Here is a 72089-nt window from a genome sequence, read left to right as displayed (position 1 = left end):
CTATTTCAAAATAACTTCATCTATTGATATTTAAAATACTAAATAATATGAAATTTCTAAATATTAAATCCATCACTTGTCATCATTCATCTATAATCAAAATTTTAAATATTTTATAGTATTAAATTGCGAGTCAATTCTGATTCTATAAAAATCTGAATTTATAAGCGAGTTGACTTGTTTAAAACAACATGACTCATAAACTCGTACGAGTTGACTCACGAGTTTGACAACAATGGAGCTACCATTTTTTTTAAACTCGACTTAAAGGCAAGTTATCACCAAATAAGAATCAAGCCTGCAAACATACCAAAAACATCTTTTAGAACACATAAAGGCTTATACGAATTTAGAGTCATGACCCTTGGTTTGACTAATGCACTTCCCACCTTCCAATCTCTTATGAATCACATTTTCAATCCTTACCTATGAGATTTCATCTTTGTATTTTTTGACGATATCCTCATTTATAGCCAAACCTTTAACCAACACCTTGTTCACCTTTGGACAGCATTTAAAGTCTTTAGGTCCAACCAATTATATGCAAAGAAGTCCAAGTGTACTTTTTTCACAAGACAATTGGAGTATTTGGGGCATGTTATATTCGAGGAAGGAGTTAGTATAGACCCCAAGAATATTGTTGTAATGGTTGACTGACCCATACCAATAATAGTTAAGGCTTTGAGGGGATTTTTGGAATTGATGGGATACTATACGAGGTCCATTAAGAACTACGAGATTATCAGCAAACTGTTAACATAATTGCTTAAAAATGAGGGGTTTCGATGGAATCCTCAAGCAGATGCAACCTTTAGAGGTGTTTGACTTACTGGTTGACCACTTATAAGCTACTCATTTAGCTTATAAGTTACCTAGCTTTTTTCGTTACGCATTTGTTAAAATCTAAGAGCTTAAACGCTGCCAAATTTATAAACTATTTTAGCAGCGTTTTTAAAAAGCTACTCCTCCTAGCTTTTTCAAATAAACTCCTAAGAGCTTTTTGCTAACCAAGTAAATTATTGATTTACCCTCAAACAAAACATATACCGGCTAGACACATCTCCGTCGTCTGTCATCCGTCATCCACCAGCCTCCATCTCTATCCATTTGTTACCTCCAACCCATCGGCAGCGCCTTCATCTTATCCTCTATTGCCTCCATCGCCACCTCCTGTTGTCGTCGCCATCACCCCCCTTCCTGGCCTCCTCCATTCACTATATATATTTAACGTATATACATATATGTTTAATATATATTTTAATGTATATTGAATTAATATATTTAACATTTTTATTAAAAATTAGCATTTTTATGAATTTTATTTGCATTATTTAACATGTCTATTTTCATCTTTTTGTCAAGTTCTAATAGGTTATGAGCTCTTTCAAACTAAACACATAACTATATAACTGATATTTTAAAGCACATTTATCTAAACACATTATTAGCTTAAACATTACCCAACCTTTAAGCTTTACACGATTTAAAAGCTAAATAACTTAAAAGCTCCTTTTAAAAATAGTAAGCCAAACACTAAAGCAGGTTATAACACAGGCTCTGGTGTTTGCTCTACCTAATTTTACTAAACCCTTTGTGCTAGAGACAGATGCTAGTGATAGGGGAGTAGGTGTAGTCTTAATGTAGGAAGGTAAGCCACTAACTTTCATTAGCCAGGCTCTTGCACCAAAACATTTGGGCCTAAGTGTATATGATAAAAAACTAATTGTTGTCCCAGTGGCTATGGAAAAATGGTGGCACTATCTAAAGGGTAGCCAATTCATCATCAAAATTGATCATGATAGTTTAAACTTCCTCGTGCAACAAAAACTGCACACACAACTGCAAACAAAAGGTATGTCTAAACTCTTAGGCCTTGACTATGTGATTCAATATCGTCAAGGTAAAGAAAATGTGACAGCTAATGCTTTGTCTAGGTAGATGGAAAGTGGGGACTATAATGCTATTACTTCAATAGTACCAAATTGGGTGAGAGAAATTACTGATTACTATGAAGTTGCGAGGTGAACTCAAGATCTCCTGGCTCAATTATCAATTAACCCAAGTAGAAAACTGGGGTACACCTTAGCTAATGGCATCATCGGGTGATTAGTGGTTAATTTTGTAAAAATTTTGTTATAATTATACCCTTCTTTTGATCTTAAAAATGGTTTAAATTAGATATTAATATATATTTTATGGTTATATGCAAGTTTAAATTGAAAAATGAATGAAATGAAATTTTAAAGTAAAATTTAATAATAATAATAATAATATATAAAATTATATATAATACATATACATCATTATATGCATGCATATAATATATATATATATATAATCTAATCTAATATGTGCCATGTGTAATACATATATATAATATATAATTTATTAATAACATTAAATTATTTTTTTTAGGCATGAAGAATTCAAGCCCATGAAGACTTAAAGTCCATGAAGAATTCAAGCCTATGAAGACTTAAAGTCCATGAAGAAATCAAACCCATAAAGAAATCAAGCTCATGAAAAATTAAAGTCCATGAAGAATTCAAACCCATGAAGAATTAAGACCCAATTTGAGCAACCCATGGAAGATATTATTTGGAGAAGGCCCAAGGATTATTTTTAATCCTAATGAAGATTAAAAAACCAATTTATAGAAATCTATTTTTATTTTTTATGTGAGAGCTTTATTAGGTGTGTTTTTTAGCTAAAATCCATTTAACTATTAGGTGAATATTATAGCTAAAATCTATTTAACTTTATGAGTGCTTTATTAGGTATATATTTTAGCTAAAATCCATTTAATATTAGGTGTGTATTATAGCTAAAATCCATTTAACTTTAGGTGTGTGAGTGCCCATTAGATATAATTATGTCTAGTTAAATAATTGAAATTGTGTGGTTTGTATTGCATCTTGTGGCCAATAAATAGGTCACTTGATTGCATTTGTAAGTGTGATTATTATTCTTGAATAAAAGTTTAGTTGTTTTCTTATAATTCTCTCTTTGAGAATTGTTCTTGTTCTTTCTCATTTTCTTTAGTACTTTCTCTTATAATCTTACTTCTTTTTTTTCTTCTTTTAAATTCTTATGTCATTTATTGTCTTTTAATTATTCACCGCCTAAATGGCCAGTTAATTTATGCCTTTAAATTCCTGCAATTTTAATTCTTGTCTTTTAATTATTCACCGCCTAAATGGCCGGTTAGTTTATGCCTTTAAATTTCTGTAATTTTAATTCTTGTCTTTTAATTATCCACCGCCTAAATGGCCGGTTAGTTTTTACTATTTTAATTCCTGTCATTTAAATTCTGTTATTTAAATTACGTCATTTAAATTCCTGTCAATTAACTTTCAAATAAAGATGAGTAGCTAAATCTAATCTTGGGTTAAGACAATGACAGTGTCCAACGCCAATGATTCCCAAAGAAAGCTGCACTTTAAATAAGTAACATTAATTTAAATTTCAGTATGAGTGTGTATTAATTATTGAAAAATTACTAGGTTTGGATTGGAGCGTAAGCCTAACTTAGAGCTTTCATGCCATGTATGAGAGTTACTAGAACTGGAAACGCTATCATACCCAAACCCGGATGATTAATTTAGTTATTTTGTGTATTAATTGCAATTGGATTTATGGTGGTTGCTTAAATTAGAATCCCGCATATCATGTATGGGGATTGCTTAACCTAGAACTATCATCATTTCTAATTGCATTTAATAACAAACCCTCATATCTGAAATTAAATTAATGTTGCTGATCTTTTATGCTAAAATTTGGGAATCAATGGGTTGGTACTGAAATTGTCTTAACTCAAGCACTATCCAAATTCATATTTTTACGTTTAATGTTTATTTCAATTTCTTCCTTACTTTATTTTCTAGTATCTGTTGTCTAAAAAAACCCATAAAAAACCTTGTTGCCAATTTGTCCAAATGCGTGTGCGTGTGTGTGACATTCTTTTTCTTTTGCCATAAATAAATCTCTCAGTGGACGACCTGGACTCATCCAGAAAATATAAATTTAAATTTGGACTACAACTGCACTCGTACACTGGCGAGTATAAACCTCTCACCAAAATAAAAAAAATATAAAAGTTTTATTATGATTTGTTTTTATTGTGTTTTAATTGCAGGGTGAGAGTGCAGTCATCGGGTTTAAGGGAAAAATGGTTATTAGTGACAATGAGCCACTTAAAAGATAGATTTTGCAAACTTTACACAGCTTACCGCTAGAGGGACACTCAGGTATAAGGGCTACCTGTTCTATTGGCCTAATCTTAGGATAACTATTACTGAATATGTTATGGCCTTCAAAATATGTCAACGTTGCAAGCACGAACAAGTGGCTTATTTGGGCCTACTGCAACCACTAGACATCCCCAATTAAGCTTGAACCAAAATTTTCATGGACTTGATTGAGGGGCTACTTAAATCGGAAGGAAAAGATGTGATTTTAGTGGTATTGTAGTAGTGAATAGACTATCAAAGTTTGCTCATTTTTTAAGCCTTTCTCACCCATTCGCTGCACAAGAAGTGGAAAAGGTATTTCTAAATGCAGTAATCAGGCTGCATAGGGTGCCACAATCTATTGTTTCTGATAGAGACAAAGTGTTTACAAGTGAATTTTGGCAGGAACTTTTTAGGAGTTTAGGGATAGGGCTACACATATTAATAGCTTATCATCCTAAAATAGATGGACAAACTAAAAGAGTCAACCAATGTGTGGAAGCCTATTTGAGAAGTATTTATTTCCTGAAATCAAAGAGTTGGCATAAGTTGTTATCCCTTACCCAATGGTGGTACAATTCTAGTTACCACAGCTCAATTAAGATGTCCCCCTTTGAGGCTCTTTTCGATTTCAAACCTCCACTGTTACCGGCCATTGTGGGACCTACTCCAACAATTTCAATAGTAAACCAATACTTGCAGCAAAGGCAAGAAATGTTGGGATTGCTTAAAGAGGAATTGGCTAAGGCCCAAAATAAAATGAAACAGTACACAAATCGCAAATCGTAGAAAGAGTGACAGGGAATTCCTGGTAGGGGATTTGGTCTATCTTAAAGTCAACAACACCCAGCAAAAGTCTTTTTCTCCTTCTCCTATCTCCAAACTTAGTCCTAAATATTATGGTCATTTTCCAATCATAACAAAGATGGGTCCTGTTGCTTATAGACTACAGCTACCGGACCACATTACAAGACACCCGGTATTTCATGTTTCCCTACTCAAGAAAACAATTGGCTCTCAAGATGTTCCTAACACAGAGTTGCCACCTATACTTGATGACTACCCGGCGAAGGTGGAACCCTCGACTATCTTGGACAAACGGGTGATTTATAAGGATGTTATACCCCTTACCCAAGTGCTGGTTCGTTGGTCACATTTGCATCCAAATCATATTACTTGGGAGTACTTACCGGACTTGCTAACCCAGTTCCCTCAAGTTACTCACTTGTTTTAATTCTTGAGGACAAAAATGGCTTTAAGGGAGTGGGAATGTCATGACTTGGATGTAGGCAGACATATCGGCCATTGGTGTTGCAGATTATTACCTAATTTCATTTTTATTTTCTATTATTAATTTTAATCTTATTTTCTGTAATTTATTTTTCTTTTTGTATTTATAATTTAGCATGAACAGTAACTTACACAATAATTAGCAATTACCATCCACTTATCTTTTCATTACTTTATTCCTGTAAGAGTGGGCTACATCAACCACTGGTGAAATGCATTAGAATTATTGGAAAATTAGAAATGTTAGTTTCTCTCTTCTCCCTTCATTCCTCTCTCTATTTTCTCCCTCATTTCTCTCTCTCCCTCTTCAATTCTTTTATTAAATGTAGAAGTATTTTAGTATGTTGTAATTTTGTATTTTTTTTACTTTTATGTTTAGTTTCTATTTAGTATGTAGCTTGTAGCTTTATATTAGTTTTAATTGATAAACAATGGCATTCTAGTAATTAAGTGATGTATTAGTTTTAGGTATTTAATGGTTGAGATCCAAGAATAAGAGATTGAGGAAACATTTTACATTTTCTATCTCTTTATCTCTCTATTCTAACATGGTATCAAAGCGCCTCCATTGCTTCCGTCGTCTCCGTTGTTTCTGATAGCTTGTGTACTTCTCGTTGTCTTCCTCCTGACGATCTTGTTTTTTTTCCTTCATTCCTTCCGGTTAGATCTTGTTGTTCTAGCCATCGATTTATAGGCGACCTTGTTGTTCTGTTTCGATTCAGTCAAAATCAAAATGCTAGTTCATCGATTTGTTTTTGATTCGTTCAAAATCAAAACCCTAGTTCATCGATCTATTCGATCTCGCTTTGATTTGTTCGATCTCATTCAAAATTGAAACCCTAACTCATAGATTTGTTCGATCTTGCTATTGTTTGGACAGATTCGGCTTTCTATCGATTTTCTAATCATCCAAACTTTTCATATTTTGATCTGATCATCGAGCTTCTTCTATAGCTGTGATGGCGCCTAATTCTTCTTCTTCGTTGATGAACAACACTACCATTGATGATGGATCGAGTTCGTATTTTCTTCACCACTCAAACAACCCTGGGCTTGTGCTAGTTTCTTAGCCACTGATCAGAGATAATTACGCCTCTTGGAATCGGGTTATGATGATTGCCTTGTCCGTGAAAAACAAGTTAGGTTTCATCGATGATACCATCTAGTGACCTACAGGTGATATCTTTCTTGTTAATGCTTGGATAAGGAATAATAATATGGTGATATCCTGGATTCTTAATTCTGTTTCGAAAGAAATTTCTACTAGTGTCATATATTATGATTCTGCATATGATATGTGGCTTGATCTTAAAGAGCAGTATCAACAAAGTAATGGCCCTAGAACCTTCCAATTAAGGCATGAATTGATGAATCTAAACCAAGGACAGTTATTTGTTAGTGCCTATTTTACAAAACTAAAGACTATATGGGATGAACTCGCTAATTTTAGGCTTGCTTGTAGTTGTGGACATTGCACTTGTGGTGGTGTTAGGGCTTTGGTTGATCACTATCAGATGGAATATTCTATGTGGTTTCTTATGGAGTTGAATGAGTCGTTTTCTCAAGTTAGAGGTCAGTTGTTGTTAATGGATCCCTTTCCTCCAATTAATAAGGTGTTTGTCCTAATATCACAAGAGGAGAATCAAAGGAGTGTTATAGGATGTGTCACTGATTCTACTATGTTTCATGTCAAACATGAGGTGAATAAATCTGGTCATAATAAATCTCAAAAGAATGAGCAATCGATAGGCACACATTGTGGATATCATGGTCATACCATAGAAAAATGTTATAAATTGCATGGTTATCCTCCTGGTTATAAGATGAAACAAAGGAATGCTCCTAATCACAACAACAATAATAATACTCCTAATCAAGTGAATGTTGTTGCTATGGGTCAGGAATCTAAAAATTCTTCTAGCAGTTCAGTTGTTGGAAATTTTGTGCAAACTTGAATCCTAATCAATATCAACAATTGCTAAGTATGTTGAACACCCATTTTGGGTCATTAAAGCTAAAAGTAGAACTTGCTATTTCACAAGAACAGACCTCAAGTAGTTGTTTTTCTATATCGGTGAGTCCAATTCTTAATAACCCTAAGTATTGGATAATAGACTCAGCAGCTACTAGCCATGTATGTTTTAACAAGGTTGTTTTTCATTCCTTGAAGCTTGTTACTGATACATATGTCATATTGCCTAATCATTCTCGAATACTTGTGCAATCTATAAGGACTGTTAGGTGTAGTTAGTTTTTGGTGCTTGAAAATGTGTTGTTTGTGCCACAATTCAAATTTAATTTGCTGTCAGTGAGTGCTCTAGTAGGAGAGAATACTATGAGCCTCAATTTTTCCTCTCATTCATGTTCAAAGATGATTGGCAGAGGTAGACTTCTTGAAGATCTTTATGTGATTGATGCTAATGTGATTTGTTGATAGACAAATGTTATAAATCTGCCACTATGGCACATGTTATAAGTAGAAACACTTGGCACACAAGACTTGGACATGTTTTTTTTGACAAGTTGCAAAAACTAAAAAATGTGTTACATTTTGGACATAGTGGTGATGATTCTCATTGTTCAGTTTGCCTTTTAGCTTAGCAAAAGAGACTTCCTTTTGTTTCTCACATTCATATCTCTCAAAATGTTTTTGATCTTGTTCATTGTAACACCTGGGGTCCATATCATATTCCTACACATGTGGGTTATAAATACTCCTTAACTTTGGTTGATGATTGCACACGTTTCACTTCGGTATTTTTAATGAGACATAAATATGAGGCTAGAGACATCATTCCCAAGTTTTTCAATATGGTGGAGACTCAATTTAATGCTAAGGTGAAGATGTTTAGGTGTGATAATGCACCTGAGTTGAGGTTTCAAGATTATTTTGATTCTAAGGGTGTCTTACATTAGTTTTCTTATGTTCAAAGGCCTGAACAAAATTCAGTAGTTGAACGCAAATATCAGCACCTCCTTAATGTAGCTAGGGCATTGATGTTTGAATCTAGAATCCCTATCTAATTTTGGGGTGAGTGCATTCTCATGGCTACTTTTTTAATCGATCAGACTCCTACTCTAGTATTAAATCAACAGTCTTTTTTCCAGCTTCTTTATCATACACCTGTTGATTATAGCTGCCTTAGAGTGTTTGGTTGTCTTTACTATGCATCCACATTATTATCTCAAAGGAATAAATTTTCCCCTAGAGCTTCTGCTTGTATTTTCCTCAAATATTCTCCTGGCATGAAAGGTTATAAGCTGTATGATATGGTTGCTAAGAATTTCTTTGTATCTCGTGATGTTGTTTTTCATGAGAATATTTTTCCCTTTCATAGAAATGTCTCTTCTCATGATATGGTGGATCTTTTCCCTGATTTGGTCATTCCTCATTCTCAACATCAGTTTATTTCTTCTCCTGCTGATTATGTTCCAGCTGAGAGTTATGTTGATGATTATGTTTCAGTTTCTCCTTGTCATCCTCTTCCTCCTCGTAGATCAACTAGGGTCTCGAGGCCTCCTTCCTATCTTCAAGATTTCTATTGCAACTTGTTATCCCAGACTTCTTAACCTTCTACGAAGTCTTTGTATCCCCTAGACCATTTTGTTTCTTACTCAAATTTATCCCCTGCTCATAAACATTTACTTCTCAATATTTCGTCTACCTTTGAGCCCCAATTCTATCATCAAGTAGTGCCCTATGCGCATTGGAGGGATGCTATGAAAGTAGAATTGGAGGCTATGCATATGAACCATACATGGATGATTACTTCATTGCCTTATGATAAGCATGTTATTGGGTGCAAATGGGTGTATAAAATTAAATATAGATTAGATGTTACTATTGAGAGATATAAAGCATGTCTTGTGGCAAAAGGATACACATAACAAGAAGGGTTAGATTTTTTTGATACATTTTCTCCGGTCACCAAATTAGTTATTGTTAAGGTGTTGTTAGCTTTACCAACAGTTCATAAATGACCCCTTATTCAACTAGATGTTAATAATGCCTTCCTTAACAGGGATCTTTTTGAGAAAGTGTATATGGATTCTTCCTCTTGGTTATAGTCCTAAGGTTGATGCTATACCTAAAGGGGGAACGTTTGGTGTGCTGGCTTCATAAGTCTATATATGGGCTAATAGGCTTCTAGGCAATTGTTTTCTAAATTCTCATTTGCCCTTCTTGAATATGGATTTTATCAATCAAAATCTAACTATTCCTTATTTACCAAAGGTGTGCCTTCTTTTGTGGCCTTAATTGTCTATGTTGATGATATAATCATCACAGATTCTGATCTTGTTGCCATAGCCTCTCTAAAGTCTTTTCTTCATAGCAAGTTCAAACTTAAGATCTAGGTTTGTTAAGGTACTTTCTTGGTCTTGAGATTGTCTGGTTTACTACAATTATCTTTTTCTCCCAGCGGCATTATGCCTTACAGCTTCTTGAAGACACGGGTTTCTTGTCTAGTAAACTAGTTGATGTTCCAATGATTTCTAATATATGATTAAGTTCAGATGAGGGTCCTTTAGTTGAGGATGTGTCTGCTTATCAGTGACTTATTGGGAGACTTCCAGACATCACATTTGTTGTCCATAAGCTTAGTCAATATGTTTCTAAGCCTAGGAAGCCTCATCTTGATGCAGTCCATCATTTGCTAAGATATATTAAAGCATCTCCAGGGCAATGTCTGTTTTTTTTTTTTTTTTTTTCTATTTTTTCTTTCATACAGCTTCGAGCATTTTCTGATGCTGATTGGGCATCTTGCTTGGACACTCGAAGATCTATTACCAATTTTTGTGTTTTTCTGGGTGATTCGTTAATCTCTTGGAAGGCTAAGAAGTAGACCACTATGTCTCGATCATCTGCCGAAGCTGAGTATCGTGCTCTTGCTTCTACTATTAGTGAGATTGTTTGGTTACACCAACTTTAATTTGATTTTCAGCTCTCTACAGTAACTCTTTCTCTCTTGTTTTGTGATAATTAGGTTGCTGTTCATATAGCTTCTAATCCGGTTTTTCATGAACGCACCAAGCATATTGAATTGGATTGTCATTTCATTCGAGACAAGTTGCAGGCTGGATTATTCAAGCTTCTGCCTATTAGATCAGCCCATCAACTTGTTGATCTCTTTATAAAACCGTTGCCAGCTTCTCAAATGCAATATTTATTGTCCAAGATGGTTATGCTTGATATATATAGTCCATTTTGAGGAAGAGTATTAAATGTAGAAGTATTTTAGTATGTTGTAATTTTGTATTTTTTTTTACTTTTATAGTTTCTATTTAGTATGTAGCTTGTAGCTTTATATTAGTTTTAATTAACAAACAATGGCATTTTGGTAATTAGGTGATGTATTAGTTTAGGTAATTAATGGCTGAGATCCATGAAAAAGAGATTGAGGAAGCATTTTACATCTTTTGTCTCTTTAGTCTCTCTGTTCTAACATCTTTCATCAAAAAAGTTGCAGTCAGATCGGGTTCTGACACTAGGGTCCATAGGGTTGTAATTGAACTGAGCTAAGATTCATTGAGCTCAAACTCGACTCGTGAGTCAGTTTCTAGACTCAAGTTTTTAACGAGCCGAGCTCAACATGAGCTTGAGCATCTACCAGTGTAGCGATCCGTAAATCGTAATTTAATTTAATTATTAATTTATGGTATTAATTTAATTTAAGAAAATATTAAAATAAGTTGATAATAATAATAAGAAGAAGAAGAAGTATAAGAAACATTTCATTACTAAAATCATAATAATAAATTATTTTATGAGTAAGGAATCGGAGGATGGCGTGAAGTCCTGGAGCTCTTCAATTTCATTGGAGCTTTGATTAGCTTGTAAAATTAATGTGTTGTGCATGTTTAATTGGAGGAGAAGCCTGGCTGAGATGGCTTGCAATTGTTTTGCTATTTAATTCTCAGCAATTGAAGGCGTCAACGGCGCCGTATGGAAGAAATTAGGCAGCAACGTGGCTGCCTCTCCACCAAGCTTTTTCCTTTAAATTAAAGCCGCTAAATTGCTCTTAAATGGCCTAATTAAGTAGCAAATCGGCAGCTAAATTAGAGGAGAAAAAGAAGCAGCGCCGCGCGCGAGCAGCGGGAATTTTGGAAAAAATTGGGATTTTTTTTAAAAAATCTCACTTTTAATCGCAGTTCGAGGATACTAAATAATTCAGGGAGGCGAGTACTACATTTTATATGGTTGGAATTTCGTTTAAAGCTTAATTTTATTAATTTTGATAAATTATTACGATATTACAGTTTGTATAATTTTTATCGCTTTGGGACAGAACAAGCCTAAGGATATCTTCGTTAAAGCAAGTTCTTTATTCCCTCTGCGACGTCCCTTTCGTTGTCAATTTATTTACCCTCCCTTCACCTGTTTCGTCCATTTATTAATTATGGAATTTTGAGTTGCTTGGTTTAAATTTAATTTATTAAGCTGGCTTCGAAGATTGTATTTGTTGATTGTCTACGGGGGTTTGTGCCACCCCTATGTCTGTGGAAATGATGCCGTACTTACTCGGGGAGTAGGTTCTTAGACGTTGGATATAATTATAGTTTATTGGTTGTTAATAGGCTAGAGCTGTTGGATAGTGGGGGCAGGGGTCGGCTGTTCGATGACATTGAAGTGACTATTGTACTGTCTTTTGTAGGCTATCGGCCGGACACTCCTAGCCACTGACCGTCGACCGGTGTCAGGCACTACTAACTAGTTCTGCCGTTATGTGGTTATAGCATGACTGGTTATATTTTATTTCTGTTACATGGATTGGTATGCACATGGGTATGGGCTGCATATTGGGGTTTCCATGATCTGGTTGTGCTTGGCCACGGACATCCTAGTATTGTTAGTTGTATCTGGCACGGGCACATGCATCGCGTGTGATTTACTATGTAGGCGAAGCATCTGCCTGATGCTTGGATGTATGGGCGCCAGTGTATTTAGTTGATACTTACTACGCCTTGCATTTTATGTGCGCATTGCATGGTTACGATATGTACAGTGGTCTTGGACGAAAGTACCGTACTAAGAGAGCCTGTGGCTCGGTTATTCAGTGGCTCGGGTGTCGGGAGTACCGACCCGAGGAATGCACACAGATTTGTTGAAAACATTTGTTGCCTTTCAGGGCAGCGGCAGATTGGTATGGGACTTGGGTGCCGGGTGTTTTGTGTGGGCCCTAAGGACCAGTATGTGTTTTTTTTTATGCTAAGCTCTTGTGTTGTAGTGTCTCATGGCTTGTGTGTATGTGTGGGACTGTGTTCGGAGTGATCTCCTCTTTTATTTAATTTATAGCCTTCTTTTTCTTATAAACTTGCTGAGTCTTGCGACTCACCTTGCTTTCCATCATTCCAGATAAGGGTAAAGCGAAAGTCGAGGGCAAGGATCGTGCCTAGCAGTCAGTCGTGTCGGTATAGTATACAGTTGGCCTTCCTCGTTGTCTCTTATGTTTTGATAGGATGTTTATCCCTTTATTTTTTACTGTGCCGGGACGTTCCTTGTATTTTAGTTTTGTTGGCACAGGTGTCTATATGTATTTATATGTTATGAGACCGCTGTTCCAACGGGGTACTTGTGTGCGTGCATGTATATAGTTTTGCTTCCACTATTTTATTTCTTATATATATGCATGCCAAGGTAATTTCCTCGTTTTGTGTTTCATTCATTTTCCTTCCGTAAGCGCTCCCGTTCGAGTAGACCAGGTGGTTGGGATATCCAGGTAAGGATGCTTACAACTAGTGAGGTCGAGCTCGAGCTCGAGCTAGGGCTTGCCAAAACCTATCATTTTGCTTAAATCTAATTTGCTAGTTTGTTTTATTATTATTATATATATATATGTTATATTATCTTAAATGATTAAATTAATATATATATATAATAATTTTAAACATATTCAAGTTAATTATATTATTATAATAATTTAAAGTTTGATAATTTTATATTAAATAATATATTTATAAAATTATAAATAAATGTATTAATATATTTTTAAACGAATTTGTTAATGAGATATTTTCAAACTTCTAATCGAGTATGTTTACAAATCTTTAATCGAGTTTATTAATATTCATGAGTTTATAATCAAACATATTCGCGAGTTTTAACAAGTCATATTTACTAAGCTCAAGATTAACTTATTTATAAATCAAGTTTTAAAACTAGGCTCAAACTCAATTTGTTTATCTTAATAACAGAATTCGAACAAATTTCTGTCGAGTCAAACATCGAACTGCTCACAAATAACTCGACTCGTTAGCGACCCTAAAGTCCACATGCAAGTGGTCAACTTTGTAACCTTTGGGTCAAACTTAGCCTTACCTACTGGCTAGGCTTGGCCTCGTTACCTTCGGGGGCTAGCTTAGACTCACTAACTTAGGGGGCCAAATTCGACTTAAGAGCTTGCCTCTTAAGCACAATCTCTGGGATGATCCCAACAAAGGATAAGACACTTCTATCCCATAATTCACATCTATAGTTTCAAGATAGATGATTATAATTATTAACAACATGAAAAATCCTCTTAAGATTTAGAAAAAATTAACCTTAAACCCTAATAACAATCACAAAGATCTCATCCCAAGAAAGAGTTTACCTAAACAAAGTATAAATAAGAGGGAACTTTCTTAACAATAAACACTCTTCCGGCCTTGGATACACTCTCTTGAGTCTTCATCTGACTTAGGCATCAAAACGACTTTGCTAACAAGTCCTAGAGTAATGCTCACAATTTTTTTCTTGTAAGTTCGAATCACTTAATTTCATTGACAGGGTAATTTATAACCCTAGACAGTTGTCTTGTTTGTTCTCACAAATATATTGAAGATTAATTTTTTTCATTATTAGATTCAATGGTCAATTTTTTTCCAACCAGTTTTTTTACTGCCAACCAAATCGATTGACTAACCAATTCCCAATTTTTCAAATCAGACCAACAAGTTCAATCCAATTCTTAAAACAATGTTAATAAGAATCCTAAAACAAAATAATATAAAATTCACCCATTAACCCATAAAACATTTAAATTCTTTGTCCAAAGTAAAGCTTTATATACTAAACTCCATATCTTGTGTGTGTGTGTGTGTGAGAGAGAGAGAGAGAGAGAGAGAAGACAGCTTTCCACAGGAATGAAGATTAGACACTGTTGCAGCTGGAGGTGTCTTACAAGCTCCTGAGGATTACCTACCATATTTGCATGTAATATATATATATATATACACATAGTTTATACCCAGCCAGACTACCTACCTCTAGGTTTTTCAATGTACAAGTTTCTAGACACAATATCATCATTAGCTCATACATTGACTGGCCTTCTGCGGATTACTCACTCAGTAGATCCTGTTTCACTCAAAGTCGACCAAGCATCCATATTGAAGTCGTCAGTGACCTCCTCCAGTACCCTCCGCCTGTGGAAGCAGATATAACTATTGGAATGAGAACAAGAACCTCTAAATTCGTCGGATCAAAAATAGTGTAGCCGACTCCACTTAGTCAGATTAAGAGAGCGTAATGTTGATGTTGATCATTCAAAACAATTCTTACCTTTCAACAACAAAATTCCCTTCCTTCAACTTCTGAGACTTCCCATGTGCTGCCGCCTATATTTCCATATGTTAAAGCAGACATGAGCAGGAATTACAAAAATAAAATATAACGATGTAAATAACTTTGGTTGGTTAAATACCTAACTAATATTAGCAAGAGGGGAGAAAATAAAGAATGCATAAGATGTGCAACACATGGATATATCACTGCATATTTTTCACGTCACTATCAGTAATATGAGGTGAAATATGCAAGCAACTTCCAGAAGCATGTCCTTCATTTGGATGGGAACACCCAGCTCACAAAATAAAGAGCTAAACAGATTGATGGGGCTTACATATTTCCAGCCGAGAATTTGTCCACAGGAGACACAGAATATATCACATACAGTATGTTTTCCTGTGAGCATGATCCTTTCCTCCTCAGGTCCGAGAGATATATTCACGCTGAATTAAAAAAAAAAAATTGCCATGAGAGATACATGTAAAAGTTTGATATAAACAATCTCTATCTCCAATCTCCATCACCCTGAAACCCATGAAGAGGTATATAGCACGGATGTTAAAAGGCTTCATCCCCATCATTTTAGAGTCCATGAAAGATATGGATTGCAATGTACACTTATTAAGTATAATGTAAATTTTTACAGATATGAGCATAAACCAAATATGGTATTTCATTAAGATCCATGTAGTGAGAGGTTAACAGAACAAATATCCCAAAATCCAATATTTCTGTCATTGCCCTTGCATATAGTTTAAAAAGAGATTAAAATAATGCTGAAAACCCTTCAAGTCACTGGTACGAAGTATGCTGATACAGATGCTCGATGAGAGCTACAAGAAAACACTCAAAAAGTTTATAAGGGCATAGCGATAGTTTTAGGCATCCCATATTTCTTTTCTTAAGGATGAATTTAGGGAAAAACACCAAAGATATATGCTATCATTTACAAGGATCACAAGAAGGAAGTTAACGAATTAATGGATGTATGCAGGGTAAGGGTTCTGTATGGATAACATAATCAGAACTTCTGGCGTAAAGTTTTATATTACATAATTCAACATAAAAGGCAACTCTTAGATATTGCCAGATTAACTTATCCTGAAAGGCACGACACTCTTATCCACTAAAGGAGAATCAACTGAAAGGAATTTATGAGTTTCAAGGAGTAATAGACGCTTCTGACCATCACTGGATTCACTACAGGACTAGAAACAGAATATGTTGAATTGGTTGGACAATGAATGAGCTTTTGAATCCCAACAAACACTCAAATGTATGCTTGATAAGCCAAAAATTTTTGTGGAACATAGAATCAATTCTTATAGCTTTTGGTATCTTCTATTTCTAGTCAACTTTTTTAGGTATGAAAAAGCAAAGGCTCCCTCTAAAAGTTTTTTTCTTTTTTAGTTAGGGCAAGAGCAACATCCCTTATAATTTAGCATATGAAATCAGCCATTGATAAAACATGCTTCTCCTCCAGGAGAAAAACAATAAATAATTAGAAAATAAAAAAGGAAACAAGAACAAACAAACAGACATGAACACGTGTCAATTCCTGAAATGACAAAAGGTAAAAGATAACACATTGTTGATTACTTACACATTGGTGATGAGGTATGCCCTGCCATGGCCGCAGTTGAAAGACTGATCATACAAAATAGCAAAATTAGATCTATGTGTTGTTGAGAAAATGCAAACTAGGCAGGCACACACCAAAAAAGAAAGATAAAGCTTTTACTAGTTCTCCTTGTCAAAGCAGTGGCATAAAGACCTACATTAACAATAAAGTCTTAAAGATAATATAAAGCTAATAAGTAAAATGGTATAAATTGAGAATGCTGCACATGCAACATTGAATTAAGGTACTCCTAAAAAGAAACAATTATCCTTCTTTTCTTTCTTTTTTTAATTTAAAATTTGATGGTAGCTTAAGAAGACTTGAACTGCCCTTCTTTCTTGGGTACAGAATGCTGCTGAAGGGACAGTTGGGAACTGACACTTCCATCCCAAACATAAAAACAGACCCTGCTAGGGACACTCAAAAATTGAATTACCTATTTTCTGGAATATTTGTTGCAATCTACAAAATTTTGAGACATGGAAGCATGGCAATTTTGTTAAATGAGGCAGGCAAGAACTAATACTTGATGATCTAGATCCTTGTCAGTGCCTCTATTTATTCTTCATCACACAGTGCAGATGTTAGAACAAACTGTCAAAAAAAACAAATCAGTGCGCACCCAAATTTTCACCAAATTTAGTGCCCTGTAAATTTTTGCAGCAAATCTCTAAACCAGAGTTACAAAAAATAAAAAATAATAATAAAAAACTTTTAAGGCAGTGAGAGATTATTGCAAATCCCCATTGCCTAGGCTTGTCTCCTATTGGGGATCATGAAACAAATCTTCGTCATTCCCTTTTGCCAATAGCGCTACTTGTTCTTTTGGAGGCTCTCTAGACTGCAGTTTGTACTTGCCTACTGATTTTCTTCTCTTAATTATGGACAGTTTTCCAATTAACACCCTTACACATGCATATATATTCTTTTCTTTTCAGCCTATTAAGGAGTCTTGTAGTTCACACCCTTAACAAACCCAACACTCAAAACACATACATGGTCTATAGTATGGGGAAAAAAAACACTTCTTCATGGTATCACCATTGCAATTGTTTAATGCCTTCATTACACATTCACCATAGTAAATTGTTGAAATCCCTTAAATAACTAATCTAACAACAATGCAGCAAACTGATCATATTGAAGAAATCCTTTACCTACCAGGTAGGTTATTGTCATTTCTTAATTTAATTAGCATGTAAGAACAGTCTAAAAACAACCTTTAATATTATACTACTCCAAAGGCTGCCAAAAGTGTCTTGTTACTAAGATCTCCTACCAAGAGTTGTTAGCAAAAAGAACACTGCCCTTCCAATTTTCATTCTTTCTTTAACTTTTCTCAACTTTTAAGGTCCCACCCTTTTTAGAAATCCCAATTCTTTCCAAAATTCAGGTTTAGCATTCAATCAAAGGTCATGAATACAATATTGAGACAATCAAGCCCTTCATCCACCAACCAAAACCAAGTTATACGACCCATTTCGTATATAAAAGGGGTTTACTCTAATTGGGTCTGAAATCGTCAAAATTGAAGATTCAATTCATCAGAAAATCAACTTATTTTTCTTCATCAGATGAATATTTCATCAATTTACCAAATTAAGCCCCCAACCACACGTGCAATATAGAAGAACAAATAATCGCATGCATATGTATAGAACAGCTTCACTTCTAATTAGCTTCGAAATCATCAAGATTTCCAATTCCTTAATCGGCCGAAAATCAACTTCCTTCGCTTCGGCAGAAGAATGTTCTTCCAAAATCAGTTCTAGGTCTCGCTAATTCATCAATTCCCCAAATTAACTCACCAAACAACACATGCACACACATAAATAAGCGCATAATTGGATGAATATACCGAGAGACGAAAGCAGAAGGGGGTGAGAGAAGAAGAGACCTTAGAGATGACATCTTCGACGCGAGCAAGAGGGGTCTGACAATGCCTGCATCTGTAAGGCCTGCCCTGAACTTCCACCGTAAACACGCGCCCCATTTCCGGTTCTCTTTCTCTCTGGCTGCTTTCTTCTGCCTCAATTTCACTGCACTTGCTTATCAGATAGATCCGCCGACTCAGCAGTAGTAGACATGTTATAGTGCTTTTCACATGAATTGAATTTTTTCTATTTTTTTGCAAAATTCCTGGATATAGTCCATACCGGCCGTTACCCTCCGCAGCGGCACCCAAAAGGAACACAATTACAACATTATTTTCCGACTAAATTGCAATAAACTCGCTTGAGATTTGTCTTTGGCTATACTTCTTAATGTTTTTAAGATAATAGTAATTTTTTTAGAGTTAAAAAAAAAAGAAGAAATATAACAACTATTTTACCCTTATTTTATCTTTCTTCATCACCTTTAATTTAAAAAAAAAAAAATATTAGTGATAAGTAGCTGTTCAACACTAACCACCTGTACTCGTATGAGATTTGTCTTGATGCAGTGACGGAGTCACGTTAGGGCCAGCTAGGACCTTGGCCCCAGCTGACTTTTCTATTTTTTTATTTTTTATATATATTATTATAAATAATTATAATTTTTATAATTTGATCAAGGTTAAAATTATAATTTATTTTGGACTAAAAATCTTTCGTGGCTTCGCCACTGTCTTGATGATACAATGTTTTTAAAATAATAGTAATTTTCTTTAGAGTTAAGAAAAAAAAAATAACAACCATTTCAACATTAATTTTTTTCTCTTAGTCACATTTATGAGTGAGCCCCAACCCTAGCCTCACCCATGAGATTAAGACTTGGTATGGTTATTGGGATAGTTTCAAAGCCATCTGTCATGGGCTTGGCGCATTACCTTGTGTGACGCACTTCAAGCCATAGGAAAATAAAAGGTGGAGCCAAGATTACTCATTAGATGACAAGCAATAACAATAGATTGAAGGGAAGGGCCAAGATTACTCATTAGATGACAAGCAATAACAATAGATTGAGACCACTAATCGTGGATGACAATCATTAAAAATAGATGACAAGCAATAACAATACATATCTATTTTACTTAAAAAAATAATAATAGAGATATGCATCCCAATGGAGCCTCATACTTGCAACCATGATGATATATATTAGCAATACAGTAGGAAAATGAAAACCACTCTTAAGGTACGATTAGTGGTCTCAAAAGGATTGGACAAGTTCAATTGACTCATTTAATAAAAGAGTCGAGTTGGGTGGGTCCATTTTTGTGTAGGGAAAGGCCCAACTCAACCCTAGGGAAGCCTTAGAGGGAGTTGGGTCGAACCCACCTTGGGGCTCAAGGGCAGTCAAGGCCTGTAACCCATGGGACTAGATAGATCGAGCCTCACTAACCAACCTCATTTTCACTCTTAAATTTTAAACATTATTTCAAAGTTTAAAATACCTTATAAATTAGATTGTAAACTCATTGGAAAAAATGCATATAAAAAGGAATTGAAATTTATATATAATTGATAATTGTAGCTTGAAAAACAAAAATATATTAATGATTGTTATATATATGTATATACATATATGGTGAAGGGTGTAAATTTTTTAGCATCCAATACTAATAGCCAATAGAAAATAACCAAGTTAAAATAAAAGACATAGATACATAACAATTTATAGAGCTTCGACAAACAAACGACTTCCTCTTGTGATGATGATATTTGAGGTTGATTAACACATTTTTTCCTCGGGCAAGGTTGGTTCTTTAAATATAGTCTTTGACACTCAAGTTAGTATAATAAATGAACAATAAATATGTATGAACATTATAAGTTTTGTGCCTTTACCTATGGGGGTTCCATGCCTTTATGTAAACGAAATGAATTGAGATACTTAGAGTTATCATCTTCGAGATTCTCAAGCTTAATCATCTTGACTTGGAGGCAAATCGATAAGACCAAATAGATATAAGACTTTGAATATTTCATCTAACCCTTGTACTCTTTAAGTAATGAGTTTAGGTCAAGGAGTAACATAGTTTTTTTTTTTTTTTCCACCCAATATTGTGCCTCTCTTGAGAGATTTAACATATTGCACCCTTTCATGAAGTATTTTTGTTATCATAGCACGCTCATCCGAACAGTAATGGAGACACGCGGTTATCATCAAAGACTTAACCTATACAAGGTTATGTCTTACCCTTGGGTCTTTCACTTATTTTATTCTACCACTTAGGAAGGCATCTTAGTCATCATAGGTGTAGTTGTTTCTTTACCTAGGTTAGTGCTCTCCTTTCCTTCTTTAGTATTTCCCTTTATTTCCTTTCCTATTATTCCTTCTTGCTCAGTTATTTCCCAAGTTCATTGGGTTACTAAGTTTTACACCAAGCCACTTAACCTTGCCCAGTTTGGCCTACTTAACCTTTACCACCAAGCCCTGGTTGCTTGGTTCACATCCATTGCTACTTGATTTGTCATCGCCTCCATTACTTGGTGTGCCTCAGCCTTATTGCTTGGCTTGTACAAAGCTATCACTAAACAGTCAAGCTTCGCCCCTACTTAGTCATACCTTGTTGTTTGGCCTACTTAGTTCCCCACTGCTTTTGCTTCTCAGTTCCCCTTCTACTTCCATTGCTCAATTTATGTTGAGCTATCACTGCTTTCTCCCTCGTTCTTACTCAATCAACCTTGGCCCCTACTTGTTCAGACCTTAACTTTTCTTCCATTGCTCAATTTTTTAGGTTTTTTTGTAACCAATCTTTTATCGTGTCTTTATTTGAGTTTAGCTATAGCTCGAGTAGTTCAAATACTTGGTTTAGCTCCTCTTTTGATTCTTCTATCAATCCTCTAAGGAAACGAATGGTGGTTGAACTATAAAGAGAGTTGTTATCTTGCCTTACTGAGCTTGGGGCTTTAGCTCTTAAACTTGGTGAGGGATTTGAACTCTCATTTCTTCTTGAGGATCTTACCCAAGCTCATTCAATTCTTATTGAAGCCAATATTAGAGGATTAAAAAAGAAATATCATCTTCCCCAAACGGGTTATTGGTACCATGCTCCTAGGGAACTCAAAGCCTGGCAAGCATCTTTGGGTTGTCTTACTATGTACAAGCCTACATTTCAAGCCAGGATGAGGCTTTCTTTAGTTAAACCCATAATTGAAGCTTTTTCTTCCATTAACCTATGTCCCTCTTAACTTGTTCCTAATGGGTGGAGGGTCTTGATTACCTTCATTATATGATTTTGAGCTAGAGTCATCCTTCCTTGTGCTCGACTCTTCTTTAAGCTATTCAAAGTAATCTCTATTAACAAGACCAAGTCTAGGCTCTCTTTCTTAGCTCTCCCTCAAAGGAAAATTGTGGTAGATGAACCTTGTCCTTGAAGATAAGGAAGGAATGGTTCTTTTTTATTGGGTCAAATGAGGGTGGGAATCAAATCGAGAGTTGAATTGATCCTTTGTGCATAAAATTACTAAGCTAGAAAAGAGGGATGTTAAAAAACTTTAGAGGCTAAAAATATTAATGCTTAAAGGATCTTGAGTGATCTAGCCTTTTTCCTTTACGAGATTACCAAACATCCATGCTTGATTAATGACTCTTCTTTAGGTAGTTAACCCACTTTATCATGCCTTACTTTTTTTTCTTTAGGTATTTTAAATGTGCTAACTCTTACTTGGGTGGTTGTAGGAGACATGGTGACCCATGCTTGGCTTTGGAGAAAAGGGGAGGGGGGATAAGAAGAGGTAAAGAATGAGAAGCGTCAAGCCAAAAGGTGGGGGGAAGATGTTTTGCCCTCAAAAAGAGCAAACTCTACCTTTGAGCGACCTATTCCTAGGGCCCTAGCTAGCGAATCTTCTCAAGGTAAGTCCCTCATAGTCTCTCCTAGCTGCCTAGCCATTATTTATTCTTATCCATGTTCCCACTGTTGAATGTGTCATATGGACGCGTGTGCAATTTTAAAAATTTTATCATCAGAGATATGCAGCAAAATTCTACAAAATCCATATGCAAAATGGATGTTTAAGCTATGAAATATTATATCATATGTAATTAAATGAATGCGTACTTGAAGGTCCAATGTTAAGTGGGTGTAGAAATTGTTTCTACATAGAGACCGAATCCTCCTTAAGCTGTAGAGGGCCTAAATTGTCAATACCAAGCAAGCTTTCCAAAGTCAACTCGTTATCCTTGTCCTGTACTAGCTAGAGGACACCAAGCTATCAGCATCCGCTGTGTTCTCCTTGTCTTTCAAAATCCTACCTTAACCCTTAAGACAAATCAAACTTGCAAGAAGTGGGAAGAAGGAGAAAAGAAGAAGTTGTAGAGCACAAGCAGAGAAAGTCAAGAATAGAATACGAAACCCATACACACACTATCTTCTTCTTCTAATCTCCTCTTTAATCAGCCAATTTGGAGGCCCAGTAAAAGACCAAGAAGTGGCCCCAAGCATGCCCCACAAACAGACATGTGTCAACCACTTGCACAGAAGAAATAATTTTACTCAAAGCTTCCACAGACAATTTGAGACACAAAATAGTAGACAAATCTCTTAAAATAGTCGATCGTTTCCCAACTATTTGGAAAATTGATTGACAATTTCTTAGAACAAAATGACTTTTTTGACTTACATGCTTCATGGTCTTTTAACTAGTTGCATCTAGTTTGTTAACACTTAACAAACCCTGTCATTAACTCTTAATGACATTTCAAGACTTACCATTAGTTATTAACAATGTTGAGAACATACAAGGTGCATAGATCTAATTTTGAATGCTACACTTTTTGATGTGTGACTTTCGACGCTCATCGCCTAATAGTAATTAGATAACATCAAACCCATTTGATGTTGGTCGAACACTTTAACCCATCTCAAGAATCTCTTTATCTTCTTGGGACATTTTGATGGTCCTAAGTAAATGCTTAGTAATGGCTCAAGACAATATAAAAGACAATGAAGTCTATTCATATGTGAACCTATTATAGTTGAATGATTACCGTGTAATACAATCCCTTCATCACCTAACATCCTGACTGAACGAGAGTCATGGAGTGATAAACTCAAAAATCCTATAACTATGTGTTTGATCCATTAGTTTTACTAGATGATACATCAGGAAACTCTTTTCTTGATCATTCATTATGCCCCAATTGAGGACTTTCTCGTCACACTAACAATAAACTACACAGGACGTTCACTTTAACTTAATAAGGGTGACAAATCATATCCACAAGCACCTGCCTCCATGCATCAGCAATATAAAACCACATAAGATGAACGCCCCCACCTCGCAATTGGATGGTTTGGCACATTATCAAATCTTGCACACAGCACACAAGACAACTATATTGCTTCAAGTTAAATGATTTGTAAAACACTGTTAGCTTAAGAGAGGGGATGAATTAAGCTTTCACCCTTTAAAAAAAATTCAAATAAATTGAAGTTGAATGTAAAGGGAAATTTAAAGATTGCAACACACCAAGATTTTATAGTGGTTCAGCTACCTGCATACTCCACTACCTTGGATCCTTACCAAAGATTTAGTCAACCAAGCATACTTTTGGTAGTTTTTACAATAGGCTCAGCTATAAGCCTTTTATAACAGATGGATTTTAAACAAGATCAACCACAACCAATTTTTTTTCAAGGATCAGGCTTAACTTTTACAACTTCATAAGAAGATGTGAATAAAAGATACAAGATAAGATATTAAGTGATACAAGAAAATAGAAACTTCTCTTAGGTTTACGAAGATATAGAAATAATCTCTCTTTTCTTTTCTTTTAGAAGAATGACAAGCACACTTGAAGGCTTTGAGATTTCAAGTAGATCTATTTCTCATCAATTGCTTGTTTGTTCAGACTCTGACACCTTATATAGTGTTCCTCTCTTTAATGCATTTGCTAGATTTCCCTTGAATAAAGAATGTCTTGAGAGTAACTACCAATTTTTGTGTCTAAAACATCTCACAAAGTAGTTAGAACATCAATTTTAGTGTACAAATTGTAAAAACATCCATTAGCATTTAATGTTCTAATTTAACTTTGAAAATAAGAAACTGCATGCATTAAATGCTCTATAACGTCTATAAATTCAAAAATTGTCACATATTACTTGATTACAAATATTAGTTTAATCGACTAGTTTTATAAATACTTGAGTGCATAAAGTTTGTATTCGACTATTTTTCAGTTTTACTCTATTATAAAATGATTGTGCTTGATTAAAATTTTACGACAAAAAATTGTAAAGCTTACTTAATTGGAAACCTAAATTTAGTTGAGTATGATATATCATCTACTTGATTACAAATCCAAGTACTTGATTACATCAAAGTTCTAAAGACTTAACAAGTTACTGGACAATAAGTACTCAATTACAAAACAAGTTTACTCAAGTACATTTAGATGCTTACTAGATTACAATTTTTAACTACTCGATTAATTTTATCCTGCTAGAAACTTACAATATCTACTCAAGTATAAAACTATATATTTAGTCAAGTATAAACTTATACTTACTTGAATACATTACAACTTTAATCAATTATCTCTTAAACAGAATTAATTTACTTGATTACAAATTAATTTCACTCAATTAAAAGTGTTGAAACAGTTAGCTTAAGAGAGGGTGAATTAAGCATTTTTCACCTTTAAAAAAAAAACTTTAAAGAGTTGAAATAAAATAAGAATGTAAAATTGCAACACAATAGATTTAGAGTGATTTAGCTTTAAAGCCTAATCCACTACCTCGATTTCTCACCAAGGATTTTGGCAAACACAATTTGTACCTTTACCTTTGTAGCTTTTAAGCGACTTGGCTACTTAACATTTTACAAGTTAGCTTTTAACACTTGGCTCAGCAACAACCAAATGTCTTTTGAGGTTTAAGCTTAACTTTTATGAGTTTTCACAAATAGTGTGAAAGAAATTCTCAAGAGAAAAAATAGGATATTACAATAAGGACATAAATTTCTCTTGAACAAAAGAGAAATAAAGAATGTAAAGATTAGTACACTCTCTCTTTGAGAATCTCACAAAAAATGAACTTTAATAGCATGAGAATTTAAGAATTAGTAAGCTCTTGAGTATATTGAAGTGGAGTTCAAGCTCTTTGTAAAAATAGTTGTCACTTTTTTCAGCATGCTTCTTCTCCTATTTATAGATTTTCAATATTCAATGCTACTGACAGGTCAATTCACAAAAAGAATGTTGGTTTACCTCACAACTATCATATTTTATATCTACAATCTTTAGTCAAAAGGTTAGTTAATGATAAAATATGTATATGATGTCTGAAGAGTATTAAATGAACTAAAAAGTAGAAATTGACTTTATTAAATGCATTGTAATGGCTATATTTTTTAAATTCTAACAAGAAACACTTGAGTATATTTTAGCATTGCTCGACTAAGTTTGATCCTTACTCGATTAGATGTATTATGTAATCAATTATATTTTAAGTTTACTAGAGTATGAGAATTTCATTACTTGATTATTTTTTAAACCACAAAAAGGTGCATTATTCATTTAATTACACAACTAAGATTACTTGATTAATTATAATCTTTACTCGAGTATGAAGACTATTACTCGATTAACTTTTGAGATCAAAGACTTAGTTAGATTTCAACCTATATTTACTCGATTACACAAGATATTCACTCGAGTACAAAAACAACATTACTCAATTAATAAAAATACTTCACTCGAGTAAAAAGATGCTCAGACTCTTTAACTTAAGATTAATCAATTACAAAACAAATTCACTCGAGTACAAAAGATAATTACTCGATTACCAAAAACACCTTACTCAATTAATTTAAAGATGACAGAAAGTTGTATTACACACTCAAGTACAGAGATCATTTAGTCGAGTATATCCTATTTTTACTCGATTATTCTTATATATGTAATCGATTATTTTGAAAATACATTGAGCACTACTCGATTATACATATGACTTACTCGATTAATTTTTACTTGAAAACTTTACTGATTTCTCACATATTTGATCAAATACTCGATTATTTTGAACATTTTACTTGATTAAAATTTTGTTGAACTTAAGAAATTTTGAAATGGTTTTAGTTATCATCATTGAACCAAATTTACTAAAAATCTTTCTCATTCTATCAAAACACAAATTTCTTAACAAAAAAGATAAGAATAACTGATTTAGCTTACAAGCTTACTTTAAGTGAGTTCATTACTCAAGTAAAGAAGAATTATACTCCATTATAAAATAGGGAACAAATAATTACTAATAACTTTATACTCGATTAAGAGAATGAATTTTCATAGACTTTAATATCCTTAATCAACATATTACTTGAGTGGCAGGGATTCTGTACTTGATTAATGGATTGATATACTCGATTGATTATAAGCCTTACTCGATTATTTCTTCTATCATCTTCTATCTATAAGACACTATTTCGTTAATTACCATCAACAATCATCTTCTCATTTTCTCATCATATCAAAACTTAACAAATGACTCATTAACTCAACAATCTCCCCTTTTTTATTGATGAGCCCTTTTTGGTGATGAAAAAACTCAAAGACTATATTCATATTCTTCTCCTTTTTACTAAAAACAACTTACTTTTCTTTTCCCTCTTATTGATTTCTCTTTTAGGAATTTTTTTTATATTATTTTCTTTTCCCTTTATCTCCCCCTTTTTGTCATTACCAAAAGGGGCTCCCCCTAAAGAAAATGGGGGATTACAATTTAGCCTTAGATAATCATTTGGTGCTCCCCCTATTTTGTTGACTTGAATACATGTATATTGAAATAAGAAAAACTTCATGAAACAAAATTCATTAAACTAAAATTTCATTGAAGACAAAGATTACATTGAAAAAGTTTGATTACACTGATTTTGGCATAAAAAAGAAAATTACATAAAAAAAATTAAACTAGAGCAATTGGGGGATCTTCATGGCCTTCTTCATCCACTGTTGTTCTGAACTTCCTTTGGGCAGTGGATTTAACTCAATCAGTAGCTTTTAGAGTCTCCTTTAGCTTTGTTATATTTGCATCCATGTGCTTTTGTCACTCTTCTAGTTTGTCTAGCTTAGAGAGTACTTCTTCTTAACTCTCCAATAACTTTTTGAGTGACCTGGTGAGGAACTCACCAAAGGTAAGATAGACTGAGAAGGATGGTTGAGCTAAAGGTTGAGGAGCTTTGAGAGTTTGATGAGTCTAAGAAGGTGGCTGAGAAGGCCCAGCTTCATTAGTGGGTTGAGAAGGAGGGTCAGCCTCTTCTTGGTGTTCTAGTTGCTTTTCTTTAGAAAGAATTTTTCAGACACCATTCTCATTCTTTTGAGGGTTTGGTTTGAGTAGACAATAAAAGAAAAATGGAGAATGAGTCTTTTATGGATGATTCTCCCATGGGTTTTTGTTCGAAGCCTAGTCCACCCAAGGACAACACTACCATAGTTTATGATCTAGCTATCCCTGTAGCACTTTGAAAAGGGGTAAGGTCTTGTGTTGAGTATCTTATTTCTAATCATTTGGCTTATTCAAAGTTGTCTCCATAGTTCAAGGCCTTTATTGTAAGTATAGCCAATATTAAAGTTCTTAAGACCATCCAATGTGCTTTGAAGGATTCAAAGTGGAAAGTTGTTATTTTAAAGGAGATAAAAGCATTAGTTGGCAACAATACCTAGGACAAAGTAGAGTTACCAACAAACAAAAAGGTGGTTAGGTGTAAATGGGTATTCATAGTGCAGTATCGTGCAAACAAGAGTATAGAGAGATATAAGGCTAGATTGGTGGCCCAATATTTCACCTAAACCTATGGAATTGACTATGAGGAGATGTTTACTCCCATGGCTAAATTTAATTTTATTAGAGAATTACTCTCTCCTACTGTCAATTTAGAATGGAATTTACATCAATTAGATATTAAAAATGTCTTCCTTAATGGGAACTAGATAAGGAAATTTATATGAGGGTTCCTCCAAGATTTGAGCAAGAAGTGGAAACTAGAAAAGTATGTAAGCTTAAGAAATCTTTATATGGATATCAATAGAGGCAAGCAAACCATACATTGTTCACAAGCAAATAAAAAGAAGGTTATCTTAATTACATATGTGGATGATATCATAGTAGCAGTGGATGATATATAAGAAATAAAGAGTTTAAAAAGGCAATTGAGAGCAGAATTTGAGGTTAAAGATCTAGGAACAATGAGATATTTCCTAGGAATGGAGGTGGCTCAAAGTAAAGAAAGTATTTTCATTTGACAAAGAAAATACACACTAGATCTTTTGAAAGAAACAGGTATGCTAGGATGTAGACTTGCTGAAACACCCCTAAAGAAGAACTAAAAACTTAGAGAAATCAAGGATGATGCACCAATAGAAAAAAAAAGATATCAATTGTTGGTGAAAAAATTAATTTATTTATCTCTTACACGGCCTAATATAGCCTATGCAGTGAGTGTGATAAGCTAACATATGCATTCTCCTACCCAAAGACATATGAATGTTGTTATCAATGTCCTAAGATATCTAAAAAAGACACTAAGAAATGGAATTTTATTTCTAAAAGATACAGAAAGAGGAATTAAGGGTTTTGTTGATGCAGATTGAGTTAGGTTTATTGAAGATAGTCGGTAAACTTCAAGATATCACACTAAGTTATTGGGAAATTTGGTTACATAGAGAAGTAAGAAGCAGACAGTTGTTGCCCACAATAATGCTGGGTAGAGTTTCAAGCCATAGCTCAAGGGATTTGTAAAGTAATTTGGTTAAAAAAATGGATAGAAGATTTACATATTCCCTTGTCACAACAAACAAAAGTATACAGTGACAGTAAATTAGCAATTAGTATTGTTGACAATCCAGTATAGCATGATCGAATGAAGAATGTGAGCATTCATTGAAGTTTCATAAACTGGGAAATTGAAGAGAAAGAAATTAATTTGTCCCATATTCCTACAAAAAGTCAAATTGTTGATGTGCTTAGCAAAGCTATGGCAAAACTAGGTTTTAAATCACTTATGGTCAAGTTAGGAATTATGAATATTTATTCACTAGCTTGAGGAGGAGCATTGGAACAGGTAAAAAGAATTCCCAAAATTAGTGGATAAGGTTGTTAAGAGATAAGAGAAGTTTTCGAGATTAAAATGATGAGGAAACTTGCTGAAAAGAAAAAGATAACCCCAGAAATTTAAATATTAGTTGATTTGTTTTATCTTCTAAACATAATTTAAATCTATTCTTGATTTTTAAGAGATAGTTTAGGTGGTTTCTCGTGTATATATATCCCATACTCAAATTCAATAAGAGATCAAGTAAACTTTCCTACGATTTAGCTTATTTCAATAGTAAACCTAAAAAGTCACACACTCAAAAGCAAAGTGACTGGAATAAAAATTGCAAGGCTTAAGTTATGTTCTCGATACCATTAAGAGTTAATAATGGGTCTAATTGTCATTAAAAGTTAGTAATGATTTGTATGCAATTGAGTAAGGCCCTTATAGTAGCAAACACTAAACTGTCTACTATTTTTCAAAAGTTAAAAATTATCGATCACTCGATAAAAACTAATGACAATTTCTGTTCACCAAACTGTGCATGGAATGTTTAAGAGTCAGTGGAAAGTTCACCAACTCCCATGCCACTTGTCATACTCTTATGTTACATGGGTTATGAGCGGATTAATCTAGAAATCCACTAATCCCTTCCACTTATGCATATAAATAGTGAGATTGAAGAAGAAAATGTCAAGGTTTATGGATTTGCTCTCTCAACAACTTCTTCTTCATCTTTTTCTTCCTTTATTCAATTTGCATATGTGATAAGCTTTGTTTTCTAAAAACAAGAATAGGTTCAAGCCCACACATCCTCATGCAGTCTTCAACTAGCATTAAAGAAGATTCAAATGTTTTGGAAGCTTGCCTGGTGGGGACCAATTAGGCCCTTCATACTTGAGAAGGAAAATGTTAGTTTGTCAAGCATCTTTCTACTTCTTCTTTTTTCTATAAATAAAAGTATATTAATAGAAAAAACCACAAAGCATCTACAACTTACACCAGGGCATAGCTCAAGCAGCCACAACAAAAGCAAACCAAACCAGAGGAAAACCACTAAAATCAACTAAATGCAAAACTAATCTTACATTATATTCACATAAAATATGCAAAAGGCAAGCACTATCATGTTGGATCCATAATCATAGGACTTGAAGCTTTGGAACTCTATTCAACTTTCTCAATCGCGTTCTTCTTCTTCATTTCTTTCTTCAACTAGGATTTGGACTTGATAGGAACATACCCTGAGCTTGAACTAGTCGTCCTGACAAATGCAGAGTCCTCATCCACATGACCTCTTTTACCTTTGTGCTCTATGTCCATGTCTGTCTCATCAACACATCCTCCTCCAATAGGAAGATTCAATTCCCTAGGAGAAGAAATATCCATATCTTTCTCCATAAGAGAGCAAAATCTATTTTTCATCAAAGATCTCAATTTGCTTAATAGAGATAGATTTAGAAGCATGTTCAGCAATCTCAATAGTGGACTTATTAGAAGGTCCTCTCATAATATTCTTACAAGATTTACCGTCTTCATTCCCTTGAATAGACACAACACCTTTCCTATTATTATTCTTAGGAATAGTCTTATCCATTTGGTCTGTACTTTTACCACCTTGAGGCTAAGAAGGATTCTTAGGACATCTCTTGATAAAAAAATGACCAAACACACTACAATGAGCACACACAGAAGGCACCCATTGATATTCCCCCGGTAAATGAGCAACTTTTAGACCACTTGTGAATTCATCTATTCCTTGATCCAACTTAATATATTTGGAAAAAGAAGAAAACACATGCATCTCCACGCATACACATTCATACCCCAACCTTGTTCTATCCTTAGTCACTGGGTTAACATGTAAAGGTTTCCCTAAACCATCGATAATAACTGAAATACCCTTCATTGACCATCCCTCCATTAGCACATTAAAAAATTTTACCCACATGGGGATAGATGAATGGGAATCCTTTGAAAAAAGAATTCTAGGTTCCCAACATCTTAAAAATAATTGCCTACCCACAAAATGCCATGGTCTAACATCAAAAACACCCAACATATGATCTTGTTTATCAAATTGAAAAAAATAAAAACCACAATTACTAGAAATTACCTCGACTAACCCATGACGTTTCCATAGCTTCATAGCAATATTTTGGACAACAGTATTTTCTCAATAAAATATCCCACCAAAGAATTTATCCAATATTCCGTATTCTCTTTAATAACCTCCAAAGGTGACTTTAACTCATGGAATTCCATTCCTCAAAACTTAACGAGGAAAATACTCAAGTTTGGTCAGAATTTGTGGTTCAGTAGAGTTCAACAAACTAGCCCAAGATAGTTTAGAACCTACTTGGTTTGAATCACCCATAATTTTTTTATTTTCCGTATTACCATTTAGTTGAGTATTTATAGGAAGTAATTAACTAGATTTACCTTGCACTAGAGTAGTCGGCGAAATTGATCGATTAATTCATTCTCCACTCTCCATCTTTTGATCTTGCCTTCACTCAATTATTCTACTAGTTGAATCGAGTAACAAGAGATCATACTCGACCTAGCTCCTGTTCCACATTCTTGACTATCTTCCTTATCCACCAAGTCTGCCCACCTTGATGAATGCTTCACGTGAGCCACCTCTTTCTCCAGTGGGTTAACTGCATGAACTCATATTGATTGCCCATAATGACGCCCAAGATGACCCAACGACATGGATTGCATCAGTGGACTAAAACTTTTCCTATTCACCATCTCGTCCTCGGATTGATCTTGATCGTCGAAAATAGGGTTCACAACCCTTATCAACGACTCCCAACAAGCTGCCAAATGCCCTTCTACTCATTTCTACACATTAACAACATTAAAAACTTAAACAAAACCAAAATCACCTTGATTTGGAAACCCAAAACGCAACATTGATGAGTCTCAATTTGCAAAATCGTTATCAATAGAATCATCATCATCATCTTTAGACTCTTGATAATCAGATTCCCATTGGAACTTATGCGTCTCAGAATTGACCCGAACCAGATTTTGTTGCTGCTTCTCAAAATATCCCTCTAAAAACTCAAAAACCTCTAAATCAACATATGCACCCTTCGATCACAACCGATTAGCATGAAAAAATGTCCTCAGATAAAAAAACTATCCATATCTAAGTTAGATCTTCCATATCAACATCATTCCCTAATAGAAAAACTAAAACACCCTTTAACCTTTACTTTTCCACGATGGAATTCGAACCTATTGTGCCACAAGAATCAGGAGCAAGGAAATTGAGGATTTTTTAAGGAAAAATAAAATTAAAAATCAAGGCTCGCGTTAAGCTTGAGGCCAGCCCTGAGGCAGTATGCCACAAGCTTGCAGCTGGCTTGTGCTGCAAGGCCTTGTGGCCCCCACCTCGCAGCCTTGTGTCCAAGCCTTGCAGCAATGTGTCGCAAACTCTTGTGGTCCCACATGCAACCTTGCGGCAATGAGCCACCAACGCTTACGGCTGTGTGTCGCGAGGTCTGCAAGGTCTTGCATCAGGCCTTGCAATAATGTGCTGCAACTTGCCACAAAGGCCTTACAGCAAATGCCCTCAATAATCCCAAAGACGTCTCGGTAAGGCTAAGACTTCAACAGGTGCCACGTGTCAGCACCAAACGTCCTTGAGAATCGCGCCCTATAAATACCCAGCTATAAGACAATGAACAAGACTTCCGATTTCGGTAAACCTTCGACATATTGACTGTATTTTTTTATTGTTTTCGTAAATGGTTATCTTGATCTGACACTAACTTAGGCATCGGAGGGTCATCGCGCGAGGTTTCCTGCAAGCCTTCTAACCCATTCTTGAGCATCAACAGGGTCAGATCCTTGCGGTCAGACCTTGTGGCGAACTCATATCCTAGCGGTGAGACCTTGTGGCGAAGTCATTTCCTAGCGGCAAGGCCTTGCGGCAAAGTCATTTCCTAGCGGCAAGGCCTTGCGACGAAGTTATATCCTTGCGGCCAAGTCATATCCTAATGGCGAGACCTTGCGATAAAGTCATATCCTTGCGGCATGATCTTGTGGCAAAGGTAAATCCTTGTGGCAGAGGTAGATCCTCGCGGCGAAGACAAATCCTTGTGGTAAATCCTAGTGGCAAGACCTTGTGGCGGAGGTAGATCCTCGCGACGGAGACAAACCCTTGCGGCGAGACCTTATGATGAAGGAAAATCCTTACAGCGAGTATCCTTGTGGCAAATTCCCTGGCGTCAACTTCTCCCATGGCAACCTCACTTCACTCGACACCAAGCTCATGTGGACCCCACATCATAAATTTTAATTGTTGTATTTTTGCCAACAACAGAACGTGTCATCACTGATTTTGATCGCAATTTTGACTTAAACCAACCACCCAAGCCTTTCCCCTTTGGAGCAAGGCTCCTCGACACAAAACCACCTAGCAAATCTTATCGAGATTGCCTCAATGAGTGAAATCACTGTGGGGTCACCACCAATTCACCTCATGTTCTCAAACCCTAATTCAATTTAAATTATTTTCAAGCATCTTCTACTTCAAACACTGGTTCTTTAAGATAGTAACGTTTATTGAAAAGTTAAGATTTGTTGCATGGTTGTTGCATATTGCTAAAACACCTAACCTTTATATCAGTTTTGTGTTTCTTTCTGCTATGCACGTGAGATGTAAAAATGTTTTAAAATCCTACAAACCCACATGAGATCTGTAACATCCCGAAAATTATTAATTTTGGTATTTTAAGTCATTATGGAATATTTGAGAAATTAAGAGAAAATGTTTATTTATGTTATTTTAAGGAAATGAGTAATTAATTATTTTATTTGGGAGTAGTTATGGAAATAGTAAAATAAATTAATTTAGTGGAATTTCTAGAAACTTGGGGTGTTAGTGGAATAAGTGGAAATGGAAATTCAGGTGTCTGTGTAATTAATGAAAATTAGGGGTGCTGAGATGGGATTTGCGGAAATGGTCGAGAATTCACTATAAAATTAATGTGTTGAGTATATATGTTAAGGATGGTGGCTAGCCTAGCGGTCGCGCGCGCGAGGGAGGAGCTGAGGGATGCAGGTTCGAATCCGGCTGGAGGCACTCGAGATTGGAAGAAATGCTGATTTTTAATCAGCAAGCCCAGTCCCAAAATGACGTCGTTTTGGGGCAAGGCAGTGGGCAGCCATGCCGCGGCCACGTGGTGCGCGCTGGTGTGCCCGCGCTGTTGCTTTCTTGCCCTCTGTTTTCACACATTTTAAGGCCAAATTGGCCATGTTTCTGGCCAATTTTTCTGTGGGATTAGATTGCTATTTTACGGCTTCAATTGAGGCTAAATTGGGAGCATAACTGAGAGCGAAATAGAGAAGAATCAAGCACGAAAACAGCGTGAAGATAGGAGAAAATAAAGAGAAAATTCTGGAAATTAATTTTTATTCCGTGTAATCGAAGATCTGAAGGGCAAGGTAGGTTAGTCAGCTTGTATTAAATATTTTTTCACAGATTAAATCATATTTTTAGATTGTATTTTAGTTTATTTTAGTGTTAATATTATTTTGCAGTACGTGGGCATTTAAGGCCAAACCTCTGCAAAATAAGGAAAGCTCTCTTCACTTTCTAATTTTTAGTGACCTCGTATATCCATAATAGACTCGATTTTATATTGATTTTACTGGATTTTGGATATACGTGTATAGGCTTTGAATTAAATATTTGTGTGATTAGTAAAATTTATTAATTTGCGCAATAGCTGAGCAAAAAGGTGGGATTCTGCTATTAAAAGGCAAGCTCCTAACCCTCTTCTCATGTTCTTTATTTTTCGTGAAAATCTCCATGGTTTTTCGTATTTTATTCCCTCCCTCACCGAGAATTGAGTCCACGTATTAATAATAATAATCCGTGTGGTAACCACCCTATGACTTATATTTTATTAATGAGTTTATTGTTAATGGAATAAGCTAAGCAATAACATCTTGGTGTCTTTCATTTCGATCGTCACGGAGCTTCGTATCGCTCCGCTTTCCTTGGGAATGATGCCAAACCCGTTGGGATTAGGTTCTTAGAAAATGGATGTGCTCAAGATTATGGAGTTATGTTTATAATTTAATATGAATGTGGTGATGGTTTCCTGGGTATGAAAAGAGATGAGAATGTGAATGACATAATGGTGTCTATATTGTCATGAATAAAGCGTGCGAAATGATGGGTTTAAGTGACTAAGTTAATGTGTGTCTAAGGGTATGGGGTACAAAACCATTGACTATCGATCGTGGGTCGTGGCAGCTGATGGATGGATGTATAGGCGCCAGTCATCGGCTATAACGATAAACGTCAGAGGGCAAGAAGAGCTGGTAATACCAGATTCTCGCCTTAGCTTGTGCATATCATGATGTGGGTGCTGCATAGGGCTCGAGTTACATTATGTAAGAACCCATATTTTCGTAAGGTTGCCACATAATTTAGGTAACTTTATAATACCGAAAAATTGGCTTGATAGTAGTTATAAATACCAAATCAACTGCAGGGAATGCCTCTGAGTGAAATTGTTTAAGGGAAATGATACAAAGTTGATAAGCATTCCGAGATAGGATTTATGGTATCAAAAGAAATTGGATCGGGAACAGTTTTCGGTACAGCTAAAATGCAGCTGTCATTTAGGCTGCAAAACCGAATCGTTGTAAGAGGCTCCCGAAAAATCAACGGAACCCTAGGGGGGCTTCGGTTTTACGTTAGGATTAGCCCTTCAGTGGTTTTGAGATGAAACAATAGCCCGGTGAGGACACTGGGGCCAAATCGTCCTTTTTAACTAAGCTTCAAGTTATTAATTTGGTGTTTTCGGTATCGTAATGTCAATTAATTCAGTGTTTGAGAATATTATTGCAATTAGAGAATTATTCCAATCAATTTAGGGTTAAAAATGGGATTTAAATATATAATTTTCTAATTTTTATAATACAATATATAATTATATATATATGTGTACACGCATAGAAGAGGGCATGCCTCTATAAATGCAACCCATACCTTTTGCAACTTTCTCCCATGTCCTGCAAAATGCAATAGCCATGTCACACAAATCCTATACCCTCTGCAACTTTCACCCATTCCCTACGACCCATACCCTGTAGCATTTGGAAGATTTTGCACGCCAAAAGTGGTGTCCAAGGCTGATTTGGGGAAAGTGAGTTGCCTATAAATAGCCAATAAGCTTGGCAAAATGAGAAGCAGTAAAGGAGATCGAGATAGAGAGAGAGAGAGAGAGAGAGAGAGAGAGATGGTGAGATCGGATGAGAGAAAGCGAGAGAGCTCGCGAGAGAGAGTGATCGGCCGAGGAGTGGCCATTTCCAGCGGCCAAAGGTGGCCATGGACATGGGCAGCGAGCAAGGGAAGAGCCGCGGAGGCTACCAGCGGCAGGGACAACAGCGCGGGGGCGACTGGCATGGTCATGATGGTCGATGGTGGCGGCGGGCACGAATGAGGGCAGGCAGAGCAGCTGCTGGGCGTGCAGCCATGGTAGCATTCGCGCGTAGGAAGGAGGAAAAGAATGGAAGAAGAAGAAGAAGAAAGAAGAAAGAAAAATAAGAAGAAAAGAAAAAAAAAAAAAAAAAGAGAAGAAGAAGCTGTGCGTAAGTTGCAGGAGGCAAGGGAGGAAGAAGAAGGGGAAAAAGAAAAAAATAAAGAAATGAAAAGAAAAAAAAGGAAGAAAAGAAAAATAAAAATAGAGAAAAATCTCGAAAAATTTCAGAAAAATAGGAAATGGATATTTAGTAATTTCTGGAGATTTTGACAAGAAAAAATTGTTCGGGCACACATTTCGAGAATGTGGCACACATACCGAGGCAGTCTGAGAAGATAAGTTAAGGTAAGTAAAATTCCTTAGAAAATTTCAGAAATATTATTTTATGAATTGTCGTAGTGAAATATTTGAGAAAATATTTTAGAAATATTTAGTTTGGATTTATTGAGGAAAAATAAGAAGAAATAGAGAGAAAAATAAAGAAAATGCAAGAAATTATGAAAAAATAGGTTTTAATGTTTATTTAAATGTGGTGATTAGGATGCTTTGAGCCTTAAGTTGAAGTGACTTATGCGAATTTTGAGACCCAAATCGAGGTGATGCACGAATTTCAAGGCAGGGCACAGATATCGAGGTAAGTGATACTTCCCAATTAAATTTAGTCTTATGGAAAAATGCTTGGTTTGTAAGTGATTTATGTTTAAAAAAATCCGATCCTCGGGAATGCTTTCATCATATTGACATGTTCCGATATGTATCCATCACGTAGACTGCATATATGACATGCTATGAAATGCATATGTACATGTTGATATCATTGATCACACGCATCGTGGCCGTAAGGAGTACGAACTAGCATCGCTACTGTACCAAGGGTGCCTCCATACACCCTGGCTTCAAAAGAGGTGGCCGTAAAAATAGTAGGTAGCATGAGGGGTACAGTTGACACCTACGATGAGTAAGACATTGCATTCATGCACGAAATATATTTTCTGTACCCTTACTTAAATGATTCATCATCTAACTTGGGCTTTGCCCCTGGAATATTTAAACATTCTAGATAGAGATCGTAGCAGATACGAGGATAAATGAGGCATGAAATGACACTTAGCAGAGTGCATGATAAATGAAATGTATGTAATGTAACCCCTGTATTTAAGTTCTGCTACTTTGAATTCTGAACGTTTTGAGGAATGTTGATGTATATCATTATGGTTAATGAAGATGTAAGAATTGATTTATGATCAATGTTAAGATATCAGGTTTCGATCATTGCTTCCGCATTTTATGTGTATAATGATTCTCATTCGAGAAAAATAATTGAGAATTCTAGGACGGATTCGAGGAATGATGTGAGTTAGGATTAGTTTGAAAGAAAAAAATTATTGTCCCAGAATTGTCACAAGTTATAATGTGTCTAAGAGAGCGGGGCGTTACACATTCACTGCTGGGACATGTTTTGTGTGTGATGGGATATGTGAGCATTTGCATGACCCGGTTGGTCCAAGAGCCGATTTGGGTTCTTTAGGTGAGCCAGTGCATTTAGAGGCATATCACATGCGTGAATTTTTATGTGGGTGTAACATGGCTTGATGTTTGGTTTATGGGGGCCTTGTCATCATATTTATGCTATAAAAGCCATTGCATTTCTTATTTGTTGCACTGCATGGTGAGAATGTGCGATTTTAAGTGAGTAAGACCTACGGCAGTGTGGCCCACGATAAGACCTTGGGAGTGAGACCCACGGCAGCGTGGCCCACGGAAAGATCTTGGGAGTGAGATCCATGGCAACAGTAAAACCTTGGGGTGAGACTCACTGCAACAGATTATGTTGAAAGTGACAAGAAGCGACATGTAGAGGAAATGATATTTGGACTTGGGCGCCAATGTGTGTTTGATGTGGGCACCAATGACCGTTTATGTGAAATTTATTATATGTTTATGCATCTGAAAATAAGGCAGATATTGGGCATGGCATGATATGACAATGCATTGGCATGAATTGCATGGAATGTTATGGGAAAAGTCATGTCTATATCCGACAACCTTTCTTTCTAGAGCTTGCTGAGTCTTGTGACTCACATTTGCTGAGTGGGTGTCAAATGATGATGGTATCTGGGACTGGTCACCACAACTTTACCTTAATGTGAGCACCTGCAAGAACAAAAAGGGCCTAGTTTCCCTGATATATCCTCAAACACTCAAGTCAATACAATGAATGAACAATAAATGTATACGAACACTATAGATTTCATGCCTTTACCTATTGGGGTTCCATGCCTTTTTATAAGCAAAGTAGGACGAGATACTCAAAGTTATAATCTCTAAGATTCTCAGGCTTAATTATCTTAAGTTAGAGGTGAATCTATTAGACTACATAAGTCAACTATGGACCTCGTACTATCTAAAGATGAAGGTAGTTGAGATATTTGGAGTTTATCTCTTATACTCCCATGCTCAGTAATCTCAAGCTGATAGAGAATTTATTAAACTAGATAGAGATAATATCTATTGTGAATTCTTCGTGAGGTGAGTCAAATAAAGATAATGTCAGTCTTGGATTCTTCAAAAGTTAGATGACTCAAGATATATAGAGTTATTTCCAATTACTCTGATGCTCAATAATCTCAGGCTAACAGAGAGTTACCCAGGCCACATGGAAATAAATGTTGGGCTCGGGTTCTCTAAGATGAAGATCCAAGAGTTGGGTGTTATATCCCCATTACTTATTAATGGGGACATGTGGTAAGATAAAATTGGTTAATTTTCAAGAATAATCTTCTAACCTTTTTAGAAGAGGTAGCAGTTATACCCAATAATACTAGTCTTTTTCTGCTCTAGAAACTTTTCAAATCCCTTGTTGCAAACAATATATTAATATGATATATAATTATAACATATTGTATACAATATAAATTATATAATTTAAAATATTAATTTATAAATTATAATAATACTTGTATATATCAAGTTGTTATGTGATAGATATAATTATATTATAAAAAATATTATGAGTCATGACTGATGACGGTATAATTCCTCCTCATTAGAGAAAATCGTATGTTATTGTTTTCTCTATCTAATACCTCTCTTAAAAAAGATGCGACACATAATTAGTGACACCGTCATCAATTATGATTCATAACATTACTCTTATATTATATATATGATTTTATAAAGTAGTTATTTATTATTAAAAATTAAATAACTAATATTAAACTCAAATGTTTTAATTGTTTTTTAAAAAAATCTTAAATTAACTGGGTCAGCCTAACAAGGCGAGCCGTGCTAAGCCGGGCAGAAGAAGTAATGAATAGTGACAAGTCAGTCATTGGCCTGGCCCCTCACAGCCTAGGTTAGGTGGCTCCATTTGACATCTATACGTACAACTACATCTTATACTAAAGAGTATCAGGTTGTGGCACATCACTGTTGTTGCAACCAAACATCCCCCAATAACCCGAATAATACTTGTCACCTTGTGTAACGTTGCCACCTCGGTCATTCCAGTTAAACAATGATTGTTCAAACAAGGTTTTTTTTTTTGCAAAATCTATCAAAATTAGGGTTTTGTAAATTGGTGCAAAATGGAACCAAAAATTGAAAGGGATTGGCATACAATAGAGAGTGACCTTTACTAACCTTATTTTAAAATAATATATTTATCCTTGTCATATCATCATTTTACGGAATTATGATAGGAATCAAAGGACAACTTATTATTAGAATTAATGATAAGCTAGATTAAAGTTTGATCCGAAATTGAATAGAGATTAAAGTTTAATATTTTTTAAATAATTTAACATTATTTTTTCAATTAATCAATTTAATAATGCTTAAATAAAATTTTATTTTATCTTTTCTTTTAAAAAATAAATTTTAACTATATATTATAAACTAAAAAACAAACATGTAAAAATAGCAAAATAAAAAAAATAAAAAAATCATAATTAGTTATGAACTTTATTTTATGTTTAGTTTTTACAACATTAATTTTAATATAATTACTTTAGAAGTTAAAACATAACTAACTTATCATCATTTTGTAACTATTAGTAGCTAAAAGATAAATTAATTTTAAATTTAAGGTGAAGATATTTAAAGGTTGTAACATATATGCAAGTTTAAAAATAATAAAATAAATGAGCTTGTAACAGATAAAATTATTTTTTAAGCTAAAAAATAGTATAGTAAAATTATGCACCTTCTTTAAAAATAAAATGCATTAATTACAACTTAATAATTACACTAAAGGCAATTACTAGCATTATTCTTAAAAATTATGTAATAATTAGCATTATTATTCTTAAAAAATAAATAATTTAAAATTAAAACATGATTAAAATTTAACATTTATTTGTGATTAAACCTAAAGCCTAACTCAAAGTTTTTCAACCTTTTTTATATGTATCCTCTTTCGTGAATAATTTTTATAATCGATTTCGTGAATCATTAGGCATATAAATATTTTTCACTTTTAAAAACTAAATTGTAAAAACAGCTGTCACCTCAGCAGGCAACCAACGCCCGCATCTTTTTGTAATAAACAATCAAAAGGCGGTGACTGACTGACAGAAGCAGCCGCCCGCTATCTCTTTCTCTCTCGGCCTTTTCCTTCCCTATCCCCAAAAATTGATAATTAATTCGGTACCAAATTCCCCCTCTTTAATGATTCAAGAACCCTAATCGACGTGGCGCCCGGACAAGCGGCCGCGTATTTGCTCACAACCGCCTGCCCAAACGCCGCCGAGTTGCCGGCGAGACTGTCTGTCCAAATCCGACACGTAATGTCCACAGCCACCGTAAAAGTAGCCGAATAACATTAAAGTAATCAAAGTGGCGTCTTTCATTCATTCGTTATTTTTCATCGTTTCCTTCAACGCGTTGTTTCGCATGACATGGCCTATCTACGATGCCCCACCCCACGCATGCATTTTATACATACATGCATATTTATATTTTCTACATCGTAGACTTAAACTTTAGCATAAATATACGGTATATTAATTATTTTAAAGTATTTTTGTAAATTATTTAAAATTTAAGTAAATATTAATGAATAATAAATATATTTCATTTTAAAACAGGATTTATTTTTTGTATCTTATTTTTATCATTTTAAATAATTTTATTAATTAATTAAGTAATTTTAAAATAATATATTTATTACTCGTCAATAAAATTATTAAAATATATTTTAATGAAAATAAAATACATTTATTTGCTGTCACAACACATGAATTTTATTATGCTTATCTAATTTATAAAACGACATCTTATTGTAATAGGGTTGATGAGCTATCACTCCTAATATCGATTGGATTTTAAGAATTAAATTTACAATTTAAATTTGTACAAAATAATAAAATAAAATTTTATGTTCAACGTCCAAGAAAGAATATTTAATTATTAACAGAATAGAAATTTATGTTTTTTATGCAGAATTATTATAACAAAATATTTTATAATATTTAAAAATTCATCTACTGTGGCTTTTGGGAGACAGGATAAGAATATTTAATTATTAACAGAATAGAATTAGTTACTTATTAATATTAAAAAATAAAATTTAAACCTTAAAATTATCTTAATTATTTTTTATTCATAAACTATAATACCCTTTCAATACATGTTCAACCACTGAAACATTGGGAAAGAAATATATAAATAATTATTTTTTAAAAATCAAAAATTAAAAATAATAATTATTATTTTATTATAATAACTTTCATTATCTTACGTTACAAGAACAGAAAATAAAAAAAAATCAAAATTTAAACAATCCTTTACACGCTTCTAGAAAGGCGAATCTCCTCCACGGATTTGGAGGGCCCAGGGATGGGGCCCACTCCAAAAGCAGGAGGCAGCGGCGGCGGCTCCACTCCCGGCGCCCCCTCCAAGTGGGGCCCACTGTTTGTCTCCCTGTGAGTTGAGCCCCACCCATCACGACCTACCCTTTTTCCGACTAATTTCTCAAAGCATCAGAAAACTTAATATAAAAAGATATGTGTCAGATCGGACGGCCTTGAGGGACACGTGTTGTGCTGTCGGCGCCCCAGCCGCCCCAAGTGAACGCTGCTTTTCGGTCTTCGCCTTGAAACCGCCTCTCTGTGGGTCCCACGTGTACAGCCCCTCGAAAGCGGTTTCTCTCTCTGCCGCTGTTTTTGTTTTCCATATACTGCCCCACCACACACGCAACCCCGATATTCCTTTTCTATCCCTCACTACTTTTCTAAGATTAATAAATTTTATTTACTTAATTATATAAAATCGGCTTGATATTCCATAAAATAAAGATATTGTTTAATTTGAATAAAATAGATCGCTGGACTTGCCGGCCTTCCGGCTCGTCGGTTTCAAACCCTCGCATCCCGCGTCCTCCGTTTGGTCCGTACCACACACAACGCACGTGCATAACCGTACAAGAAACCCTATCTCGAACCGGACGTTGTCCGGATTTGGCCGACCGGCGACGGCATGAAAACAGATCGACGGAGAAAAATAAGTAAGATCGACAGTAGGGAAATAATCAGCTGTTAATTCCATAAAAACGCTGATTCCATTAGAGATTACATCAATGGCAAAACAGTGCTTGCTTCCCTACAAACAACAGCCGAAAAATACGTGATTCTGCTACCTATTCACATCCGTTGGTTATCATAACTGAAGTTGTTAATTGATCAGGGACCGCCGAAAGCTCTTTCGAGATTTCTTCTGCTTGATTCCTAGAGAGAGAACGTGACGGAGAAAAAAAAATTGGTTACGCCGGCGATCGGAGTCAAGCGGTATCCGGTGGTGGAGGAAGGTTCAGATCGATCACGCCTCGTGGCGGCTTGACATCGTTTTCGTTCAGATCAATCACGGAGGACGAGTCGGAGTCGCTTCGGATCGCGCCAAGGAAATCAACAGCCGTTGGAGCGGTTGCCTGATGGAATACTAGCCTCTGATTTTGGAGATCGCGATGGTACTCCCACGCCGGACGCAAAATGGAGTTGAAGTAGAAGAACTGATTCGCCGGCGACAGAACTCCGGTGGCCGGAGGGACATGAAACGGTTGCTGTAGGAACGGGAGCCTCGAGGCTGAATCAAATCCAGGAACGGGGCCTCCATCGCGAGAAAGGCTGAAATCCACCGGTGGAGACGATTCGACCATCAGAGCCGGCGAGAACTCCTCCCGGCCGGAGGACTCGACGGTACTGCTCTGGCTCGGACTCTGATTACAGTTATTCTTCTTGATTTCGACATCGAAGCCATTGTTACCACCATTACTCTTAATATTCTCCTCCGGCACCGGAAAATTGACCTTCGCCTTGGCGCCGCGGAACTCCCTGGCGGCAGCGTCGTATGCTCTGGCCGCCTCCTCCGCCGTGTCGAACGTCCCTAACCACACGCGGCTCTTCCGGCCGGGATCTCTGATCTCGGCGGCGTACCTCCCCCACGGCCTCTTCCGTACGCCTCTGTAATGCATCTCCTTGGCGCTGTCCTCCGCCTTCAGGGCACGCGCCACGTTCTCCTTCGGCGCCATCCGCTCTGCAACCATATTACTATTCGTATTTAACGTCGGGAAAATAAAGCGGCGAGGTGTGCTTGTGTTTCAGAGCAAACGATAGAGCAGGACGAGTGGATATATATATAGAAACGGGGAGGGAGAGAGTGGAAAAGGGGTTTGACTGATAAGGTTGGAGCCGCCCTAAACGGAGCTTAGGAGGCAAATTTACAGGGTGGTCCTGCCGTATTACGTGGCGTCTGCCATTCTCGACGAGGAGGAGGCGGCACCATTAAATTAAACAATTAATTTAGTATTTATATTATGTATATTTATATATAATATATCTGCATTTAACGGCTTTTAACGCACACGTCACTGCCGCTTATATCATAGTAATATAATAAATTAGTAGCGCTGTAATTGTGGATTAAATTAAGCCGTCCATCGCATGAAGGTGAACCACTTTCACATACAATAAAATAATATTTTTATATACGAATTCTTTTCGTGGGGAATATATATGAATCATTATTCTTAAGCTTGGACTGAGTATTCCCTTTCTCGGACTGTTTCCATTCTATCTTAATTTTTAATAATTTTCTCAAATCTCTAGATTCATTTACACCACATAATTTATATTTATTGAATGGTTATTATTTAATATGTAAATTACACTCAATGTCTTCAAGTTTTGATATAAAACAAAAATATAAGAATAACAAAAATATTCTTATATTTTTTTTTTCTTGCTCTCTCGCAAACTAAACTGAATTTGATTGTCTATTAGTTTTAATCTCTTTGATTCATTGATGATTCTAAATTACGGTAAATTCATCAGGTAAAAGAGGAGGATAGAAAAAGGGCATATATTTAGGGTTTTGCTAGTGAATGCACTTGTTTTTAGTGTTTAAATAATTTTTATTTATTAATAGAAAATATATTTTATATCTTAAAACATTTTATTAAATATTAAAAATTAAATTTATTTTTTAATTAAAGAATGCCCTTAATACGACCCAAATTTTAAGGAATTTTACTCTTATACCAGCAAGTGAAATTGGCGGATGCCGGAACATAATTCATTCAATTATTATTCCATTGTGATCCCTAGTGCCCCCATTAGTTAAATGTGATTAGCTGGAGGCTACCTCACAGTAAGAGGCAGCTGTCGTGAGGCGGCGCACGAAGTTGGAGCAGAAATGAGAAGGAAGGGTGGCTGGCGGCCTCCACAATTGCGTCTACGCAGGTGGAGACGGATCAGCCAATAGGATGTTGACCCGTACAGGAACTCAACGAAATGCCGGCAAGTTCGGCCCATTGTCTGAGAAAACCTGACGAATTTTGTAATGACAGTGTGCAGTTTCTAACTTGAGATACGCCAACTCCTATCCCCCACGTTTCACAACTCTCGTCCATGCCACGCGCTATTTATGTTCTTTTTTATTTTAAAATTCGAAAAAATCCAAGATAGTATAAATCTTTGTGTTTTTTGGGAAATGGCTTCCGATTAAGAAATCATTCCCGAAACCATGTTGTTGAGGTGAGACTCTTCGAATGCCACGAGGGAAGGGAACCACTTTGGCTCGTTGGGTTGGGTTGTCTCTTCAAGAAAGCCACTTTCTCAGAAAACTTTTTGCTTATTTTATGTTATAAATAAATCTTCATTTTAAAAAAATAAAGTTTTGGTGTTTTTCTTGTATTTAAATTTTTTTAAAAATGAAGAACGTCCTTAATGCTAATTTTGTGCTATATGTAAAAAATTATTTAATATAATCATTTATTTAATTACTTATCCAATATTAATTAATAAATCTTTAACCACACATAAACCCAACTCAAGTTAAATAACCCACCAAAGTTAACCTAGCCATGTTAGGGTTAATGCTTAGCCGCCCAAGGCTAAGCTAACTCACTTTTAACTCATATTCTTACCCAACTATGGTAATTATTTAAATTAGAGTAATGTTATTTATTTAAATTATAAATGAGATTAATCTTTAGTCTAGTTAACACTTTTTCATCAAAAAATGAGGAGGTGCAAATGTAAATATGAATACCTACACCTTTTTTTATTTTCAATAAGAAGGCATTTGATATAAGAGAAGTTTTTAGATTTCTAAAAATGTTAGATTATGAATTTACATTTTTATATTTGGTACAACTTTTTTAAAAAATAATCTTAAGAAAATAAAATTCTCAAGATTTATTTTTAATCAACTTTTCCACAAAAAGATTTTTATGGAGTTAAAAAAAAATTTAACAAATAAAAAGACTAAAATACCCCTTACCCTCTTATAATCTCATAACCCTTTGACGATTATATTTGCTATAAGTTCCTTCTTACAAATATATATTATATATATATACACACACATATATAATGTGTAAAAAAAATAATATTTTTTGACTTCCTAAAAGATTGTATATTCCAATAATTTATATTCTAGAAGGAATTCATCATTTTTAAACAAAAAATCAAATAAGCATAATTTTAAAAAAATAACATAAATTTTCACAAATGTTACATTTAAACTAAACATAAAAATGTAAGATTTCATGAAAAGAATATCCAACATTCCTAATAATGTTTAAAACTAACTAAACATAGAATTGCATGACCCTTGTGAATCAAAGATTTTCAAAAACATTATCATGAATCATGAATCTAAAAACTTCTCATGTATCAAACGCCGTAAGAAAATACCAATTAGACTGGAGATCTATCTCTAATTTAAATAAATAACATTGCTCACCTAGATTATTCATTTGAGATTTAGCTGAACTTTGTTTCAACTTGGGTTAATTCTAGTTAGTTAACTTGGGCCTTTCAAACAGGTTTAAAGAGCGGGCTTTAAATTTAAGAATGGGCCTATACTTTTTAGAATTTATCAAGCCACTTCTAACTTGAGCCTGAACTTGAATTGACCCCTTTGCTTCCTTTTAAACCATTTTGGGCCTGATTAAGGGTCCACTGTGCAATATAAATTTGGATCGTCCTTCTTCACTTCGGGCACTTCTTAAACCCACTTTCGAGCCCTTAATTATAATAAATTTATATCTTTTTTGGATAAGATTTATTTATTAGATCTTATTTTTAATATCTAAATAATTTAATTAGATAATAATAATAATAATAAATACATTATATTTAAAACATTTAACTAATTACTACTTATACAATAATAATGTACATTTTCTCAAAAAAAAATATACAACACTTATAAAATAATAATTCACATATATTTGGTACGGGAAGTTTAAAAGGATGCATATATATATATTTATATAACGTTTAATTGAATTGCCATTGGGCCATTTCCACTTGGATGCCATGCTAATGCAATACGGCGTCGTGCCATGAACGATTCCCGCTCTTGAAAGAGTGCCGTTCCACTTCCATTCTCAATTCCCAAATCGAGGAATCCCAAAAAATTGTATAGAAAAAGGACTTTGGGGTTAGGGTTCGCCCCTCAGTACAGAGAGTCTCGAGACCGGAAAAGAAAGCGAATCACCATCTCCATCCACTGGCATCACCATGGCCTCGACTGTACCTCAACAGCAGGCAAGCGGCGGCGGCGGTTCGGGGGCAGCGAAGGGAGGAATGAGGAAGCCGGTGTTCGTGAAGGTGGAGCAGCTGAAGCCAGGGACGAATGGTCACACTCTCACCGTCAAGGTTCTAAGTTCCAATACCGTATCGCAGAAGAAAGGCCGCAACGCTCAGCTACTCGGCCATGGCGGGGCGAGTGCCGCTCAGACTCGCATCGCCGAGTGCCTCGTGGGTGATGAAACTGCCGTTATTCTCTTCACTGCCCGTAACGATCAAGGTCCTCTCTCTCTCTCTCAGCACGACATTTTTTTTTTTGTTTTGATTCTGGATCCTCAAAGGTCCCGCTGTTCTGTTTGTCTTGATCATTGACCATATTTGAATTTATGAAGATGGGAAAAAGAAAAAGGGACCGATTGTTTTCATATAAGCATGAATGCGCAATATCCTATATGCTACGGGTAAATCAGGTATTCAAATTAGTGAATGGAAAACACCAATGTAAATCAAGATCATCCTTTCCACAACATATATTATTATTATTGATTGTCAGGAGATACATTTGTCCCTAAATGTATCAATTTCAAATTAAGTTATCAATAACTTAATTGCTAGCGGTAAATTAGGCATTTAAACAGGTGGCATGCCTTGAAAAATGGGAAACTCAAATAGGGGTTCTTTCTTTATATAATAGTATTTTTCCATTTAAACAATAGTATTCTTTGCAGATTTTTCTTTTTGTTATTTAACATTCTTTTTTTGCCTCAATATTTCTATATATTTAAAGCAATAATAGTGGTGTGTACATAAGATATGCATGACAATTTTTTGTAGAGTACATGATTTTTCCCTTGCAAATAAACTATGAGAGTGGAAGTAGATGATTAATATGAGAGCATGTGATAACTTGCTAGGATAAATTTAAATAGAGCACACAATTCTATATATAGAAGAAAGAGTGAATAATGGATAAAAGGAATGGAAAATGCAAAAACGAGGACGAGAGTGCCTTAAACAATGAAGGGGTTGATATTTGAACAATGGAGAAACCAGAGAGGGTTAAATATTCTTATTTAACATCTCTAAATTCTGGACTCTGGCTTGGAAAAATCAAAGGGTCTTCTGGCATAGAGGGGGTTAAGTGCTCCCAACACAGAAAAATCCTTCTTGCTTCCACCTGTCCCTTAGTGGCAGTATCACAAATAACTGTTTTGTGGTAAATGCATATTCTGGCCATGCGAGTCCAAAAGTGTCATGATTTTACTCCTCAGTCCTCTTTTTTCCATCATATCTTCCTTCATAGATTGTGGAGCACAACCTCTTCCATACTATGAAGGGGCATATGGAAAATCTATGTTTTACATTAAAACCACATCTCAAGTTTTAACCATGCACAGGTTTGTTCTTATCTATTGTTCTCAGTTTAATGCTTTAGAAATCTTCCATTTATTGTGCTGTTACAGAGAATAAATGGATGGATGCATGCGTGCAGTATAAAAGATATGGAATATTTGAAATTCAGTTTTAATTTGATGTATATCAAATGAATCCATGGTCACTTTTGTCATGTAACTACTGTTTGTTCTGTCTGTACCTGAATAGCAGTAGTAGTAGCAGTTATACAGTTGTCCTTAGAGCTAGCTAGCAGTTGTACTTAGAAGATAGCTGATCACAGTTGTACTTTGAATTTGAACTGGCAGTCTTGTTGGCACCAACCTAATTGCTGCATGTATTAGTCTATAAGGCTAATCCAGCCTAATAGAAAGATATCGAAGAAGTATTATTCAGTCAATTTGATTTCTATCTCTTTCTCATTCTCTCAGTTCTCCCTGATCTCTCTGGACTTCTCCCTCCCTCTCTGTTATCTCTTCCTCGATATCTTTCAATTTCTCGCTTAAGACCCTAGGTTAAACCTAGGTCATGACAATTGGTATCTGAGCCAATGATTCTTGGCTGTGATTCTAACACTTCTATTAGCTGATCCAGTGTATCTGAGCTTGGCGAATTCCGGTGATCTAGGCAAATTCTATTAGTTGATCTAGCGATGTAGGACCAGGCAATTTCCAGCGATCCAGGCGAACTCTCGAGAAGCTACAGCAGAGCTGGTAGACTCCTCAGGAGACTGCAACAGAGCACATCCTAGGCTTTCGATTCCATCTGCGATTACAATTCTGCCATGGCTGATGGTACAAGAATGAAACAATTCGAGTTACAACTGCAACAAGTGAATGTGACAGTCTCAGATCTGCAGTCGCATGTGGATTTGCTGGAGGATCTAGCAGAAATCACAAGGCAATTCTGACACTAGATCAGAATCTGGAGACATTTGATTGGAAGTTCGATCAGAAATTTGAGACGATGGAGGCAACCATGGAGGGCCTAACAAGGAAATTCAATGGATTTATGATAATGATTTCCAAAATGCCTCAGGTAAGTATAGAACTCATGATTATGATTTCAAGGAATATTTTTGGAAGGTAGAGAAGAAGAATATCTTTTACAATAAAAAAAGTAGAAAAGAAGAAAAAGAGCTAACAGAAGAAATAGAAGCCACTTAGAGATTGAAGAAGGGGGAAGTTCACTGCATGCTTTAAAAGAGTGTCCTAATAAAATTATAAAAGTGGAGGGTCAAGCAAAAGGTAAGAAGTTGATGATATTAATTGATAGTGGCAATACACAGTTTTCTTAATGGAATCACTGCTAAGGACTTGGGTTATAATTTGAAGAATACTTTCCCTTTATTAGTGTCATGACCCCCATGAATTAGGAAGATATTTTCTTATTTTATTTTTAGTTGTTATATATTTAATATTTAATTGGTATATTTAATAATTAATTAGTGGTTATGTTTTAGGAATTACAATTATGGAGTAGTGGGGAGGTATATGAGTGATTTAGGAGCAATTATTGGCAATAGAGTGGTAACTGCCACAGATAACTGTTAGTTGGCTTTCTATATAAAATTGTAAGTTTGTAACCCCTACAATGTTGAGATGATTTATGAATTATGAAGAATTTATTGAAGTCCCTCATTTCCCCTATTGTTCTCTTTGATTTCCCCCCTCAATTCTGGCAGTTTTGTCCCTCATTTCTCCTGATTTTCTCCCTATTTTCTGCTAGTCTCCCTCATTTCGATCTGTCTCTTCCTTATTTCTTCCTATTTCTCCCTCAAATTCCAGTTATATCTTCAAAGAAGGCATTAGTTTAGGACTAGGGTCCTGACATTTGGTATCAGAGCTGCAGTTTCTCGATTGTGATTTAGGGTTCGTCAAAGTTGATTCCGATCAGAACAAGGGGGTTATTGCAACAACAATCCAAAGTGAATTTTGAAGAATTTGGACTGTGCAGATGGCTAAAGGAACCCTTGAGAGAATGCAGTCATTGGAGAGAGTATTCAAGGAAGAAATCAAAAAAAAGTTGGACGAACTCGTGAATATGATTTCAAAAAGGTATCAGGTTAGTCTTCTAGCAGAATTACTTTCTAAGAAATATTTTAAACCAATTATTCAACATAAAAGTCCAGTTCCTATGGAGTGATTCTAGGAACTGGACATTACAGTTCCTATGGTTTGTCCAGTTCTAGAAACTGAACAAATTCAAATCCAGTTCCTATGGTTTGATCTTCCTTGACAAACCTTGAATCACTCCTGCTAGGAAATGGAGTGATTCAAGTCAACTTGTTGAAGTACTTCCTGCCGAAGGAGAATGCTGATCAAATTTTGGAAGGTATTGATGGTGATGTTGCTAACATTACATGCCCTAAGCAATCTACAATTGAACACAACAAGGTGCCAAGTTCAAGCAGCAGTAAAGATGTTCATGACTGGGATTTGAATTTGTTCAAATCATATGACCCTGTCTCTGTCACCAATTCAATGAACACAACCAAAGATCCTCCTCTTGTAAAGCATCTCCCTCTACTTTATGATGGAGAAGTTCAACCATTTGTAGGCATTACTAATCCAGAGGACATTACAGTCCAAGGTGATTCTAGGTTTGTCAAGGAAGGTCAAATTGTTCCAACTAAACCAACTCAAGACCTTCCACTGAGAGTGGAAGAAGTGGATATATACCATGGAGTGATTTGGTTTTGAAAAAGAGAATAGGAGCAGGTTCCTTTGGGGTTGGCCAACATGTTCATTGGAAGGGCCCAGATGTATACAACGTTGGTGTGAGATTATGGAAAATTGCATGAAAAATTGAAGTGGATGAAGGGATGGTAAAAGAAGCTGCATGGATTGGATGAAGAAGGTAGCCAATGACCATGATTTTTGGGGGACAAGAAATCTTTTAAGGGGGAGAGAATGTCACGACCCCCATGAATTAGGAAGATATTTTTTGGTTTTATTTTTAGTTGTTATATATTTAATTAGTATATTTAGTCAGTGGTTATGTTCTAGGAATTATAGTTACGGAGTAGTGGAGAGGTTTAAGAGTGATTTAGGAGCAGTTATTGGCAGTGGAGGGGTGATAACTGCCACAAATAACTGTTGATTAGCTTTCTACATAAAGGTGTAACCCCACAGTGCCGAGATGATGTATGAATTATGAAGAATTTATTGAAGTCTCTCATTTTTCCCTATTGTTTTCTTTGATTTTCCCTCTCAATTTTGTCAGATTTCTCCCCCATTTCTCTTGGTTTTCCCCCTACATTCAGTCAGTCTCCCTCGTCTTGGTCTCTCGCTACCTTATTTCTTCTTATTTCTCCCTCAAATTCCAGTTCTATCTTCAAAGAAGACATTAGTTAGGATTAGGGTTTTGACATCACTATTGAAAATGAAAATGGAAGTAAGATGTACAGTAAATCCAAGTGTATTGACTTTAGTTGGGAAATGCAAGGGGAGGAATTTATCATTGACTTGCAACTATTAAAATTAGGTGAATGTGATATTGTATTGGGAGTGGATTGGATGAACACATTTGACTTCAACAAATTGGAGGTTACTTTCAAGAAGGAAGGAAAGAAGGTAACTCTCACTGGCAGCTTGGAGACGGGAGCATGTACTGATGTCTGGAAAAATTACAATTTTTTTTTTTCTAGATTTCTCCATATAAGCTGTGGAAGAGAAGAAACAGAACAGGCTGATATTGGAAAGCTGGAAGTCTACTCTTATGCAAAGTCATTGTATTTCTTGAGGACAAGAAATTTTAAGGGGGGCAATTTGTCATGTACCTACTGTTTGTTCTGTTTGTACCTAAATAGCAGTAATAGTAGCAGTTATACAGTTGTCCTTAGAGCTAGCTAGCAGTTGTACTTAGAAGATACTGATCACCGTTGTACTTTGAATTTGAACTGGCAAACTTGTTGGCACCAACCTAATTGCTGCTTGCATTAGTATATAAGGCTAATCCAGCCTAATAGAAAGATATTGAAGAAGTATTATTCAGTCAGTCTGATTTCTCTCTCTCTCAGTTCTCCCTGATCTGTCTCTGTTCTCTCTAGACTTTTCCCTCTGTTCTCTGATTTTTCCCTCCCTCTCTGTTATCTCTTCCTCGACATCTTCCAATTTCTCACTTAAAACCCTAGGTTAAACCTAGGTACATGACAACTTTCTTCTATCAACTCAACTATCTATCTATCTATATATACCTTTTCATTTTTTCTATTTAATTATATTTTTACTTTGTTTTATTTAAGTATATATATTTTCTCATTGAAGATGTGATAACTTCTGGTATATGAATATGAATATTCAAGGATAAATATCACAAAATATTATGGCATGCCTTAAAAAGCTGGGAATACCTAATTGGCCCAACTTTATATGATACTAGTGTGTGTGTGTGCGTGTTTTATGGACATTACAATAAAATTAATTTTGAGATCAGAGTTCCTGTTAAGGTTTCCATCTCAAGTTTCTTACACTAATTAATCTTTTAGGACAATGCAGCATTCTCGTGATGTGGAAGATTACTATCTGGTGTCTGTATTTATTCAAATAGCCACTATTAGAAATACTATTACAACTACATGGCTGATTTGTGGTCCAAAAAATTGAGGCATTACATGGACAAGAATGTTAAATCTCTCTGTTTTTTCTTTCTTTATTTTTTTGTATTGGGAAAACATGAGAAAAAGGAAATCAATTCTATTAATAAGATTTGATTAATTAGTCAGTTCCCTTATGTTTCTGTTTTGGATTAGGAATTTGCATATTGTATGCTATGCAGGAAGTGGCTGTCACAAAACGAAAAGAAGGCCGAGTGTTGGGCCAATTTTGCTGCGGATTTTGGGTTGCTATTAGCTGTTTCCTTTACTGCTTTTAATTGTAACTTCTATATTTTCCAGCTGGAAGGAAGTTAGATAGTTCAGCCAGGTGTAAAGGTGGCTATAATAGGACAAAATAGTTTGTTATAGGAGAGGTGATCTGCTGTGGCAGCACCCAAGAGCAGACTATATAAGTTATGGACGCCTCCCGTAAACGGTTATTGAAAATTCTATCAAGAATCTGATTTCTTACTCTCTCTAATTTCTTTTTCTTTCTCTCACATTCTCTTCTCCAATCTCTCCCCTTCTTTCTATGGTTCTTCAGCAATCCCTTCTAATTCACACCGAATTAGGAGAGTTGCAATTGTCACAGCATAACTGTGACAGTGGCAAATTAAATAGTTTTCCATGCCCTTTAGAAAAGAGAAACCAATGGATCTATTAGCAAGGAGGAATAAACCATAAAAGCACTAAAACCTGTGAACAGGAGGATTAGCCTCCCTTGCCAACAAAAAAGGAAAATAAATCCATTCCTTTAATACAAGGATTTGGATATCAATGATGCCAAAAAATATCCAATTACTCGCACCCCAAATATGTCACATGGCATGTGAAGGAATGATCAAGGTCATGCAAACTTGACACTATCTCCACAATAATAATTAGGTGGCGATTATCACAATTGGTGATCATGCTATTTGGTTGTTGGGTGTCAAGAGTGATGGTCCATTTGGACTAACAAGCAACGGCAATATTTGTTTTGGATCCTGGTTTTTATGAATATGCAGGTGAGACCGTGAGGTGGTGGTTAAAAGGGAGAGAGCAAGGTTCTACTAGTAGGGGTGTAAATGAGCCAAGCTAAGCCAAGATCTGGCTGTATTCAGGTTCAGCTTGTTGACATCTTACAGTGTTCTAGCTTGGCTTGTTTATGAGCCAAGCTCTACAAAATTGTTCAGTATCTGTTTGTTATTTTTTAATGCTGTTCAGTTTAGGTTTGAAACTTGTGTCAATCAATTTAAACAAGTTTGTTATCAATCTTAGCAAATGTAAAAGGTTATTGGGCCTGATGGGTGTAGATCTGGGTTCAAACGCCACCCAGATCTGGGTTTGGCCACAGAAATGGTGAACCACAGTTCTGGTTTCAAACTCAGATCAGGGTTCAAAACCAGATCTGGTTTTGTGTCAGATCTGGGTTGAATTCCAATCTAGGAGAAGGAAAAGAAAAAAAGCAGTAAAAACTCACCTGGAATGAAGATAATGAACATGGAGTGAACAATGCAATGCATTATAGCTGGTGGCAGAGGAATTTGAACCAAAGCAATTTTGATTTGATAGTTCAGATAAATTTAACTTAAAAGCTTCAGATGTAATGATGTTCTTGAAGAGCATGCGAAAGTCATTTTTTTTTTTTAATTTCTAAAATTATAAATATGTTTTTTGTAAACAAAAAATAAACAAGCTCTAAACATTTTTTCATTAATGTACTGTTGGTCCGTTTTATGAGCTTGTTAGATTGATTTTGTTTTGGTAATTTTTCTAAGAAATTTGATGTGTACCTCCTTGTATCTGATGGCTGGTGGAAAGCTTTAGGGGCTGTTTAGTTGTGGAAAATGGTTTCCAGTTTTCTTGTAAAATCTTTAGTTTTCATTTTCTATAGCAAATTTGGAAAATGCTTTCAAATGTTAGAAATGCAAAAACTAATTTCCAATCTAGAAAATTAGAACATATGTTCACAAAAAGAGATATTTTAATTTCTTTTATATCACTTTTGTTAGAGAAGGAGATGAAGATGATTTGTGGAAAACTATTGGAAAAGTGCATTGCCCAGTCCAAATCTCCAAATTAACAAGGAAACCTTAGAAAACTAATTTTATTGGTTTTCAAGTTTAATTCAATCTCTCATTTTTGTATTTGAATTTTTTTTTATAATTTCCCTTTTCCTGTGAAGTAATTTTCTGGAAAGCTGAGACTATTTTCCACCACTAAACAGTTCTGTATTCTCCTAGTTTTGGGTGGTTGTCTGAAGTACACTGGGTATCTGAACCACATGGTTCTGAAGTTAAATTTCCATATGTGCTTAATGATACAAGAATCAATCCCTTATCCTTCAGAATTATTAAATAATTTGTACTTTTTTTTTTGTTTGTTACATGCACACACACATGAAGTCTTTAACAAAAGAGGTTGGGAAGACCAAGAAAAACTTGGTGGAAGTTTTCTAGGTACGGTATGAGTTATAACTACAAGGGCCTTACAGAAAATTAGACTATAGATAAAAGTGATTGGTGAACTAGATTTCATGTAGCTTGTAGGTAGTATCTGTAATACCCAAGAGCCCAAAGAAATGTAGCTTATATTGAGAATAAGTAAGGAAAGAAACAACATCAGCTGAATACCTTTTGAACTAAATGTAAGCAAAGAACTCACGAATTAAGCGTGCTTGAACTGGGGAAGCTTAAGGATGGGTGACCCCTAGGAAGTTCGCGTAGGCCCATCTGGGTAAGTTGTTTCGATCCTTCCTATTGCTTGATACGGAATGTTACAGGTGGTATCAAAGCCGATCATTGATGAAAGCGGTTCGATGAGGGTGAGGAGTGGCACTGGGGGCTCGAGGGCCTGTATAAGGAATGGCTTCTGGTAGGCTTCTAGGATGGCAGCCTCCAAAGAGGAGAAGATCTGAGATCAGTTGTAAGGTCGCATGACGAGGACGTCATGTGCTCAAAAGGGGGAGAATGTAATACCCCAAGAGCCTAAAGAAATGTATATATCGAGGATAAGTAAGGAAGAAAACAACACTAACTGGATACCTTTTGGGCTGAATATAGGTAAAGAACTCCCGGGTTAAGCGTGCTTGAACTAGGGAAACTTAAGAATAGATGACCCCTGTGAAGCTCACATAGGCCTATCAGGGTAAGTTGTTCCCAGTCATTCGTATCGCTCGATGTGGGATGTTACAGTATCTGTTCTTCATGTAATGTTATTTAGTGTCTTGTCTATTTAGAAATACAACAAAGTGAATGCAGTAAGAGTTATGTGAGTGGCAAAATTATTCACTTGTTTTAACCCTGAAATACATCTTTTTTATTTTATCTCAGTTTTCAATGAGTTTTTTAATTATTGGTTCAATTTATGGTTAATTCTATTTTGCTTTTGAATCATGCTAGATGTATATCATTTTTGTACATTTTGGGCTACAAAAAGGGGTATTATGACCAAAATACCCCTCTTCTCTGTGTGCCTCACGTGCATCTATGTGGCTCATGAAGGACATTTTTGTCATTAATACACCTTTGTGTAGCTCAAGGTGTACACAAAGGTGTACCAATAGCATTATTCTTTGTTTTTTTGTTTTTGCGCACAGCCACACAAGATAGGGAGCATGTACTAACGGCTAACGATACATTTCAACCAATTAGACAAGGACACATAATGGAGGTGTATTTAATAGGAGATAATAGATAAGTGTCCTTGCCTGATTGATGTCATTATATTTATTACTTGCTATTAAATGTAAGGTCATAGGATGGAAAACCCCTTCTATTTTAAGGTGCTTGCAAGTCTTGTTGTGTTGCCTCCTTGGATCTGATGGCCATGAAACTATTTTGCCCCCTTGAGTTTGTTTGAGCTCTATGATATCTGAATACTCTTTTTAAATTTTGAGCCAAATAACATGGATCTTGTTCTTCTTGTTTGCATGTGATACACGATTACACACACAAGCTTTGGGCACCACCCTGGGAAGGGATTATGAAATTATTTCCGTATATATTTCTGTGCATGTGATATTCACATGTGATGCTTGTGTTAGTTCCAAGCCTTTATCTAGTTTGATTGTTTATTATATAATTTCCTTCTCAAGAACTTAGCGAAGTTGCCATGGTATATTATTTGTTTTTCTACTACCATCCTTGTGTCGGTGAGAATCAACTTCATTTTGTTTTTCTTCCTCATTGTTCCCCATGATGACACCTTTATCTTCTTTCCAGTTGACGTGATGATACCAGGCACTACTGTGATCCTTCGCAATGCAAAGATTGACATGTTTAAAGGGTCAATGAGGCTAGCTGTTGACAAATGGGGCCGCATTGAGGTAACAGAGCCGGCAAAGTTTGCGGTCAAGGAGGATAACAACCTCTCCCTCGTGGAGTATGAATTGGTAAATGTTGTTGAAGAATGATTGGACTCTTGGAAGCAAGTGATGTTGGCAACAAGCAATTAATGTTGTATGGCATGCTGGTGGTTTGTTTTCTCTTCCCTCTTGTTCAAACTTGGTGGCATTAAACTTAGGTACATTTTTCTGGTTTGATAGGTGGGTGCGGTTTACATACAAACCTCACTAAGTCATGGTGGCTTTGCATTTTGCCATTTTGCCATTTTGCTTGACCGTCTTAGCATGTAGTTGGTGGAGTAAATCAGTTTTTGCAGTTGGCATGTAAAAAAGATTGTGCCTTCTACCTCGTGCGCAAAAACTGTTAGGTGAATTATATTATGTGCAACAAATCTTTATAATATGGTGGGAATTAAACAACTGGGTGAGTTTTTAAGGATCCATAATATATTATTCATAAGTCTTGTGTCACTGTGCCTCTACTATTTGGCTACCAGAGATTCTATAGGTGTTGGAGAGCATGTGCCTGCTCTTCTAGCCGGATGTTCTTGTTTCCTTTGGCATATTTTCCGTTTTATAAAATGGCACTATTCAGTTAATTGCCCAATGGTTCTTCCTACCCAAGCTCCAAAGCAAAATTGGCTTTTGCTTGCATAGCTAAATTTATCGCTAGGCATGTCAGGCCCGGCCAGCAGGGGCCTGTTATTTAGTTCTTGTTTAATGAGTTGAGTTCCAGTTTGGCCCGATAACCAAATCAAGGGTTTGACTTGGGAGTGTGCCAAGAGCAGGTTGTGCCCAAATCAAGGGTTTGACTCGGCTTGACTTGGGAGTTTGCCGAGAGCAGGTTGGGCGGATTAGCTTATTAGACTCTCAAGCCAAGCTGGGCTCTAGTTTGCAAGACTTAACAAGCTGTGCCAGACAAAAGTTTGCCAAGTTGATGGGTTTTTAAAATAATATATTTATTTAATTAATATAAAATTATAAAATTATTTTTAAAAATTCAAATTCCACTTATAAAATAAAAATTGAGAATAATAGAATTTGAAAGTTCAAAAATTAAAATTTTTAATGGTTTCAAAATTCACTTTTAAAAGTAGTATTAAATTTTATGAAAATTTAAAAAAAATTATATAAATTATTTTATATTTTAAATTTGAACTGTAAGTCATTTGTGAGGTATATATTTATTTATATATTAATATTTTTTTGAAGTCAGTATGATGGAGTTAAAAATGTTTTATAAAAGTGAAATTATGTATGAGAAACAATTTATTTGAAATTTATTAATTTTTATCATGAATTTGTGATAATGTTTAAATAATTTTTATAAAATTAAAATTTAATTGACCCAATGAGTTGAGCTCTTAGAAAGTTTGTGTCGTTAGATTAGAAACGTTAGGCTCAGCCTAGCTTCATTTACAAGTTAAATTAAGCCTAACTCACTATATAATAACAAATTCAACGAGCCCTCAGTATGTACAGTTTGATATCGCTATTTATTACTCAGGGTAGTTTAAAAAAGCAGTTTGTTTGTTTGTTGTGTATCGAGTGCTAGCGCTTCGTATCCAAATCAGATCTTCCCTTCAAATGTGAAGGGTGGTCAAACGACACCCTAGCGACCAGTTTCATCTTCAGCTTACTATAGCTACTAGTATTTCCGACTATTGTTAGCCAAAATAATCATTTTAGAAACATTTTATTATTTCATTTTTAGCGCGGATGAAACATTTTATCCTTGGATAATCAAAATTCTCTTTGGAAAATTGCTTTTTACAACACGAGAAATTCAGCAGCAATAATATCAAACTCGTACTAAAGTTATTGAGTGGGAACTAGAAGTTCATGCAAAAGCGCCCATATTTGGATCTCGTTTAACGAGGAATGACAGGTTTGACAAAGTTGACTTTGCCAATCTCCCAGCAAATCCTATGTTTGATCACCAATAAGTAAATATCACCAGTTTCCCAGTTTATGGCACTACTACAAGCCTACTGGGGTTGCATTCTTATACCAAAAAATAAACTCTACTGAGATTATTGAGAAAACTTCTTCGGGGATCCAAAGAGTATTTCAATGCATCAAATAAGTAGGTAGCAAGTACTAGTCCCTGACGCCTCAATCACAATCAGGTCTCGCATTTTAAACTAACAAGCCGGCCCAGTTCTTGAGAGGTTTAGTGGAGGGGCCTTGTCCAGCTAACTAAAGAACACCAAAAACAACTCTTATCTCAACCGGAACCAAAATTGGTAATTAATTAATTGTCAATTCATCCAACCAAACCAAAACCAAAACCAAGGGCAGGAGGTGGAGCATGTGTGAGAGATCAACCAGGACCAACCAACTTTTGGAAGGAAATTATTCCCAAGGACCAACTTTTCATCCTTTCACATTATGGTACTTGTTCAGTTTATCAACCGCAATACATCTAGAAACCTTTGGGACCTCAAATGAATCCAGCAGACAATAATGTCTCACTCAAAAGTGTTTGTCGTACCCATGAAACTACGCGACCATATGCAGCATCCGAACAAACTAATAATCATCCATCTACAATACAATAATAAAAGAACATATTTGTTGAGGTAATAGAAATGAACTGCATAATCCACAGCAAGAATTAGAATCCACAAAGAGGCGGTGGTAAACAAAATAAGAAACAAATTCCACAATAAGCTGCTTGCTGTGTCATAAACAATAAGAAGATTTCTTCTACAGCTATGTAACCAATAAAGTAACCAGATGACAATGTCCAAACTCGCACTCAGCCAATGAGTGGTAGTCACAGCCCTAAACAAAGAAAATTTTGAGTCACAAAAGAGAAGGAAAGAGAAGATAATTCTGGAACCATTTAAAGTACACTGCATTTAGTAGAGGGAAATTCATCAACCAAAATCAAAACATGTTGAGGACGAAGCTGAAGTAGAAGCAATCTTATATCACTTTCCAACCAAAATTCAAATGTCTGCAAAACGTAGAAACTGTCATTTCATGCAACAAGGAAGGAATTTGGTAAAACATGTGCGCCATTTTTTATTTGTTATCTGAATACATCACAATAGATCCCTGTGCATTGCTATAGTAGATTACAACAAATTACTATTAGCCAAATTAACACTTCAGTGAGTATGAATAATAAGCTGATCAAAATGTTGGTTGCCACCAAAACCATGAACTTAAACTTCTAAAAAGGAGATCCCTAGAGCACAAGGGAGTTATTTTTGTAAGCAGCCTAATCTTAACATGCAAAGAGGCTGTTTCTACAACTCAAACTTGACATAACCTTCTAGTCACAAAGGAACAAACTTACCATTGCTAGCAAGGCTTGCTCTCACACACACGATGACTTGCAAAATGGGTTTTGTTTACTTGAGCATGGAGGTGGCAGAGTGGGAGAAAGAGATCCACATACCTTTGTGTTCACAAATGAGAGAAATGTTTATATTGAAGGAAAAGAGATCAAGGACAAATAGAGTATTTGAATATTGAGTTTTGGGCTCTATTATTCATTTACTGATTTATTTTTTAACAAGTCTTGGTTATTTATGAGGTGCACTTTTTGTTCTATACTCAATTATTGCACTTCAAAATTGGAGACTTTTAAGTTTATCCTTAGAAAAAAGACCAACTCAAAGAACACAAAACACACTTCAAGTGCTCCAATTTCTCAACAGTAAGTCTGCAGCAATTTATAATCTGCATAAAGAAAATAGGAGTTATTCCCAATTTCTCATGAAATACATTGATGATGCATCATACAGTGACAGAAGGTTTATCGCGATTGCCTTTGCTAATTTATTTTTCAGTCAGGCTCACAATTTTATAATACCTAGAATTTGGGGAAGCAGCTATAAGTTTAGACTTCTAGCTCAACAGATGAAAGGTAAGCCAACAACATCTATGCAAGATGCATCACCTACAACTTCGACCAAATATTCTTGTTAGCATGATTTATAGTCTTCTATGCGCATAAAACAAATATCAATCTATTCCCCACATTCTATACAAATGGTATTATTAGCTCATTAAAGAGCCATAATTCTGAATTTCTCATCCATAAGATAGAAATTCACAGCATTAGTACCATAATATCAGACATACCTAACATAGCTTCTTTTGCCAGAATTTCCAAGCTATGGAGCACACAAAATTGCAGAAAGTGGGAGGCAGATCATAACTGTCGGACCTTATCATGACATCCTAGATCCGTTACCAGTCTGAACATCCTAGTACAGCCCCAAATTTCAGCAAGACAAGCAGATTATACTAATGAACTTGTTTCCTGTCTCCAATAGTATGGGAATCTGAAGTAACTGACTGAATATTTATAGCTCTAAAAACGATTCACTGGCTGTAGTACAAAATGGCTACTACAGTATTTATGGTGCGCTATATAGTTGTCTGCCAGAATTCATGGAGAAATCCATGCAGCGCATAGCTGGCAGCTGCTAATAAGCAGAAACACAATTCTGTGCATAATGCCATTATAATGTCCAAACAACCTACGCAACACATTTCCATAAGCAGAATGCATTTTTAGAGATGAAAGTATCATAATAAACAAGTGGAATTCAAACTATTTTATACATGTCCACAACAATATTAGAGAGTATATATACAAATACTGGATGAAGTGAAAGAAATTATGAAATGGTCAAAAGAAGGAATTTGTTGCCTAGCAGTTCATAAATTTCCCATGAAGATATTAGTTGTTTTATTGCAATGATGATGCCAAATAATTTCTTTGCTCCAAAATCATTAAGACTTTCCATAATTTTTTCATTTTAACTTTGACTATAGCACATTCAGGTAGATAATAGGACTACTTGCTAAACAGTTAGGCAATCATAAGAATGGCATAAATTACACCACATAACGTTACACCACATAACGAGGCCACAGATGTTGGTCCAAGTTTAATTGCTTGCTCCAATAAGGAACCAGAAAAACAACATCAAGTTTTGAACATCAATCTCATAGAAGCTGAATTCATCTTAGCACTTGCTAATTTACCTAATTGAAAAGGCAAAAAACAAAATGGCAAAACAAACATTGCTTTTCTGAAGCTCATTACTCTATGTATCAGGCATTCTTTAGAGCGCATGTACACAAAACTTTGCCCGAACCTTCCAACTTTCATCATACATCATCTTTGCAATCTGATTAAATAGAGTGTATCAGTATGATCCTTGTAGGATTATATTAACACAAAGTTAACAGAAAAGGAAAATACTTGTTCAAATAGTCATTCCCCTTCAATTGAACTAATTTAAATCTCATCATGACTTTTTAAAGAAGTTTATTCATTGACATCAAAACCACCACCAGGATTTACACAGATATGCAAATAATGCTAGTAACTTATGAAGAGATACTAACATCCATAAAGTTCAAAATGGCTCTTTTTTTTGTGACAATTCCAGCATCCACATTAATAACAACATATACAACACATAGTGCAAGAGTAAAAATTAAATCCGTAATACTTTTAAGTGTTTTACATATCATTTACCAGATAAATAGTACTCATGTTAAGTCAAACAATAGAGAACTATTTAATAACAAGAAAAACATGATCCAAAATGAGAATGCAGTATTGAAACAGGCCAACTAAAGATGGAATAGAACTTAATACAACAGTTCAGGATGTATTGTCTTACCATTGGGAAAGCAGGATAAGTCATGATATCTATTATCTGGTTTCCTTTTACATGCATGTACATACACATACAGAAAGAGATTGTTCACCATTAATTATTCAGAAATAAATACCCTTGGTTCCTATAGACCCTTAAAACTACTAAAATAAGCACATTGATGGGATGTGCTTAAAGATTAAATGTAATATATTTTCTTCTTTCTTTGGGTTGGGGACGGGGCGGTTGCATGAGTGATGCTATTTCTGATTGCTTGGAACTTTTACATTAGTTAAATCAAGGCATAGTGGCCAACATGGTTTTTCCTCTTTCTCTGTTCTGCTCTATTGAACACTATAATTGCAGTAGACTTAATACATCATATAATTCTCTTTATTAACTAAGTTCAAGTTGGCTTAGGTCTAGTAACATCATTATTATTAGAACCATCTAGACTGAGTAGTTTGATCGAAATGGGAGGGGATTCCCACTTTAGTGTGTGATCAAAGTCACACAAAAAAAAAAAAAAAAAATGTAGGTGTTGATATTTTTGTTAAGTGTCCTCTAGAATGCATATAATGCAGCAAAACACTTGATATGGCACTAGTTTCATTTCTATCTTCCATCAATTGCATGAAACAACCAAAGTATCAGTTTAATTACTTTCTGAAGTCATAAAAGACCAACAGCTCAATAAAGCGGTCACCATCTTTGAAGGCTAAATAAGAGTAGATTCCAATATATATATGCATTTTGAAGTTGAGGAAGAGATACAACAATATAGCTTATCATGAAGTCCAGGGAATTATAATTATCTTGCTTTAATCCCTATAAGTAGAAAGATACTTAAAAACTATGTCACCAAAAGTTAAACTTGTATATCAAACAATGCAAGTAGTACACAAAATAACTCCAGGAAGAGAGGGTTCAACAAATTTTACAAAACTTCACTGTCCCTTAAGAGCTTTCATATTATTGGAGGTGCTCACTAATTTCTCATCTATTCTAGCTAGTTTTCCCACTTGATCCAAGGAAGAGACCTTTCACCAATATCATCTCCATCTTTGGTTGCATCATCTTCATCTAGTTTTGTCTCGTCCTACAATAGGAAAAAGAATGCATAAGAATATGCATTCTTCTAGAAATATATGCGAAATGGTCAATTAAAGAAAGGCAAACTTGCCAGCATTAGTTTTAGATGTAATTTCCAACTAGTTTGGTAACTAAGGTTTGGTAATATATGAAGATTTATACACTGTAAAGAAAATGTGAGGTCTAATGAACCTCATACAGTGACGTTAGGTTGTTCTTATCAATTGATTACAAAAACAAATGGGAAGAAAATGAAATTGCCCTGCCTAATAATTTTCTGCATCATCATCATCACAAGCCTTATTCTCATTAATAGGGCCAGCTACATGGATTCTAGTGCTCTGATTACCTCTATCCATGGCCATATCTTTTGTAAGGTATTTATATCAATGTTACCTCTTAAGGATTTTTTCACCATGTCTTGTGGGTATTTTTCTACTTTTTTGCTACAACCTTCTTGGATCAATTTGCCCCACAAGTGCATCCATTGGTCTTCTTCTCACATGTCCAAACCATCTCAGTCATGTCTATTTTTGATAAGCTTAATTCAAACCTTATTATGGATAACCTTGTTTCTAATTTTATCTTTTTTTTGTATGATTGCACATTCACCAAAACATCATCTCAATTATATTGTTTAACACAAGTTGATGCTTAATAGCTAACATTATGAGCCACACAATAAAGATGATCTTATAGCTATCGAATAAAACTTCTTCGTTAGCTTTAAAAAGCTTTTAGCATCACATAAAATGTTGGATGTCTTCACCACAATCATCTTATCTTGATTTTGTAAATAACATTTTAAATATCTTTCCTTCTTTTTAAATAATTAATCTAAGATATAAAAACTAATCTTAGAAAGAGTTGAACCTTCAAATTTCACAATATTATCTACACTTTTATTTTTACTAAACTTACATTTCATATATATGATTTTCAACCTGCTCAACTTGAAGCCTTTGGTTTATAAGGTGTCCCTCCACTATTAGAACTTCGTATTCTTACCTTCATTTATCTCATCCATTAGGAAAATATCATCTATTAGTAACATACACTAGGATACCTTTTCTGAAATTTACTTTGTGAATTTAGGATAACTTGTATATAAGCAATTCAGACTAATTTCTGTTCTAAAACCCAGACTTCGTCACAAGTCTATTTCAAGTATAACCACCATAATAAGTTTATATCTTGACCTTTTCGTTTGACACCCAATAAGTAAATACCTTCCACTATTTACCTACTAGACATGATACTAAATTCGTTTTCAGACATCTTGATTTCTTTTCTTAACCTTTACTAAATCACTCTCTTCCAAAGTTGCATAATATGATCTATTAGCCTCAACTCCCATGGTCCAATCTCTTCTGCTACATACTTTTTTGTTGAAATAACTTGTTTTTCACTTTTGAAATCAGACCATTCGATTTTGGGGCTCCATTTTTTTTATCATCCTCGCTTCTCCATTTTTCTCAACAAAAAATGCCTTCAAATTTCTATTAAGTTATTCACCTGGGAACATAATGCACAGTTGAGTTGTAATACAAACTGCTGCAAACGATGAATATTTACTTAAATGTCAGAAAAATTTCCAAATATATTGTGTTCTTGTTCACCAATCACTTGGCTACAAAGATCCATGAGAGACAAATCCATATGATATCAAAATCCTCGTAGCAAAAGATAATAATAATAAAACCTTAATTTGTGAAAAATCATTCCTCTCAGGCAAACAATGAATATTGTGTAATCAAGCTCAATGAGCCTAATTGTTGGAATTGTTTTTTGCTCGGCCAAGGAGCATCCCGAGGAAATACTCACGGCTGCTTTAGACCATTTCTCCTTTATGTCTAAAGTGGTGTGCCTGGAAAGAAAGGAACAACAGATCTTTGGAAGAAGTGGAGAGTTCTATATTCTATTTAAAGGGAACACTTAACCCGTTCTCATTTTGATGGTGCAGGGAGAGAATTCCCTCGTTTTGCAAATCCTCTTCTGAAGATGGATTTCGTACAGGGTTCTATTTATACTTGTACACTCTTACTTCTTAAAAAAAAAAAAAAAAAAAAAAGGTAAACAACTAAAAAATTCACATCCATACACACATAAATAAACCGAAGAAAATTTACCTTCAGGAGTCCAACCGTAGCAGCGAGGAGTGACGGAAAGCATTGAAGTGAGCAATGCAGAGGCAGTGGCAGCATGAAACGGGAACATCGAATCGACGCGCACGCAGCTCATCTCCACAGGAGACCTGTTCCAACATGCACCACATATAACAGCAATTAATCAATTCAATGAAACGATTAACTATATCAGATTAAGATCCAGTAAAAACAAAGCTGTAAACCAAAGAGGTAACCTGAAAATCCGAGAAGAGAGGGGTTTTTGCGTCGGGACGCGAAAGGGGGACCTTGCGGCGCCCTTAGGCTTAGCTGAGCCGGAGAATCTCGCCACCGCGCTCCGGGCGGAGGCGGTGGATCGGAAGAGGGACCTAGCGGCGGCAGCGGAGGACATGTTTGCCGGCTGAAGAAAAATCTTGAGATAGTGTGGCTTAACTGGAGGACTTCGTTGGGGTTTTGAAGGGTTCTGTGACGTAGGGGATTTTGTTGTGTATGTCCCCAAATGGCCATTTTCCGTCTTCAAGGCCATAAATGGCCCCATGCTTTGGGCCAACCAACCCATTCGTTCGCCCTCTCTTAGTGCCGTTTTTCCCAGAAAATATTAAATTTTTAGAGGCGAATTTTTAATTATAATAATTCACTAATTAAATTTATCTTATTTATTCGAAGGAAAATTCTATACAGTATTCATCAAATTTGAGGGTAAGGGTAAGAATTACTATTAATTTTGATCAAATATAATAAGTATTCTTGAAATTTAATATTATATTTATTTTTTATTAATATTTATTAATTTATGTTAAAACATTCAAAATTGACCAAAATACTCTTATATTTAAAGACTTTTCTTCTCATTTTTCATTACAATTTTTCTCTATTCTCAAGTCTCTCCTTTCTCTTTCTCTTTCTTGGCCAACGACAACAATAATAACAACGATGATAAAGGCATCAATGGTTCTAGGTTCTAGATCTAGAATGATCTGCATTGTGGGTTAAAGACAATGATTCCAACAATAAATCTTACTTTTTTTATTTTAAGTTTCATGAAACCATATTCATCTAGGTTTGGACAAACTCAAATTAAGGTTCAATTTGGTTTTTGGTGAGATTTTGCTTGAAGCCATATTAATGGGATGGTATTTCTAGCAAAAACCCCACTAGAAACCTAATCCCCCCCCCCTCCCTCCTTTCTTTCTCTCTCTCTCTCTCTCTCTCTCTCACACACACACACACACCATATTATAGGTTCAATAAAACTTAGATTCATCTAAGTTTTGTCAAGATCAAATTGAACCTATATTTGAGTTCGTTTGAACCCTTTATTTGGGTTTGAACAAACCCAAATCTAGGTTCAATTTGGTTTCTAGTGAGGTTTTATCAAAAACCCTATCAATGGGATGGTGTTTTTGGCAAAATTCCACCAAAAACTCAATCATGTCTCTATCTTAAACCCAAATCATAAAACTAGGCAATGAACTTAGATTTGGTTTCTTAGCCTAAGTTCATTATTCGATGATGAACACAAGTGATGAATTCACCATACATTAACATAGAATCCACTAGATTCATTATCGACATCAACGATGAATTTAGTGGGGTTTTTTTTTTCAATGTTAATTTATTTTTTATTTTTCAATCAGAAAAGAGAGGAGAGACTAAAATGTGAATTTGTCATTTTACCGCTTTAGTTAACAGGGGTGGTTATTGCTATTTTTCAAATTTTAAGGGGTGTTTTGCAATTTCTCCAAACATTAAAGGTGTTTTTTGTAATTTACCCTTATTCTAATTATAAATCACCATTAAATAGCGTTAGTCTTTATTATTAAATGATGACTTGGTGAATAAGTTGGACAAAAATAAAAATAAATTAGATGATGATGTAACTTGATATAGCACAATAAAATTACTAAAATGCCCATTCAAGAAAGCTAATTCAACCTCTTCACATGTTCAAAATTTAGGCCCATAAAAGGGATAACACTTGTTGGAAAGATTAAAATAGAATTATCAGGTTTATCTCTTATAGGCGAGAATAAAAAGATAAGAGAAATTCAAGGGATGAAGTAATAAGGTTGTTAGGGGATAAGGAGATAAAGTAATGTGAAAAAGATAACTCTAGCAATTCTATCAAATTTCTTAATTCATATATGTAAATCTATTTCTATAGTTTAAGAGATAGTTATTCCTATTTTTTAGGAGATATTTTGTATAGTCATGTATATAAATATATCTCATTATCATAGAAATAAAATAAAGCTCATATTTAATCGAGTAATCTCCCTTAGATACTCTAGTAAACTCTCGTAAACTGTCATATTACTAAAGTAAAGCTATTTGTTACTCGAGTGAGTTCAATTCACTATTTCTTGTCATTTGTTCATGGTATTAGAGCCGAACATTCCACCAGCAATCAAAGACGATCAATGACTAGCTCTACACCAAAATGATCTATAATGGAATTGTCTAGGGTTCTAACTGTTCCAAACCTTTAATCCTATTTCATTCCATTTTACTCAAAAAATCCTTCGATTCAAATCACAATACATAGGTTGAATGGCTGAATGAAAGTAAATTCCGAGAATTTACAGTATATCCTATTGGTGATCAAGGGCAAAGACAAGATGAGATACCTGATAGAAGCAACAACCATGCCTAAAAGTAGACACAACAACCTATAACATGTGGGAGGTAGAGAATTCTATTATAATGGCATGGCAGGTCAATTCAATGGAGCCAAAGACAGGGTATTTGTACCTATTTTATCAAATTGCAAAAAAAAAAAAAATCTAGAATGCTATAAGAGAGATGTATTCTAATCTTGAACATATCTATCAAAGTTTCGAGGTTCATTATGCTATTAAAAACACTCGGCAAGGTACAACATCTGTCACAGAATACTTTAATACTTTCTCAAAATTGTGGCAAGAAATAGATTTATTTCATAATGTAACACAAAATTGCCCTGAAGATGGCATTATGTATAATAAGATGTTGGAGAATGATCGAATCTTTGATTTTTTACAAGGATTAAACAAAGATCTTGATGAGATTTGCAGGCATATTCTCTGCACAAAACCTTTTCCTACGTTGAATAAGGTATTTGCTGAAGGTGTGAAAAGAGTAAGAAAAAAGTAATGTTCTCACCATTCTAGAACATAATTACAAATACTGCATCCCAAGGATCTGCATTGGCAACAATTCACAGTGAAGGAAACAATTCTAAGTCTAAGAACATTAAGATAAACAGCTATGGTGTGATCACTATAAGAAACTATATCGCACTATGGATACATGTTGGGATATCCATGGTAAATTGATAAATTGGAAACCTCGTAGTCAAAGGAAAAATAACAAGTTTGCATACACAACAGAGATAACAAATAGTACAACTTTACAACCACTTACAACCAAACAAATGGAAGTTCTTAGAAAATTGTTGAATCCTCCATAGGTTCATAAAGAATTAGAACCTGTCTCATCAAGTTTTGCTGCACTTGCAATCAAGAAAGGTAATATGAGACTTATCTCCTCCTTATCTTATAAGGGTTTGCAAGATGTATGGTCTGTGGACACTAACGCATTTGATCACATGACAAGTTCTACAACAAGGCTTATAAATTATAAACCTTGTGAAGAGAATATTGGAATTACTGTGGCAAATGAATCAATGTGTAAGGTTGTGCGACGAGGACATATGGATTTTTGTAGTTTAAATTTGAAATATGTACTTTATGTTCCAGATTTGAAATGCAACTTAATGTTTGTGAGTAAGATAACCAGACATTCTTATTACTCTATAATTTTTTCTCCTTTTTGCTCTGAATTTCAAGATTTGTCATCGAGAAGGACAATTGGCAATGCTGGGGAGCAAAATGGTCTCTACTACCTATTAAGTATCAATTATCCTTCAACATCTAAGATATAGCCTATTGTCCTTTTTACTGTTTTAGATTAAAACGTTAAACTTTAGCACGATAGACTAGGTCATCCAAGCTTTTCTTATTTGAAACATTTGTATCCTCAGTTCTTCATTAATAAAGATATTTCTTTGTTTCGTTGTGATCATTGTGTTTTGGCAAAGTAACCTAGAACACATCATCCTTCTCACCCCTATAAACCATCTACTCCCTTTCATCTTATACCATAGCGATGTATGGGGTTATCTGGAGTACCTAATTTAACCAGGAGATAATGGTTTGTTACATTTATAGATGATCATACCTGAGATTGTTGGGTTTACTTAATAAAAGAAAAGTCTGAAGTGAATGTCATCTTCAAACAATTCTCTATAGATTTATTACCAATGTTTTCAATCTTTAATTCATATTCCACAAACAGATAATGGGAGAGTATTTTTCTCATGAGCTAAACCAATATCTTGAAAAACATGGTATATTCCACCAAAGCTCTTGTGCCTACACCCCCCAACAAAATGGTATTGCAAAAGAAAAAATCTTTACTTACTTGAAGTTGCAAAGGCCATTATGTTTGCAAGTAATGTACCACATTCTTTTTGGGGGGAAGCCATTCTTACTTTTCCTTATCTCATTAATCGACTTCCTTAAAAATTTTTGTAATATCATATTCTTATCAATGAACCATTGTTTATATTTCCTCCTATAGAGTTCATAATTCTCTCCCAATTCGGGTGTTTGGTTGCATAGTTTTTGTTCATACTATTCATTCCACTCGGGGTAAATTTGATCCTAAGGCACTTAAGTGTGTCTTC

The 72089-nt window shown here is 35.1% G+C and overlaps 4 protein-coding genes across 13 annotated transcripts; 1 reads left to right on the top strand and 3 right to left on the bottom strand.

Moving 5' to 3' along the window:
- Positions 1-14631: 14631 nt before the first annotated feature.
- On the bottom strand, positions 14632-18890 carry LOC127794030 (protein yippee-like At5g53940). The gene is made up of 5 exons (XM_052324894.1): positions 18585-18890; positions 16670-16713; positions 15401-15509; positions 15061-15116; positions 14632-14924 (listed from the first exon to the last, which is right to left on the bottom strand). The coding sequence occupies exons 1-5, from the start codon at positions 18678-18680 to the stop codon at positions 14843-14845; spliced, it is 387 nt and encodes a 128-aa protein (XP_052180854.1). The 5' UTR covers positions 18681-18890; the 3' UTR covers positions 14632-14842.
- A 24791-nt stretch (positions 18891-43681) lies between these two features.
- On the bottom strand, positions 43682-44848 carry LOC127795317 (ethylene-responsive transcription factor 4-like). The gene has a single exon (XM_052326920.1). The coding sequence runs from the start codon at positions 44701-44703 to the stop codon at positions 43942-43944; it is 762 nt and encodes a 253-aa protein (XP_052182880.1). The 5' UTR covers positions 44704-44848; the 3' UTR covers positions 43682-43941.
- Positions 44849-48045: 3197 nt separating this feature from the next.
- Positions 48046-58983, top strand: LOC127795318 (uncharacterized protein At4g28440). The gene is made up of 2 exons (XM_052326921.1): positions 48046-48476; positions 58391-58983. The coding sequence occupies exons 1-2, from the start codon at positions 48188-48190 to the stop codon at positions 58579-58581; spliced, it is 480 nt and encodes a 159-aa protein (XP_052182881.1). The 5' UTR covers positions 48046-48187; the 3' UTR covers positions 58582-58983.
- A 1433-nt stretch (positions 58984-60416) lies between these two features.
- Positions 60417-67894, bottom strand: LOC127795701 (protein NUCLEAR FUSION DEFECTIVE 6, mitochondrial-like). 10 transcript variants are annotated; one of them, XR_008021848.1, is made up of 4 exons: positions 67600-67894; positions 67367-67491; positions 63584-63668; positions 60417-61059 (listed from the first exon to the last, which is right to left on the bottom strand). XR_008021848.1 is itself a non-coding variant. In XM_052327552.1 (4 exons), the coding sequence occupies exons 1-3, from the start codon at positions 67887-67889 to the stop codon at positions 65225-65227; spliced, it is 435 nt and encodes a 144-aa protein (XP_052183512.1). In that variant the 5' UTR covers positions 67890-67894; the 3' UTR covers positions 61130-61299; positions 65186-65224. The 10 variants fall into 10 exon arrangements, 7 of the variants coding, with proteins under 7 accessions (XP_052183515.1, XP_052183512.1, XP_052183513.1 ...); XR_008021849.1 differs by lacking the exons at positions 60417-61059; positions 63584-63668 and adding exons at positions 61130-61299; positions 65135-65244; XR_008021847.1 differs by lacking the exon at positions 60417-61059 and adding an exon at positions 61130-61299.
- Between the last annotated feature and the right edge of the window lie 4195 nt (positions 67895-72089).

This window comes from Diospyros lotus, chromosome 2 (assembly GCF_014633365.1).
Source record: "Diospyros lotus cultivar Yz01 chromosome 2, ASM1463336v1, whole genome shotgun sequence".
NCBI classification, from domain to species: Eukaryota; Viridiplantae; Streptophyta; class Magnoliopsida; order Ericales; family Ebenaceae; genus Diospyros; species Diospyros lotus.
The sequence above is the reverse complement of the archived record's forward strand: the minus strand, read 5'-3'. Positions and strand labels throughout refer to the sequence as shown.

Coding starts and splice junctions, on each gene's coding strand:
- LOC127794030 (XM_052324894.1), bottom strand. CDS start 18,680: ATGGGGCGCGTGTTTACGGTGGAAGTTCAGGGCAGGCCTTACAGATGC. Junction 15,510..16,669: donor GCATACCTCATCACCAATGT/GTAAGTAATCAA, acceptor TTTTTAATTCAG/CGTGAATATATCTCTCGGAC. Junction 14,925..15,060: donor GGGAATTTTGTTGTTGAAAG/GTAAGAATTGTT, acceptor CTGCTTCCACAG/GCGGAGGGTACTGGAGGAGG.
- LOC127795317 (XM_052326920.1), bottom strand. CDS start 44,703: ATGGTTGCAGAGCGGATGGCGCCGAAGGAGAACGTGGCGCGTGCCCTG.
- LOC127795318 (XM_052326921.1), top strand. CDS start 48,188: ATGGCCTCGACTGTACCTCAACAGCAGGCAAGCGGCGGCGGCGGTTCG. Junction 48,477..58,390: donor CACTGCCCGTAACGATCAAG/GTCCTCTCTCTC, acceptor TCTTCTTTCCAG/TTGACGTGATGATACCAGGC.
- LOC127795701 (XM_052327552.1), bottom strand. CDS start 67,889: ATGGCCTTGAAGACGGAAAATGGCCATTTGGGGACATACACAACAAAA. Junction 67,492..67,599: donor CTCTCTTCTCGGATTTTCAG/GTTACCTCTTTG, acceptor ATGTTGGAACAG/GTCTCCTGTGGAGATGAGCT. Junction 65,245..67,366: donor CTACGGTTGGACTCCTGAAG/GTAAATTTTCTT, acceptor TTCCTATTGTAG/GACGAGACAAAACTAGATGA.